We start from the raw sequence: 72,089 nt of genomic DNA, 5'->3' as shown, positions 1-72,089 counted from the left end.
TGAGGAGTGAGAGGAAAAGATACCACCCCAAATAGGCCCACAACACCAAAGCACACCTCCCTACTTATCATAAAATCCCCCTCAATAGGGCCAATAAATTAGAGTAGAGGAACCCATAAAAACAAAGTATGATGAATGTACAAAAGGGTTCAAGAAGAAGGGGCCACAACCTTCCTCCGAATACCAACAATAATTGATCTAAACAACCAAGGTTATGCCTCAATACCATAGATGAGCAACCCCGACACCCACTTCCTTGGGAACTTCATTGTAACCCAATGCAAGGCGAAAGGAGAGATCTTGACATACATCACACTCACTGTAAATAATAGGATTACTAAAAGAAGTGGGGGGGAGATCCAATCTAATATGACCAATTAAAAAGAGCATGCACTAGTGCAGCAACTCCTAGACCAAAATGTAATCTAGCCACTAGAGTGGGAAACATGGGTATCAAAACAAAGGGGTGGAAATATCGATCCCTACACCACCATACATCAACTACTTACACCCCAACAAAAAACCTTGGATGATTAAGAGGACCAATAGACACCAAAAAAACCCAAAGTGCCCAGAGAAAGAAGCACCACAAAAGGTCAAAGGATCGAAAAGACCAGAGCTAACAACTTGTAGCCTTCCAACAAACCAAACATCAAGAGGAATAAAATAAATAGCCATAAAAGGTTGAAAATAGTCAAGCCATGTGCCAAGACAAAGGCAATCCATCATTCACCTCCCATCATATAAAAAACCCTAGCACTCATTTTGCCTCCGCTTTGCTCCTGCTTCATTTCTCTAACATGTACAAAAATGACTAATACATTTAGTTGTATATAATTGAACAAGAAAATTTAAATAATTAGTCATTGTAGTTAGACATTTTTTATAATATTTAATTTCCTATTATAAGGGTTACTAAAATGAAAATATACTTGCTAAATACTAAGTAGGGAGCAATTTATTAACAAAATAAAAATCTAACAAAGGTTGGGTAATATAGTGCTATATGAATAAATGACTTGCTAAATGCAAAGGAAGCATTAAAAGTATATTTTTCTAATAATATACATACTAACAAAGAACCTCCACAAAAATTTATTTCAAAATAAAATCCACTTACAAAATTGAAACACTAATAAAATATCATGCAAAAAAAGAATAAAATTATAGATTTGCTTAGTATCTCATTCATCATTATGTTAATCTCTTACAAATATATTACATCTAATTTATGACAATTAGTATGTATGATTTAAAATATTTGATTGTAGCTAAATGGGTCTATATAATAAAGAGCATACCAAAAAAATACTCTACAAATATCAAATACCTTTCTATACTATATGATTCTAGAAACATGGAAATGTTAAATATTAAGACATAAATGATATGTAGTGAATATAAGAAAAAATCCCTTTTTCCTCACTAGAATCTAAAAGTTTAAAATTTAATCAAGAATGAAATGTAAATATAATTCTTTATATGATTAACTAATTAGAAACCTCAAACTATGCAAATAAATTCAAATAATTGAAAATAAATCAATTGAGTCGCTAAACATGAATCCCATTCTAAAGTAGATTCTCAATAGGGATTCAACATATAGCTTCTCAATTAGATTACTTTAAAATATATAGGTAATGCATATCATATTAGAAATTATATTTTCATTATTGTGAAACTTCACATTCATTAATCGATAAGATTTTCTATGTGTGGAACCTCCACCAGAATTGTCTCATGTCAAAATATTTGTTGTTGTTGTCAGAAATATTTGATGTCTTTGCTGACTTTTTTTTATGTCATCTATCTTGTACCACTCCATACTTTTCATGTCTATGTAGCATGTACATGTTATTTTCTTGTCTACAATCTTATTGTAAGTATCTTCCTTTTTGTTCTATGGTTTAGATCCTTTGCAACTACATTTTCAATGACAAATTTCATTATATTGTTATTGAGTTGATCAATTAGATCCCCAAAATGATAAGGATAGATTGCATTGTTTGTGAGAATTACTTCATTTGTCAGTGAATTGTTAAAATTGATGAGAATATCTACAATTTTTGAGGGTCCAAGCAATAGTGAATTAATGATTGTAGGTCTATGCAAGTATGCATAGTCTGAGCTAATTTGGATTATAAAAACTCCATTACTTAATGTAGAATTTTAGAACCAAGCATTAAAGGCATTTATGACTATGTAGCAGTATTTCTCACTCTTAACCTTAAAGAAAGGCCAAACCTTCCCATTCACTATATTTGCATCTCTAAAATACTTTGGCTAGAAGTAAAAAACCATAAGACAACACATCTTTCTATCCTTTGAAGAAATTTTCTTATACTTTAAAGTAATAAAAAATAATTAATTATTGGATTCAATATTAATATTTTCCAAGCCCCTTGTTGTTTTTTTAATTTTTTGAAGACTTGTAATTGGTTTGTACCCTCCCCTCTTAATATAATAAAAAACACCTAATAAGTCATATTTCACATTAGGCCATTTAAAAATATAAGTGTACATACAGCTTCTTATTAACTATTCTTTGATTCACATGGTCCTTTAAATGATTTGACTTTTCTAGTTAATCATAATTTATATGTTTGTTTATAGTTTATTCTAGCATCTTGTTAATTGTTGGACCCAACAAGAGTAATTGTCAAATAACTATTGTTAGAATATTAAAAAATAATCTTAAGAAACACTAATTTGTATTTTATTTTTATACATAATTCAAATCTTGAAAATAACCATGTTAAGTTCTTCTTTTTTCTTTCATTTTGTGATCTAATCATTATGTATCTCTACTTTTTTTTTTTTAATATATATTAGAATAGTTTTATTAATTAACTTTAAAACTATGATTCCCATAAATATTTTTCTCTCATTTTCCCCCTCATATTCTAAACCATATTGCATAAAAAATTTCTTTACCATCTATTCTCACTTTAGCATGGATTCATACAATACTCTCCCTTTTATTCACAAATCATTTCTTGATGTTCTATCTTAGTCCAACCTTTCATTTAGCCACCCCATCATCTTCAATAAGATAATATAAATTATAAATTTAGAATGGTTATCCCTCATTGTTGATCATATTCTCATTAATACATCTTAATATTTATTTTCACTTATTTCATTGAAAACTATCAAAATTATTTAAAGCTCATTTTTTTTTTATGTTTATTTTCCTACAACTAACCCTCTATATCATCATCTCCCATCTTACTCCCTCATTAAATAAATTACAATTCTATTTTATTCTATTTCTTACCCATACAAATGATATTTCTCCTTCACTTTAGCTTGTCTCTTATCATTTGTATGACATAAATTTAGAAAAATTTAGTATATATAACACTTTCCTACACTATTAGACATTCCATAGAATGAACTACATATTCACATTAACAAAACCACTTATTATTAACCATAGGAAAAAACAAGCCCATGCTACGTCGAGTTTTTTCATTATGTTGATCCACTTTTTTTACCTTAAGTAATTTATGTATTGCATCTTTTTTTTGTGAGTTGCCACCTCATCATGCTATTTATCACTTCATCCTTTTTCAAAACTTTTTACCCTATATAATTTCTATATTGCTTCACATGTCTTGTCAATTGCCACCTCATGCTATTTATTCCTTCATCTTTTTCTCAACCACTTCTATTCATTTTTTATTTTTTTAAATTCCACCTTCCCATGTTTTATGACTTCCTTCCCCTCACAACAATAATTACACATTGCTTTTAATTTAAAGGGTGGATTTTTTTTAATTTTTTAGGAAAATGGTACTTATTAATAAAGTAAAAAATATACAAAGGATAAGAATAAATATAGAAGAGCATATAATATTTGATAATAATATCATTAAGGCATTACAATAAGCTGCAAATCAGCATATTATCTTATAAGGACATACTACATAGACAACTTGCAATTTATAATAATAAAGACATCATTTTTCTCCAAGAGTATCAAACACAAGCTCCTTCTTAATGCAATACATAGTGGCACATAGAGATCCAAAGTGATCATTAGCAATAGCTATCGGTTGGGACTGAACTTGATAAAGTTCTATCTTGAACTCTAGATTGATGTTGATTTTCTCTTTCAAAGCTTTAATAAGAGAAGATTACTGCAAAATAATGCAAGATAAAAGTCCATGTGTAATTACTTCTATAGTAAGAAATGAGTTAGAAAAAAACAGCTTTGCATCTTAGCAGTCATATATATAATTAAATGTATTGACAAAAGGATTTTGATAGCATATTATGAGAGCAATGCAGCTCCAGTAATGTCAATTTCTAACTTAATTTTCTGTTAAAAGTTACAGCAATAATTAATAAAACTGTTTGCCAAATTAGCTGAGCATGTTTACATAACCATAAAATATGTTTAATAGTCTCCATCTTATGACAAAACAAATATTTGCTAGAAAGGAAAATCATTCACCACAGCAACCTTAAAATAGATAATTTTCCATGCAAGAAATTGAACTTTAGCTTCCACTTTAGATTTCTTTTGGTAGACATGATATTAATTATTTTTGAGATAACATCTATATGCATCTCACGATTACGGTAATGAAAATCGTGGATGAGAATTGCGATGGAACCAATGAGAAGGGAAAAAAAAGTAGGAAAATGAAAAATTCGTATACTGAAACGAGAATGAATATGCCAGTAGACAGTGATAATAAGATTTGTTATTGATGGTAACTCATTGCCCGAAATCAACATTCATAAAAGATTATTATTAGTGGTGGGGAGTTCATTGCGTGAATTGTGAACAGTGTATATATGGGAACCTGTCTACCTGCGGCAGACCATGCCACTGCCACCTAGCTCACCAGCACAGTTGAGATCAAGGATGGAGAACTGGTGGTTTTTCTCTTCTTCTCCAGCTCCTCGGAATCGAGCAACTTTGCAGTCAGTGGCGAAGAGATTGCTACTCAAATAGTTCGCTTCACTTCCCATTAATGGCAATGTCAGGCCCAAATTGATGGGGCTTGTGTAGTCTGCTGCATATGTCTGTCCAAGAACTCCGCTCACGTGGGGGCTACGGGAATGGAACTTGAAGCTGAGCTCCAGATGCGCAAAGCAATCGTCAGAGGTAATTCCGTAGTTGTGGATCCGAGATTCCTCTGGAGTGATGGGCACAACGTGTGCTGTGATCTTAAACTTGTCCTCCACTTCAACAATCACCTCATTGTTAGGGTGGAGGCGAGTGATATTCATTTTTAATGGAGAGACAGAGAGAGAAGCGCCCTCCTCTTGGGGAAGTGTTATGGATTTTCCATCCAGGGCTATCCCTAGCTGGTCGATGGAATCGTTCCATGTGGCGACCTTTTTGGCCCCAACGAAAAGCCGATGAGTTCCATGGAAGAGCAGTCCGATGGACTGCACCCACGTGAAGTCTCTTCCCATGCCGTCTCCTCTCTTTCCCATGAAGTGCGCATTGATGTGCAGGTCTGAGTCTGACACCAAACATAGGTCCTGCTCTTTCTTACCGTGAAAATAGAACATGATGCCATCTCCTCCGATGAAGCGAGGATCCTGGCATACGCCTCCTGGCTTATCACAGCCTGCAACAACAACACCAATAACATTATTCACTTAATCCAACACAAAAACTTTAACTCATACTACTAATTCATTAATTCACACTTACTGCACACGGCCTTGCAGGTTTCGCAGTCCATCTGACAGGTATCTGGGCACTGTTGGGGACATTGTTGTCTCTGTCCATTACACCTGGCGAATCTCGAACCACGACATCTCACCACCCTCCTTGAGTGCGATTGGTTTGCAATCAGCACCATCACTACAATGCAAACAACAGCAATTAAGGATTTTCCACCCATCGTTAGGATTCGTCACAGGCCCACAAGCTCCTTTGGTGTTTATTCTGTTTCAGGAGTCTTGCCTTTTATAGCTATGGGATCTCTGAGTACGCATTTCCGGTTCCTTCAGTAGCTGATACGTTATACATCGTGCAATATTGTGTAGCCTGCAATCACGGGTGTCTTTGGTTATTTTTTCAACTCTACTTCCTCAAAAACATGCAAAGTCGAAACAGAAAATGTAGTATCGTCCAGTGCCACCATCATCTACTTTCCTTTCTGTGTCATTTTAATTAAAAACGCCTTAGCCTTTCTTGGCTGTTCTTATCCACCATGCATCGTGCAATGTTATGGAAGCTGCACCTGTCTGTTATTCCTTTTGCACCCATCAATCCAGTTAGATTATCATTCTCTACTGCCTGAAAGGTCAATACAGAAGATAATCTAAAATGTAGTACCGACCACCCACCTGTTTTGAGTTGTGACCTATTTTAAAATAGAAAGAAAGAGGGATATGGATCTTGACATAATTTTAGTATTAAAAAACGGGTATGTTTTTTATTTTGTTTGTCCTATTGTTCAGATTTCAAATGTAACTAAAATGGTTTTAAGTTATTAAAATGCTTTATATCCACAGGATATTTTTTAGTCTGTATAATGTAAAATTTCAAGGATGTTTTAAAAATCTATATAATCTTAAAATTTGTTTTTTTATGTATTTATATGTTTATTTCAAGAGTCACAATATGAGTGGCAATATGGGTGGAATATAATGATATGAATATGTTAATGAAAATTAAAACATTTCTGGTTTTTCTTTTTGTTGGTTTTACATCTCGAGTATCGCTGTCTGGATTCCCTGAGAAACAGAATGGGTGGTGACAAGAATAGGCATGAACCCACGACTTATGAAAAGTGGCAGAAGAATAAGGAGGTCTGGGAGGAAATTTCTAATGGTGCGACAGTCCCGTATCTAGAGCGACTTCATGGTAACTCTTCCATGGTTACTAAAACCTTTGTCAAAGGATGGAACAAGGGTGTGTTAGCTACTTTTGGAGTGGAATTTCGTGTTGATGAAACCCTGGTTGCCATTGTTACTAGTCTTGTTATGGAGGGAAAAAAAACTTAAGCGAGAGGAAAACGGGGGACGAGGCCATCGCTTCTTTTTTTGACAAGTATAAGGAACAACGAAGGGTTTCTAAAATGGCAGACGGTGGCTATAATGGGAAAGAACTGAATTCCCTTTGGGCAGACATGGCGCAATTAATCATGAGGTACATCACTCTTGATGGTAGATATGCTAGTATTTTCTCCTATCATTTCACAATCTTAAACCATTTTAGGCATGGTAAAATTATTTCCACCCCCTTCTACTTGGTTTCGTCCTTAAATAACAGTTTGGCTAAAGATGCTAAGAACTCGGATAATCTAGTCCTTCATGAGGGGCTTATTATGTCAATCATGGAGTATGCCCAAGCTCATGAAGTGAAACCCCCCCCCCCCCCCCCCGCCCCGTGCATAAAACCCACATTTCTTCCTCTAACCCTAAGGTGTAGTTTGTTTCGAACACGGAGATTGAAGAGGATGACAGTGGCATTGCCATCAATTGGCATGATATCAAGGATTCAGATGACCCTGAGTATAGACTGAAGAAACAAGGGGAGACTTTGGTGACCTTGAGAACTAATAGTAGCAGAAAAACCAATCCTCCAAGGTGGGCGGAAAGAAAATTTAAATCCAGTAGCAGGAAAATGCAAGACCTAGAGACCCCCATCAGGAAGAAAACAAAATTGACCAAGTCAGGTGCTTCCAAAGACAAGGACCATGAGATTAGGTTAGATATCCCCATCAATGTGGATATCGAGAAATAGGGGACGATGAATAAGGAGAATGAAGGTGATAAAAAAGGGGAGAAGGTGCTAGAAGACCTAATTTTGGAGGTCACTAGGGGTCAGGAGAACTACTGGAAGTGGGTGGATAAGGAAATTGGAACCCTGAAGGATGGAATTAAGGGAATTGTTGACACTTTCATAGAGTCTCTTGGGCCCAATAAAACTAAGAAGACCATGAGTATGATTCTGAAGATTTCTTAGGATGTTGAAACTATGAAGATCTTCCATGAGTGCAAAATTGAAAAGATGGAAGAGTATGTGTTGTCACGGGGATTTGAACCCAATGCAAGCTTGAATATCTTGCAATCCCATGCAACATGGGACCGCTCTCAGGTTTTGGGTATCCTATTATGAGAGGAGACCTTCAGATTATAGGCCGACTTCCTATTTGACCACCTAAAGAACTTAAATGAATTTCTGAGAGGAAGGGAAGAAGGATATGCATAAAACTAAAAATTGACTACTACTAAGTGATCCACCAATGATAAAAGACCTGCAAACTACATACAAATACACATGATAATCAACTAATGAAACTGCTTAAACTCACAACTCAAACATACATATTTGCATAAACGATTCTCTTGAAAGGTTAACTTACTGATGTTCACAAAAAGGAGAATAATAATGTTCTCACAATTTTGATGCAACAGATTCACATACACAATTAGAGACCCGCACTATAATATCTATGTCAACCATAAGCATCTGAAGAAACTAAGATAAAATGAAGGATTCTACGAAAGAATCACACAATTTTAATCAAAATGCTTATAATCATAACACTTAGACCCAATAATTTAAGGAGGAGCTCAGCTTCTTTATTGAAAACAAGGAACTTTCTGCATTACAAAGTCTGAGCAATGCTCATAAGGAACGAGTAACAAAAGTGTGAATATCTACTACCATAGAGCTTAGCCCCAGAACCCCTCTGAGCAGCTACATCCAATGCCACAGTGCCATCACATGACTACCACTTGTCTGACACCTCATAACCTGCATGTCACCACGCGACACCTCATGACTTGCTCAGTTCTTATCTCGGTGCCACCTAGCCTGCCAGCTCATTAGTTTCCAAGTCACGACTGTTAACAGTAGAGCACTTTCATCTTGCGGTAAAGCGACCACCATCCAATCTTTTGCAACCTGCCCACTATTTAATTTATCCTTTTGCTGCAAAATTAAGCCACTCTGAGATGCACGCGCATGCGGGGGCCCACCAACTCTGAGCTTCCATTTGCCAAAAGCTCGTAAGCTTTGACACTTAAGATATACGTGACCTTGCACATAAATACTAAAATGCTACTCCCTGCAGCCAATGTGGGATAAAAGGTTTGCCTTACCCTTTTCCAGTGGGTCGTCAGGATAAGATGAAAACACTTCCTCTGATAGTCGATGACTTCGGACATTGCTTTGCACTTTCTATCAGGTGACCAGGATTACATAAGATAGTTCCTTCTAATAACTTGATGACAACATTCTACACTCCACAATACTCTTTGGGTCTTTGGGGTAAGTCTTGTTGATTGGGGTAGGTCATGCCGATAAGGCAAAAATTCAAGAAACTGCAAAGAAAAACCCATTTCCATCAACATGTTGGGCTCAATGCTCATGGGAGCCATATTTTAGCCCACATGTTGTCATTCAATGAATCAAAAATTTATTTTCCTTGGGTCTATACATGAAGCAAACAAGTTAGATAAAAATATGTATTTTTTTCATACTTAACACATGTTTCTCCTTCTGGGACACATTGATATGATATCTCCTACATCCTGATTGAGCTAGCAACAAAAATAGGTAAAATTTTTGGTTACATCTGCTATATGCTTTCCTGCTAAACATTTCAACCAACTACTTTATGTGTTCCATTGGGCACAGAGTCACTAAGACTGAGGAAAAACTGAAACAATACATCATACATGGCTGCAAAAAATCTCCTTTCTCTCAAAAACCTATCCTAATCTATGGAGTACAGGTGTGTGGTTTATGGTAGTGAGATTAACACCTTACTGTCATGAATTAGGCATGTGTATTGATAGATTAGGACTGGACAAAATAGCAAAACACTTCTGAAAAACTACAACAATTTATTGCAGTAGAATGACTCTTATTACTCCTTTTGAACTGTGCACTAGGCACTTAGGGAAAACAAAACTACAAAATGACCTAATGTGCAAAGAACTTATCACTACTAGAAAAACTAGAATATGTACAAAATTTTAAGCATACCTCAAAAGCAATGCTTGAGGTGAATCCGATTGACTGGGATTGCTTGAACTTCACCATCCAAATTAGACAGCTAAAAGGGATTGTGTTGCTTGCACTCAGAAATCATATAAGGCCCACTCCAAAAAACATCAAACTTTGTATGCTTTCCTGGCTTGCTTTTGAATTCATCCCATTTCAGGACAATGTCACCTTCCTTGAACACTCTAGGAGAAGCTTTCTTATCAAAAGATCTTTTCATTTGAGCTTGATGATGCTCAATTTGCCTCATTGTCTTATTTCTAACTTCCTCTAGCTCAATCAGCTAAGCCAATCTTGTTGTCATAGGCTCTTCATCAATCATATCCAGCTGGTTAGCTAGATCAAGGGCTGGAAATTCAAGTGAAATAGGCAACCTTGCTTCTTTCCCATACACAAGCATGTATGGAGACATTCCTGTGGACCTCTTGGTGTGATTCTATCATCCCATAAGGTTGATTTGAGCTTGGTGTGCCAAGCTCACTGATTTCCTTTCATGGACCTTTTGATGATTCTAAGAAGATTCTTGTTTGTGGACTTAGCTTGTCCATTGTCCTGCGGGAAATAGTTAGATGAGGCATTGAGATAAACACCATTCTTTACTACCCAATCAGATATTTTGCTCCCTACAAAAGAAAGAGCAATATCTGAAACTATAGATTCAGGGACACCAAATCTAGTTATCAGCTCATCATGAAAAGTGTCCTCTTGTTGATCCTTCATGAAACTCATGCAATACCTTATCAACCTAATTAGAATCTATGCATCTAAAAGATACACCATGAAAATACATTCTAAATAGAAAACCATTCAAGAGTACATAGGAAATAGACTGAAGTCTATAATACCTTCTTCTTGACTTACTCAATCCATGAGGACACTCACCGGTCCATAAGAAATGAGTCATTTTTTGTGCCCAACTAGTAGGAGGGACATGAATAGCTACTTATTCTTTGTCTTGGAGGGCTAAAACAACCTTCTCCTCATCCTCTTTACTGTTGTTTGTGTGATTAGCAAGCTTCTCACACTGTCCCTTACCTCTGAATAGCTTGGTAACCTTAATATCAATATCAAATTCCATCACCTTAGTCACCCAACCAGCCCTCTTATCATTTAAGTCTCTGCTGAGCAAAAACTCTTTAACTGAAGGGTGAGCAACCATAAACTTAATCCTATTGTTAGACAACATATGCTTAAACTTTTTCAAACTTCTAACAACAACAAGAACATGTTTTTCAACAAAAGAATATTTCTCCTCATAATCCTTAAGGCCTTCATTGAAAAAGGCCAAAGGCTGCTCCAAACCATGTTCATTTTCTTGAACCAACATAGTTGAGATGCTGTCAATACTACCATAAGCATACAAAATAAAATCTTTTGAGAAATCTGGGTTTAACAAAGTAGGAGCAACTGCAAGTGCCTCTTTTATAAGCTCAAAACTCCTCTTCCCATCCTTAGACTAGCTAAAAGGAATATCCTTTTTCAACATAGAAGTTGTAGGTTTTAATAAACCTCCTAACAAAATTAATCCTACCCAAGAATATTTGCAAGACTTTCTTGTGTGCTAGTAGAGGTAAGGAAATAATAGCACTTACTCTCTCTGGATCAATAGTAATAACTTTTTTTAACATCACATATCCTAGAGGCTTACCCTCATGAACATAAAACACACATTTCTTTGGGTTAAGAGATATACCATACCCTCTACACCTCTCAAAAATTTTCTTTAGGTGAGCTAGGTGTTCAACTGAATTTCTAGAATAAACAGTGATATCATCCAAATAAACAAGTACAAATTTATACATCAAACCATTAAATGCCATATCCATAGCACGCTGAAAAATGGCACCAGCATTTGAAAAACCAAATGGCATCTTTTTGAATGCCATAGTGCCCCATTTAGTTGTAAATGTTGTCTTAAATTGGTCTTCCTCCTTCACTAAAACTTGGTTATAACCTAAGAAGCCATCTAGCAAGGAGAATCTCTCAGAACTTGCAACAACTTACAGAATCTTCTCCATAGAGGGTAGTGGGCATCTATCCTTCAATGAGGCTCTATTGAGATCTCAGAAATCAACACAAAGTCTGATTTCAACATTCTTTTTCCTAACTGGGACAAGGCTTGACACCCAAGAGGAGTGTTTAATAGGAAAAATGATGCTGCTCTCAATGAGTTTATTAAGTTCTTTGACCATAAGGGGCTCAAGCTTTGGATTAAGAGGCCTCTATTTTTGCCTCACAAGTTTAGCATTTAGCTCAAGCTCTATGGTATGTTGGGAAATACTAGGGTCAAAACCTTTTAAATCAGAAAATTGCCAAGAAAAAATGTCACTAAACTCTTGGCACAGTAAAACAAATGCATTTTTTTCCTCTAAAGTACATACCTTGCCAAGCTTTAACAGGTTATCCTTGAAAATCTCAATATTTTCATAATGTTCCTACTTGATTTGCAAACTAGATTTTTCTTTTCTCACTTGATCATCCTCATTGAAAATTGACTCCAATGTGACCAAACCCTTAAGAAACCTATTTGTTTTCAGTTGTATGACTTGATCATCATACTGTTGCTTGAGCTTCTCTTGGTTGGTGTTAGAAAACCTTGCATCTTCCCTCAAAAAATTAATAATCTACTGATCAGTATCAAAAACTTGCCAATGATCAACATTTTTTAGGAATGGAAGACCTAACAATCACTTTTACATATTGATGTTAATTAACATTGCTAATATCGTTTGTAATATCATACTGTGCTCCTATTGCAGCAAGTCTATCAACATGTTTATTAAAATTTCTAGGAATAGACAGCAAATTGAAAGCTTGGAAATGTTCAATAAGATCCCATACCCTATCTTTATAAGACTTCAAAAGATCATTCTTAGTGGTATGGAGACCTCTTACTTGGTTGACAACCAATTCATTATCACCATAAACCTGCAAACAATTGATCCCTCTCTTCTTTGCCCATTGTAGACCATGAATTAAGGCCTCATACTTTGTTGTATTATTGGTGTAGCTAAAAGAAAACCTGAAAGCTGCATAATATTTATCATTAGTAGAAGAAACCAACATACAACCACCACCAACACCATTCTTACTTCTTAACCCATCTAAATAGAGCTTCCAAAGCTCATCTTGATGTTGATTATCTTGCTGCCTAGCATTCTTCATCAAATTTGCGATAGCAGAACCTTGGTCATGAAACATATAGACTCCAAGGATTACCTCATCCATATTTTTAAAAGGATCTTCCTCAAGATTCTGAGCTGCCCATTCATCCAAAATAATATCAGGAATGTCATCAATAGGGGTGTTTGGATAACGTGTAATGGGCTGGTCATCTTGCTCATGAATGGTCAAATTGGCATCGACAGCACTAGGGACATAGGGTTCTATGTGATCATTAGCTAAAGCTTCTGATTTAATAGTAACTTTAGTTCCATACCTAGTCCTAAAAACCATATGTGACCAGTCAGATAACAAATAACCCCCTTATTTGGCTGTAAAGTCTCTTGATAAGAAAATTGAAAAATAGGGTGGCAAGTCTATCACTTATACATCTTTCGGAATAGAAAAATTAGAGCAAGCATGGACTGTTAGACTCAAATTTTTTATGACTCCTAGAGTATTTACAATAGTCCCATCTAACTGCACTACACCCTTTTTCAATAGCTCATAAGTCAGTCCTAATTGGTCAACCAACTGCTTGGGCATAACTGAGCTAGTTGCACCTGAATCTATCAAGCAGTTGTGCACTAGGTGCTGGCCAATGCTTAGAGTGACATAAAATGGAGGTGGTTTATTTACCTTGGACTGTTGGTACTGTTGTTCACTCTTCTGTTGAGGCTTATTGGTAAGAAAAAATTTTGAAGTTTGCTGATCAAATGGTTGGGCAGTCAAAGAATGGTTAGACAAAGCATCATGTAACAAATCTTTTTGCCCAAGTAGGGCTAGTGAATCCCACATTGACATGCTAACATGAGTTTTCTTCAACTGATCCAAAATATTAAAATCAGTCATACTAACCTTTTGTTGTCCCTTAGTAACAACAACATCCTTTTCGATTTGTGCTGGCTAAGGTTGGCTTTTTGGCTGATCTTTGGTCACCACAGGTTGTGATCTCTGAAGAATCTATGTATTCTAAGTAGAGAGACCCTACCGAACCTTGGGTACTTGAGAAAGGCTGATTATTATACTTATCAACCTGTTGCCACATATCGAAAACCCTTGTCTTGGATCTTCTGTTGGCTACTACATGGATGTATGACTAATTTTAAGGTTGATTAACCCAATAGAACTCTTCACCTTGCCAATTCATCAAAGTAACATCAGGACTATCATGTTCCATGGGTGTAGATTGTTGTTCATTAACCTCCTGAGACTAATTTCTTGGAACAACAACACTATCTTGCACCATCAATGCCTGATTTAACACACCATTGGAGCATGTAGATTGGCTATGTGGCTGGTTACAAGGAAAACACCACTCATAGTCAGATGCCAAATTGTTTTAGACTGGAACAATCTCCCTTGAGGAACTCGGTGTATTAGGATTATACTGCTGAAAGAGCCTTTGGTTAAAATTTATTCTTTGACCTTAAGAGTTTGGTTGGTATGAGGCCTGGTAGGGAGCTTGGAAAGGAATTTGGTAAGGTGGTTAATTTTGGGCTTTCTTGATATTAACCAACTCATTACCAAAATTTTGAAGTGTTTTGCAAATTAGCATTTTGCTCCTTAATACTAATTATCTCTTGTGAATGACTAGGGACAACATGCTCTTAAGCTGCAAATTGAGCATTATAAGATGAAAATGAAGGTACAACAACCATAACAGGTGGAACTACAGGGATAATGGGCTTTATATCAGCAAAAAATGGCATGGGAGGCCTAGGCGCTATCTTCCCTGCTTGAATCAAACTATTTTTAGCCATAACTACAACATCAAATGCTACTGGTAAAGTTTTCCACCCAAAGATTGTATCATAAGTGCAATATCACTATTCAAAGCCTTAAGGCAAAACAAAAAATCATAGTCATTAGAAGGTTTTACTGATGCTGGAATTTGATTCCAAGTCCTTTGAAACTGGTAGCTGAAATCCATCATATGCTCATGTGGAGCTCTTTTGATAAATGATCTGACTTTTCTTCAAAATGCTGATTTAACAACTATCCCAGCTCATCCCAAGTAGCTATTGATTTCACAGGAAGACCCCTAAAACACTAAAGGGCTTTCCCTTTGAAAGAGCCTGCCAAAACACTTAATGCAACATTCTCTGAAATGATATGATAAACTCCACACAAGGAAGCCACATCTCTAATGTGTTTAACAACCATTGTTTGATCCTCCCCAGTGAAAAATGGCAAGCTCTTAAGTGTTGTTGGTAGTATATCATCATGTTGAACTAGATTTAAAGGACTACCCTGATTAAAAGGCACAAATGGATGTACACTAGGGAGAGCCATGCTTTGTGTAGTATGATTAGAAGAACTTGCAAAAAGTGGATTGCTATAAGCTGTAAGAGTAGGGTAAGAAATAGAACTAACAGGCAGCACACCAATTGTTGAATCTTGAACTTTATTAACTACCCTAGCTCTCCTTTTTGGGGGTGATAGCTGGGTATGATTGACTAAGGCTAAACTTTACCTAGTCTGGTATGTTCTCATATGCTAGGAAGGTTTGACTACTAAAATACCAAAGATTTGTGAGCCGCCAGGTGTGAAAATGATTTACTTCTACACACACCAAGACAACACACAGTGGCCTTCTATGAACAATAAAGTCCAACGGTCCCGCCAGGCATGCTAAAAGCTATTGTCACAGGGATTTTCACCTGATGCAAGCTTGAATTTCTTGCAATCCTGTGCAACATGGGACCGTTCTCAGGCTATGGGTATCCTATTATGAGACAAGACTTCCAGATTATACGCTGGCTTCCTATTTGATCACCTAAAGAATGTAAATGAATTTTTGAGAAAAAGGGAAGAAGGAAATGAATAAAACTAAAAATTGACTACTGATAGGTGATCCACCAATGATAAAAGACCTACAAACTACTTACAAATCCACAAGATAATCAACTAATGAAACTGCTTAAACTCACAACTCAAACATACATATTTGCATAAATGATTCTGTTGAAAGGTTAACTTATTGATGTTCACAAAAAGGAGAATAATAATGTTCTCACAATTTTGATGCAATAGATTCACATACACAATCGGAGACCTACACTATAACATGTATCTCAGCCCTAAGCATATGAAGAAACAAAGATAAAATGAAGGATTCTATGAAAGAATCATAGAATTTTAATCAAAATGCTTACAATCATAACACTTAGACCCAAGAATTTAAAGAGGAGCTTAGCTTGTTTATTGAAAACAAGGAACTTTCTGCATTACAAAGTCTGAGCAATGCTCATAAGGAATGGGTTACAGAAGTGTGAATATCTACTGCCATAGAGCTTAGACCCAAAACTTCTCTGAGCGACTACATCCTATGCCACAGTGCCATCATGTGTCTACCAATTGTTTGACACCACATAACCTGCGTGTCACGATGAGGCACCTCATAAATTGTTCAATGCTTACCTCCGTACCACTTGGCTTGCCAACTCATCAGTCGCCAAGTTGCAGCTGTTAACAATCGAGCACTTTCATCTTGCAGTATAGTGACCGTCATCCGATCATCTAGAACCTGCCTGTTGTTTAATTTCTCTTTTTTGTGCAAAATTAAGCTGCTCTGAGATGTATGCGAATGTGGGGGCCCAACAACTCTAAGCTGCCATTTGCCAAAAGCTTGTAAGCTATGACACTTAAGATATACGTGGCCTTGCACATAAATATGGAAATACTCCTTCCTGTAGCCAATGTGGGATAAAAGTTCTGCCTTAGCCTTTTCCAGTGGGTCATCGAGATAAGATGAAAACACTCCCTCCGATAGCTGATGACTTCACACACCGCTTTGCACTTTCTATCAGGTGACCATGATTACATAAGATAGTTCCTTCTGATAACCCGATGACAACATTCTACACTCTGCACTAGTCTTTGGGTCTTTGGGGTAAGTCTTGTCGATCAGGGTAGGTCATACTGATAAGACAAAAATTCAAGAAACTGCAAAGAAACAACCATTTCCATCAACATCCTAGGCTCTACCATCATGGGAGCCATATTTTACCCCACATGTTGTCATTCAGTGAATCAAAAAGTTATTTCCCTTGTGTCTACACATGAAGCAAACAAGTTAGACAAAAACATGTATTCTTTTCATACATACCATTTATTTTTCCTTCTGGGACACATTGATCTGATATCTCCTGCATCCTGATTGAGGTAGCAGAGAAAATAGGTAACAGTATGTGAACGACATCAAAGGCATCCTAAATAATTTTGTGTAAATTAGAAAAGAGGCGATGAGTAATAATATTGTTGAAGGTTTGGAGAAAATCAATGCCATGATGGCTGACTATAGAACAAGACGCATAGCCAGCGATCCTCCTTTGGGGAAAAATAATGCTTTGGAGGGTGGCCAAAGTGTTGCTAGAGGGAAGACAAGTTTAGGTCCCTGTACTAGGACCAGGAGTTGGAGATAGGACCAGGGTACTTCCAGATTCATCATGGAGGATTTGGAGAAAAACAAGAAGATTCTTCAAAAGAATACTGAATTGGTCCACTCTCTTAGTTGAGTGCCTTTTCCTATTTTTTTGGTGACTTTTCATTTGTTTTTTGTTGTTGGATCTTTGTGGGGGTTTTCCCCTGTTTTGCTTATGGTTAATGTATTTTTGGCTATTGGCCTTGGTCTATAAGGCTTTGGGTTTTAGGTCCCTATAAAACCTATTTATCTTTATCAAAATCAAAAATTAAAACATAATTTATATATATTTAGAAAAACTAAAATAACTTTTAAATAATTTTAAAAAATATATCATTTTTTTAAAGTAAATAAAAATAGTTGTTTAAATAAAAACAAAGTAAACAATGCCTAGAATTCCATCAAGAGAGGTTCTTGTCTTTCTAACGGGGATCCTTTCAGGGTTTTCAAGTCAAGTGATTAGACACCCTTTTAAACTAATTTATGTGATATTCATTCTCTAATTCTCTTTGCATTCCCTCTTCTCTAGCTATTGAGTGTGTTATTTTTTGATGTTCAAAAATAATAGTTTTAAGGCTTATCATTTGGTGGGCAATTGCAATTCTTGTACATTTCACTAGAAAAGCCTAAGTTGTTGGCCTTTGGGGGAAAATCTAGAGTCTTGTTATACCCTTTGTGTTGATTATAGGAGGATTGTGTTTTGGATTGGTTTATGGTAAAAAAAGGTTCCATTTCAAGTGGATATAATTTACCACATTAGGAAAATAATGGTTTTGAGGATTTATGTCAATAAAAAAAAAGAAATAAATTTTCTTGACATAATTATATTTTCTCTTTAGCTACTTTTTAAAAATAGACGTTTTACCTAGGATAATATCAAATAGAGGGTCAAGTTGCTTATAAATTTGGTATCTATGGGTACGATAAGGAAGGTGTATCCAAGATTTTCTTTGAGTGCACCTTTCCTTATGCCTTTAAAAGTAGTGGTGGTTTATTTATAGCTAACCCTTCATTTATGCTACTTCTCTATCTAATTTTTTGGATAATTTAGGGTGTCCTAAATTTGACTCCTACATATTGATTGGATAAGATATTCATTGCATCCAAGATCCTTTCACAATTTTTGGTGCAACCCTAAGCATGATATACACCCTAACCATTATCATAAGACTAACCTTAAACCCTAACCCTAATTATAGCCCTAACCATGATGTAAACCTTAACCTTGACCATAATGCTAACCTTAAATTTAATCCAAAACACAACCATAAACCAAATCCTAATCCTAACCATATCCCCAATTATAATTATAATACTAACTGTAACTATGATTGTGCTTACCCTAACCCTACCTTTGATGTAAACCCTAAACATAATTGTAACCATGACACTAAACCCTTACCATGACCATAAATTTAACTATAATATTAAACCATAATCATTATCCTAACCTTAAACATGATATAAACCCTAACCTAACTATCACCCAGACCCTAAACCCTAACCCAAGCAATAAACCTAACCCTAACCATGATGTAAATCCTAATCCTAACAATAACCATGATATAAACACTAACATTAATCCTAACACTAACCCTTAACCTCCAATCCTAACCATGATGTAAACCTTAACCCTAGCCATAATTCTAACCATAAATGTAACCCTAAGGCTAACCATAAGCCTAACCTTAACTCCAACCCCCACCATGATGTAAACCATAACCCTAACCATAATTATTACCATAACTCTAAACCTTAACCCTAACCTAACCATTACCATAAACCCTAACCCTAACCCTAATAATAATTATTAGCCCTGACCCTAAACCTAATTCTAACCATAACCATAACTCGAAACCTATCCATAATCCTAAGAGTAAATCCTATCCATAATCCTAATCCTAACCTTAAACCCTAACCCTAACCTTAATCTTCAACCCTAACCCCAACCATAGTCATCACCCTAACCCTAAGCATGATGTAAATCCTAACCTTAAACAAAGATGTTGATCATGAACCCAAACCTAAGCCTAACCCTAACTATGATGTAAACCCTCACCCTATCCATAATCCTAACTATGACCCTAACCTCAACCATTATCTAAACAATAAACTTACCAGAACCCCAAACCATAACCCTAATCATAATCCTTACCCTAACCCTAATCATTATGCTTGCCTAACCATAATCCTAAACCCTAACCTTAACAATAATCTTACCCTAAACTTAACCCTAACCCAAATTGAACCTTAATTCTAATATATTCCTAACCTTAATCTAGCCCAAACCCTAATCGTAATTGAACTTTAATAGTAATTTAACCCTAACTTTAATGTAATTGAACCATGATGTAAACCATAACCTTTACCATAGTCCTAACCACAACTCTAAACCATTACCCTTATCATAACCCTAACCCTAACCTAATCATAACCCTAAAACCTAACCCTAAAAATGGGGAATGGCTCTACAACCCTTAGGATGCACCAATCATCTATTATAATATATTAATAATATATGAAGGGTATTAATATCTTGCTGCATCCAAAGGGCTAGATAGTTGTTTTTCTAAAAATAACTTTAAACCTAACCCTAACCATGGTGTACACCCTAACCCTATCAATAATTCTAACCATGATGTAAACCCTAATCCTAACCATGATGTAGATCCTAACCATAACCATAACCATAACCATAACCATAACCATAACTATAACCATAACCATAATTATAATCTGAAACCTAACTATAACCCAAACCGTAAACCCTAACCCAAGCAATAACCCTAACGCTAATAATGATGTAACTCTTAACCCTAGCCATAACCATGATATAAATACTAATATTAATCCTAACACTAACCCTTAATCCTAACCCTAACCATGATGTAAACCCTAACCCTAGCCATAATCCTAGCCATAATTGTAACCCTACCTTCAACACCAACCATGATGTAAACCATAACCCTAACCATAATCCTAACATAACTCTAGACCTTAACCCTAACCTAACCATAACCATAAACCCTAACCCTAACAATAATCCTTAGCCCTAAACCTAACCATGATATAAACCCTAAACTATGCTATCCCTAAACCTAACCATGCTAACCCTAACCATTATCATAACCCTAAACCTAATCATAACCCTAATCCAAACCATGATGTAAACCTTATCCTCGACCATAACACTAACCTTAACCCAAACACTAACCATAACCACAATACATGCCATTAAACAAAGTTTAATATATCTTAGATCTTTTAGTATTTGCTTTGATCTTGCAACACATATATATTAATAAAAATAGTCTAAATAGATATATAAAATTGTAACGATAAAATAATATAATAATATAATAATACTATAATGTAATTTGTTTTAATAAAAAGATACTATATAATTATTTATTAATTTATTTTATGTTTTCCATGTTGTGCCACGCAATTGCCACTAGCATATATGTCTTAAATTTTAATTTAATCTATATAACATACACTAAGAGATATCCTTCTCAAGGTGCCTATTTCAATTTAGGGTTCAAAATTGATTAAAAATAGGCGCCTCGAGAAGGATATCTCTTGGCGTATGTTATATAGGTTAAATTAAAATTTAAGACATATATGCTAGTTCTATGATCAATGCAATAAGGGGGCGAATGTTGGCATAATGGTTAATGTTTGTATTACAATTTTAGTAGTGGTGTAGTTACACGGTGGTGCTGTTACAACTACTGTATGATTATGTGAATTGTGCATCTTCTTTATGTATATATATCCTTCTTGCATCTTCAAATAATATATTACAAACATTTGCATTTCTCTCTTTCACTATCATTAATTTAAATTCCCTCAAATCTTTGATTCCAACAAATTTTCTAGTTTTTACTAAAAAACAACTATATAGAAACAAACTAATTGTAATAAAAAATGTCTTGATTGAAATTCTATAAATTTGACATTTCTATACATCTGATATGCTAGATAATAGTAGTAGGCAATGAAAGGGAATTATGGGTTGAGCAACAATTATAAACATTTTAATTTTTTAGAAATCATTAGACTCTATTAAGCTTTCTATGAAAGATTTCACTCCTATAGATTGCAACTTTTTAAGGATTGGGAATTGTTGTCTTATACTCATAATAATTTTTTCCTATTAAAAGAGGTTTATTAGTGTATTTTAGCTCACTAAACTCATACACATCATCTAAATGTTAAATGGAAGTGTAGATTTAGCATCAAATTTTGGACAAAAATAAGTTCACAAATATAGAAACCAAAACAAATTTCGATACTTAAGTGCTAGTATAGAAAATGCAAGCTACCTTTAATGGATAGATTTAAATGCAATTTTATTTAGTTAACTGCTTGTCCTTTTTGTCCTTGTGTTGAAAACATGAAGCACATTTTTTGGGATTGCACTCATGCTAAGAAGCCTTGATTGCTGTTTTTATGAACTTTTTAGCCATTTTTGGTCATGAATTAAACTTGAAAGAGGGTATTTGTGGCTTTTGGTATGCATAATCACATGATTGTTGATTCTATTAAACAAGTTGTTTTAAAGACCATTTGAAAAATGAGATGTAATGTTGTGTTTTTTTAGTAATTGTTATCCGCAAATATATTCTATGGCTTTAATCTTAACATCATTCTTTAGCTCACTTCCATTTATTGCAGCTCTAGGTTCTAAGCAATAGGATTGTGGATGTCATAAATAGATTTCAACAAATCAAAGAGCAAGATTTCTAATAATAGACTATGAACAATCTTAACCAAAATCAAGCTATATTTATTATTATTTGATTAAACTATGTAGATGTTTTCAAGTCAACATTTCAGAGAACTCTATTATCTATCAACACTTCTCTCTTCTCATGCTTCCATTCCTTGATGATGGATCATAGAATTTGATTCGAAATGTTGGCATAAAAAAATCTACATAGTTGAATCTAGAAAAATAATAATCAGAATTTCATGAATTGTGGAAATTTTAATTTTTCTACTCATAAAGATATTTGTCAATTTTCCAAATGATTTATATCTATCTCTCAATCATTCCGTATCTGTGTTGTCCATTTGAGAGCCTTACTTTTCTTTCAGCTACTTATAAGTAGCCTCATTCTTATATTTACATTGATTCAATATTATTTAAAAAAATAAGTTATTATAATTATGATGTAAAGATGTATTTGTTTGTATATCTGATTTTATTAAAGTGAAATAAGAAAAAATATTAAACTAAATAATATTACTTCTTGACATAATTGTTGCTGATTTTCGATCAACACTCTGAATCACATTTAATGATCTACCATAGGTTTCCTAAGATAGATAAAAATAAAAATAAAATATCAAAACAAGCACAGTTCAATCCTGAAACACTTTTATCTAATATAAACAAACAGTACAATATAATACCAACTAAAATTTATTAATTAAAATTATAATTTTTTTTATCGTAAATTGATCTCTCATACACTTTGGTTTCCCTTCATTTTAATGACCATGTTATGAAGTGGATCCTCAACGCATCTTTCATTCCGTCCTCTTAAAATCCATCCATCTTATCTGGCTATCATACCTTCAAATCTTGTGGCATATAGTCATCTAAGAATAGAGTTCACATTATTCCCTGTTAATTAACTATGCAGATGCCGTATGTGCGCCTTTATGATAATGAAGGAATGGGCGGAAACAGCTATGATCATGGAAGATAATAAAGACATATAATCAAGGCAGATGTATGGTCATATTAAAACTTCAAGACCTTGACATAGATGTTCTACCAAACATATAGAAAATCCTTATGAGCGCTGAGCTGGTCCCACAGAAAGCTTACACGAGCAGTTACGTCTCTGAATTGTGTAGGATACATAAGCTGCAAATCACATGGTGAGCAAGAGCTGAACAGGTACTGTCAAATGGATAATCAATTGGAGGATTGATTATATCTAAAGATCTGTCAATCTTGATCTGTTTCGTACACAAAAATCTATTGATTTATAATAGCCAATTAGTCTGAACGTGTAGAGGACCACGGGACAGTTGTAAAGAGGATAGAGGGGACTCGTAGTCAAAAGTTTTTCTGTAAATTTCCATTGCTAAAATGCTTTTGGGTTCCAAACTGCAGTACATATGCGTTGCTTTGTTTATTATTTAACTCAAATACGATCACCTTTTGTATGTTTTCCCTCAACAGCCATTCAATCCTGCAATGTTGTGCCATAAATGTCATATTCAAACAGCTTTATGATGAATTATTAAAGCACAAATTATGCTGGAGAGCGTGAATACTCCATAGCCCTATTAGTAGACTTCATAGCTTTATAAGGCAGTTTAAGTCCCAGGTGAACCGCATCCTATGCTTTTGTTATTATTGTAGACTTTAGTGAAGAAGAGAGATGGCACAAACTATGAGTTGGGAGGCTGAGTTGAATGTTCCTGCAAACCAAATATGGAAGGCCTTTGAGAATTGTGCAGATATTTTTCCCAAGCTGATGCCCAATCACTTCAAAAGCATTGATGTACTTGAGGGAGATGGCATCAGCCCTGGAAGTGTTAGACTCATCAAATATGGAGAAGGTATATGAAACCGTTGAAGTCCTTTGTCATTTATAACTTTCCACTTTTCGTTTTTCAAATTTATATTTGTTATATTTTGATATCCTTTTGAGTAAATCATGTAAGCATTTTTGACAATGATGTTTTCGGTCATATTCATGATCTTTTATTGAGGTGATTTTTAAATATTAGTTTAACACAGGCTACATCACAGATCCAGTTCGTCTAAAATTTATCATATTTATATTTTTATGCTCTGTTTGTTATATTAAAACTTTTGAATGTGATTATGTCTACTCACTCTTTTTTTAACAATATCTATTAAATTGTATTCTACATATTATGAATTAAAAAATTATTAAAATTGCACTTCAGTTTTTGTTGGAATGTGAAGCCTAAATTGGACTCTTAGCGAGCAGTGCTTGAGTCATCATGGCTATCTTATTATAAATACAAAGCTTTGTTATTAAACTTTCTATAAATAGTAATTTTGACATGTGATTTACATGCAGTTGTGCGAGTCATACTTACTATATTTAGTAAGTTGTCTTCAAGTAAGACTCTGCAACTCGGTTGTTTTAGGCTGCTTGAAGTCATGTTTTGATGTACAGTATTGAAGATTGTTGTAACTATGTAATTCCTCAAAATCAATACTAAAGACAAAATTTGCCTGTGGTTTTTTACTGGTATATTTTTACTAGGTTTTTCCACGTAAATCTATGTGTTATGTGCTATTGTTCTTCTTTGCAAATTTTTTGTACTTGTTATTTTTAGTATCTCCACACAACTATATTCACAAGCCCTCTTGACTCAGCAAATTTATACATTTAAATATGATTTTTTTAAAGATCACAAAATTTAAACAAAAAGGAGATTTCTGTTTTCTAACATAGAATTGACAGTGACAACCTCTAAATCCTTTAACGTTTCAAGTAAAACATGTGATTACTAGTTGTGGGAAGCAAATCTTTCGTATGCTCTTGACATGCTTGTTTTGTTGGATATTTTGACAGGGATTCAGTTGGCAACTTACAAATTGGAAAAAATAGAATCCCTGGATGAGGCGAACATGACTACCACTCACACCGTGCTGAATGGACAGATAATGAATAAGTACAAGACATACAAGCTGACATTGAAGGTAAGCCCCGGAGCCACTTTAGCCACTTGCATTGTGAAGTGGATTATTGAGTATGAGCCGGCCCATGAAGGTGAGGTTGTACACCCAGAGAATGCCAAGGAAACTGCTGTACACACCTTCAAGGTCTTGGAAGAATATCTGCTCTCCAACCCACTTCCGGTGGCTTAGCATAGCTGTTACTATATATGTCCCTATTGCTGATTGATCCTACACCTAAATAATTGATTAGTGGTATTATGTGATGATAAAGGGTTAGATTTAAGAAGTATTTGTTTGAGCCTCTATAAAGCCTTGTTTATCCATGATCTCCATTGGCTTGATATTTTATATCAGCAATGGTGATCTGTTCTGTGTGAAAGAAAGGTCTTGTATGGCTTTGTGTTTTGAATCAGCTTTGATGGTGTACTCTGTGATTTGTTGAATGCTTTATTAAGGTATGAGTGTTCAGCTATTAGTTTCCTCGTGATCTATATAATTTTGCATTATTATTATTTATTATTTATATAGAACATATTAAATGTTGGTTTGGTATCATTTGATGTTTTGAAGAGATTTAGAGCTTACAATATATAATATCTATATATGAAAACAACGGAAATGATCAGACTGTGTCTAATAGTCACTACACCTAATTCTGATAGGAATAAATAATATAAGAGGGTTTCTCGTGAATTAGTTTTACTTACTTTTGAATGTCGAAGAATCATTTGATAAGAAGGAACTGCAATATATGTAAGCCCATTTTGGTGCCTTTGATCGCTGAATCGAAAATTACTCAAAAAAATTTGGGGACTAATTTTCTATATTTTATTGCATGCATTTCTGAAAGGATTAACTCTCTACAATATTTTTAGCAAGTTGATTATGCTTGGTTCTTCTTAAATAATCTAGGCCAATGTATGGGATTGTAGTGAACATTCATGGTGAAATGACTTATTTTAGGCAATTGAAGGTTAAATAAAACTTGAGTTAACTTAGGTATCATTAGAGATAGCTAGTGTATCTTTTGCAATGATCAGCCGCAATACAAACTCAGTGTGTATCTTTTGCAATGATCAGCCGCAATACAAACTCAGTGTTGTAATAACATGGTTTTGCTTCATCAACAACGTTTAAGCCACTTCAGTAGCATCACAGATTTCATTTTCATCAGCATTCGGTTTTATTTTAATAGTGCGAGTGATCAGAAATAAGTCAGAGTATTCAATTAAATGAAATATTTAATATTTAATCATTTTTTGTCTTTATATAAATGTAATAACCTTTCAACATTGGATTGTCTCTTCAATTTCCCATAAGGACATAAATGTGGTGGCAGTTCAGCTTCTTTGAAAGCTTATAAATAAGCTCAATTCGAATCCAATTGCAGAGAGTTGGAGAGATAGAGTTACAGAGTTATAGGCATACAACTCTTAGGACGAGTTTGCAAAGCTATGACATGCATCTCGTTTGTTGAGTTAGCCAATTTGTATCAGCTCTCATGAAGTCCACAGACATACATCTCCTTCACAACATTGCCTGACTTGTATGGGCTCAGGCATACAACTCCCTTTCACAGAGTTTGCCCAAATTGGATGGATTCCGGGCATACAACTCTCTTTCACAGAGTTTGCCCAAATTGGATAGATTCAAAGGCATACAACTCTCTTTCACAGAGTTGGCCAAAAATTGTATGGCTCTTACATATTTTCAATGAAATGAAATTTTTAATATGATTTATTATGTGTTTACAATACCACCAATTCTACTCTGGGTATTGTCCTCTGAATTGACAAAATAATTCAGATCAGTGGTATCAAAGCGATGTTCGATCGTTTCAAGTGCATCTACAAAAAGAGCTCAATTTTATGTTGATAAGTATTCCGGTGGTGTTTCAATATTCTGGGGGAGAGAAAATTATTGCCATAAGTTGGTTCAGTTTGTAGCCTTTGTGATTGGACTATATGCGTCATATATTTCTTGGATGGTTGACAGTATGACCCTAAGTAGATGTTGCCCATACCTCTAAGGTGATTTACCTTCTCTCTCTTTTCCACTTTGCTCTCTTATTCAATGACATTTGAGATTCTTTACAAATTTGAACCATGCAAATGGAAATCGTTAAGTCAGTTTTGATAGAGGCGTCAGACAATTAGCGTTCTCCTATGTTGTGCGACGGCTCCTCCGTGCGATTTGATTTCCTCTCACTCCTTGTGGAAGCAAGAGAGAACATGGGTGATGCTCATAATGTTCCCACCATGCCAAACTCTTCCTTGTCTTCGTCTTCAGCAGAAGGAAATGAGGAAGCTACTGCAACATCCACCAAGGAACCAATAGCTCCTACGCCTCAAGTTGACTAGCCTCATGCTGCTACAGTGGATCGGGAAGAAGCATAGGATAAGCTCTCCATGGAATCAATAAAAGTAAGCAAGCAGAGAAAAAAGGGGTGGAAGCAGAACTGTGAGCCCTATCAATAACTCCACTATCCACTCTTATATTTTATTTACTCTTTTATCACAAAACCATTATCATGGCTAGGACATAATCCCAGTTGCAATATAAATAGTCCAAGTCAACTATGCACTGTGCATTCTCGAAGATGAATTTGAGGACATAAATTTAGGTTCAATTGCACTAGAACACGAAGAGTTTCCTATGGCCTCGCAATCAGATGCAAGAATTTCCAGTCAAGAAGGTGGGAATTTGAGAGTGAAAAGTTTGAGTTCAACTTGAACAAGACCCACGAAGCACCAAACAACAATGCAATCAAAATTTTATTTGGAAGATGATCAAACAATGGGGCCCATTGCCTTTCAAGAGGGGACAAATGATCAGAAATAAGTCAAAGTATTCAATTAAATGAAATATTTAATATTTAATCAATTTTTGTCTTTATATAAATGTAATAACCTTTCAACATTGGATTCTCTTAAATTTCCCAAAAGGACATAAATGTAGTGGTTGTTCAGCTTCTTTGAAAGTTTATAAATAAGCTCAATTTGAATCCAATTGCAAAGAGTTGGAGAGTTATAGAGTTACAGAGTTATAGGCATACAACTCTTAGGACGAGTTTGCAAAGCTATGACATGCATCTCGTCTGTCGAGTTAGCCAATTTGTATCAGCTATCATGAAGTTCACAGGCATACATCTCCTTCACAAGATTTCCTAACTTGTATGGGATCGGGCATACAACTCTCTTTCACAGAGTTTGCCCAAATTGGGTGGATTTTGGGTATAGAACTCTCTTTCATAGAGTTTTCCCAAATTGGATGGATTTCGAGCATACAACTCCCTTTCACATAGTTTGTCCAAATTGGATAGATTCAAGGGCATACAACTTGCTTTCATAGAGTTTAACCAAATTAGATGGACTCTGGGCATACAACTCTCTTTCATAGAGTTTGCCAAAAATTGTATGACTCTTACATATTTTTAATGAAATAAATTTTTTTATATGATTTACTATGTGTTTACAATACCACCAATTCTGCTTGGGATATTGTCCTCTGAATTGACAAAATAATTCAGATCAATGAGTCTCTTAAATATAAAGTTCATAAATAATTTTTGCAGCTTCATTGTTTCATTTTATACAATAATGAATTTAGAATCAACTGGATCAACCGCAATAGCAAAGGGCAATCTTGATGATGTGGTTCTCTATAGAAGCTTAGCTTTATTCTTGTCCAAATTGAATTCTTTCTTACTTCCAGCTATAATATGGGCCGTGTTATACAGATTTTTATTGGTATTATTTTTTCTTTAGACATTTTATCAAAAATAATTTGTCCACTGTCGAAATTTCATCATGATTTCAACTAGTGCCCGAACAAAGCAAATGAAGAGTTTTGAACCTAAGCATTGGTGGAAAATGACCTAACAAGAATTCAGACTCGTTAATTTTAGTTACCAAAAGCATGTGCAATCATCATTTAGCGTTTTGGGTAATTGAATCAATCTACGATTCTAAGAGACATGAAGAGGCTAGGTCATTCTTGATATGAAATGTGCCCTAGTTTGTGTATATTAAGGAATGTTGGATAACAAAAAGTTAATGATAGTGGTAGTTCTTGGAAAAGTGATTGACCACTCAGACAGAAAAATTTATGCGAAAAAAATAAAAGAAAACCAATAGAAAGAAACAAATATTAGAAGTTATTCAATTTTAGAACAAATCTATGTCATTTTTTAATTTATAATAGGTAAGGTTTTCACTCTTACAATATTTGTAATTTATTGAACATTTATTTGTATTTTAATGTAGATTAGTTCAATTATGTTTCTTCTAGTATATATGGTTATTGTTCTACTAGTTTTAGATTCATATTATATTGTTTTTAATTGACCATTATTAACAAGCATGGATGCAAATCAAAGATCTAGATATCAGTTTCTTGAAAGTTGTATTTATATTCAAGAATGAAAAGAAAGAGGAAGATCATATATCAATTAGATCAACTTAAGATAGATTACATTCTATATTACTATATGTACATCTTGAATATAATATTGAATATATAACTATCATCTTTCTATAATATTGTTATTATATTGTAATATATTTTATTATTTGGCACATGTTTCTTCTTTCTATTAATTGTCCTTTTTTTTCTCCTTTCCACTTTTCTCTTATATACTTAAATCTTACAAAAAAATACAAAAGAATGTGTCATTTGTACATATAATACTCTTTTTTAGTATTGATAGTTGGCTATATGTGTCATGTTTCCTTTGTAGTAAGTGAAATCTATGGTAAGGTTGACTTTATCTTAATAACATCATCCCCACTACTTCTAGCTAACATTGACTTTGGATGTGTAAATTGTGCTACGGGTTGGTTACCCTATAGGTGTTTAATTAGAGAGGGTTCTTCTTCCATTGTACCTATTTCTACAGTGAACTCTATCTTCCTCAAGTGGGCGTTGTGTTCCTTTAGGGTCTCTAGATCGGCTCCCTTCTCCCTCTATTCTCATGTGTGTCATTTTGAGGTAATTATCTTTGAGTCTCCTTTGTGGAAATTGGGCAAGGATCTTCTATGTGTTGGGGTTATATTCACCCCTTTAGGGATCGTAGTTCTTAGTGATACTGCTAACAATAGACCTATTGAGGTGATCTTTGATGTTTTGTTTGTAGGGATTTCTACTAGTAAAAGGTTTAGGGATACATATGAAAACCCTTTAGGAATTTTTGTACTAGTCCATTCTTTTAACACATAGTTTAGACTTTTTCAAGAATGGCTAGGTGAAAGTTTGTGGGTATCCTCTCAAAAGTCGTTGTTAATTTTCTATATCCTTGGCTTCTTCATTTCCAACACAAGGGTTTTTGTTTTGATGGTGGTTCGGGTTTCCTTCCTAAACCCCTATGTTATGATTATGTACTTTTCTACAACCGAGATTGTTGTTCCCACTAGCTTGTTGCTCCAATAAAAAGTTCACTCTAAAAGGGTCTACTTTTTTGTTTTTCTGGCCATAGCCTCTTTACAAAAAAGTGTCTGTCCTTTTTTGGTTTTTGTGGTCTTCGTGGTCTTGTTGCCTTTTTGTTCCCACTTTTTGTGTCCCTAGGTGGTTTTTTTGTAATGCTTTATGCCTCTCCTAGTTTTACCTAATCGAAACATCATCCTCACTTAAATGAAACAATTTCTTTGCAAGACATCTTGTCTCTATCCAACTATAAACTTGACAAAGTTGAGGTTACACTATTTTCAAAATTTTATTCATCATTTTTTAGGTTTGTTAAGAAAAAATATTTTTGTAATTAACTTTAAGATGAGTAAAATGGTAGCTACCCATTGTTGTAAAGCCTATTATAGTAGTAGTATCTACCCCTTAAATTTTATGAGAATCAAACTTATGGATGGAATATATAAATAGGTGTGACTATTTTCAAAGCTTCAGTTGGTAAACCAATCATATGTGTTGATATAAGGCCTAGCACTTTATTTACTCTTTTCCACTTCTCAATACCAATATTTATTTAATTCAAATGGAAGAATCAATCACATTAGTTATGATTTATTCTAACATTAGGATGCTTATCATTTGATCTACATAAATACCAATTTTCTTAGGCAGTATCTCGTAAACTAGATTTCCTAAGTTCCTAAGCACCTCTCTAACAATAAATTCTTCAAAAACCATGATCTATCACAATGCAAACCCCATATACATGTTAATTTATATAGTAGCAATAAACATCCTTCTAGATCATGAAAATTTAGTTTTAGGGTAGGTACCCAAATACTCCTACTATTATATAAAATAAACATGAGAAAGAAGGAAGTGCCACTTCAAATACACAATACTATTAGGTTTTCTTATTTCAATCAAGGAATTATGAGTTCCATTGACAATGAAAATTGCATGGCTAAAAATCGTATTCATACCTTTGTAATGTACATTTATTTCTAATATCATCCAATTTATTATCATTTTTCTTCACATCTATAGCTAGAGGTATACATAGGGAAAAGTATGTGTTGATGAACTAATTTTTTAAAATATCATAATTGAAAGGCTCAAGTTCATCTTTAACATATCTCACAAGTAGTGTATTTGGCCACTTCTTTTTGTGATTTTTGTGGTGGGGTGACCAGTTTATCCTATAACTCTTTATATCTAGCATATTATCTATTTTATGAACCAAACTCAATTAGAATATGAGATTTTTTCAATTGGAAAACTTGACATATCTATTTTATATTGATGTTGGCAAAAACACACCTTTATCATTATAAAGAGCCCTCTTTTTAGGTTTATAATAGGTTGCAACTATTCTAATGAAGTATATATTGATGAGCATGTCGACAACAACTAACTTTCCTAGATCTCATATTTATATACTTGATAAGGTTTTATGGGTAAATTTCTTGTTGAAGCCATACCTAAGCCAATCCCAACCTTACACTAGAATAATGACACCCCTACAAGAATCTACCTAATCAATTAACCTATCTAAGATATTTATTGCTCCTTATATATTTTTCAATCCTTTTGATGAACTTGGTAGTTTACTGAAAGTATATCTTTAACAAACCTTCTTTTACATTTTGAGATGATCCAAGTAATTTTTTAAGGTTTGAGTTTTTCCTTAAAGAACTAGGGTATTGGAGATGATTAAGGTTTCTTCACTTTATTTTAAAAACTAATAAATTCTAGGGTTTTATTATATTCTCCACTTGAAATATGCAACCAAAACCAAATTGAAAGAATTTATTTAAGAAGAAAATTGCATAATTTAAGTCAAAATATTTGAACTTACTAGTTATCTACTATAGGAACCCCGAATCACCTATGTGATCACTCAACCACTTTGAATTATTCAACATAGTTTCATAAGACTCTTGACAATTCTCTAAAGAACTTAGATAATTACAATTGGTTTTAAAATATAGATGAAATGAATAGATATTGGGGAAAATCATCACCATTATATATCATACATGTGAATAAGGTGTTTGCATGTAGTTGTCTTCAAATTTAAAAAGTCAATTGATTTTCATCCATCATTTGCATATCTGTAGTTACAACTTCATTAAATTAATTTAAAAATCAAATAATGGTAAGACATGAATCCAACATCACCTAGCTTAGAATAAGACTGATAATTAATGTGAAGTATAATGGCTTGAAATTGCCTCATTAGAAATAACATGTGACACAAAGATGGATCATGTTATAACAACATGTGGATCAACTTCCATGTAGCAATTAGTTATGATTTCACAACATAAAAGAACTTGCCCATTTGAATCGTGAAATAAACTCCTTATTCATGATCTAATAGAAACTTGATACATTAATGTCACTAAGGTGAAGAGTTGGCCATAGAATGATCTATAGGATAAATATGTCAAAAATAATGTGCATTTTCATGACTTAGATCATGTTTCCACAATAATAAAATATGATATAAAGATATATCATGATAAAAGTATAGGTTGGCATAGACAAGACAGTCAAAATCTAGAGGCTTCACAAATTTTTTGAGAATTTCAAACATGAGCCCATGATAAAATAGAAAGTGTACTATACAACCAATATTTTACTCATGGATAGTAGCATGGAGGATGGTAGGTTCGACTTAATAATCATTAAAAAGATAACTCTAAGTGATTTTTGATGCATATGTATTACTTGAGAAAGAAAATCACTAGGAAGAAATAGTAGCTACAACATAAATATAAAGGCATACAAATTATAACTTAACTAACTATCTATGTGTATCAATAAGTAAACAATAAAATAGAAGGAAAGGGAAATGATTCCACATTAAAGGTATAGGGTTTTAGACTATGCCAATAAAAATGCTTCTATGTATGTAAAAGAAAACCCTTAATACTAAGTAGGCTCGACTATGTTGTTATCTCATGCTACTATTAATCATTTAATTAGTCTTTCCTTATTTTTCACATGTTATTTATATAAATTTCTATATTATAAAGCATAAAATTATCTTAGTAAGTCACCTAGTAGTTTAACTTTCTCTTCAAGCATAGTTTTTTCCATTCACCTTATAAATAGATTATAAACATGACTTAAAATCATAAGAGGATGTGACTTTGTAATTTGGAGGTTATTTTTTAGATAAAATCCTATTCTACTAATATTTTGTGTGATGGTATAAATGTGTATGAAAACAAAAATCTAACTATCAAAAGTTAGCACTAACCTCTACTCATATGACACAAAAAGGGTAGTGCTTATGAATGTAGTTTGGATTAGTGCAATGATTAAGTTTGAGTTATTGTTGATAGTTAATAATTGGGGATATATAATTAGTATAATTAAAAAAATAAGGAATGATAAAAAGTTTTGTGTTTAGGCTCTTAGCATATCTTATATTTGTAACATCCTAAATTGTACTCCCTTACAAATTTGACTGCATTTGGGTCCTCATCTTAGCATTTTTACCGCTAGGCCTGATGAGGACCTGATGTTTCTCATACCGTGTAAATTTGATTTCATGTTGAATTTATGCACCACTTAAACCATTTGTCTTGGCCCTAAAATGAGGTAAGACAAGGGTAGCATGCCTTGGTCCTCCCAAATAGGGCCTTTCTTTAGGCCTCTTGGTCATTTCAAAAAATGATGGAAACCTAGCCTCGTGTCAGTTCATGTTGGAAAAATAATGTGTTTTTTGAGTGGCAAGTATAAAAGGAGACTTTTCACTCTCATTTAGACATCCACATACACAAGAAATTCAATTTGACATCAAGCAATCAAGCATTCAAGTCAAGTGAGCAAGCAATTAGTCTTCCTTCAAGCATAGGAGCAACAATAAGTTTAAGATTCAAGCATTGGAGTTGACATTCATGTTCTATGTTATTGAAGACCTCATAAAACCCTAATTCTGTGTGGAGACAAATAAAACTTCACAAGGAGGTATATCTTTTGTGTTTTAAGTCATTATTCAACATTTCACTCAAAAGGAGATCATTTTCATTACTAAAATTCAATTATCTTTCATTTTAATTTCATTGTTAATTCCAAAACCAGGATTTGACTTAGGTAAAGCACTATTCCCAACCTATTTCCCCTTCTTTCTGTGTGTAAGAAATAAGTACAAAGTTGTGATCTTTAGAATAAGCATTGTTGATAATGACGAATCTATTTCCCATTAGATTGTGAAAATTTTGAAGGACTAGGGCATGGGTGAAATGGTCTCAAAATTTTAGGAGCTCTTTCTAGGAATAGGTCCAAAACTACTAATATTGCTCAGACTAGGTACGTGGCTCAATCTAACACCTCTAGCTTACTATTTCCATATTTTTATTTTCATTTTTGGCACCTTTACTATAGTTTCAACAATTCAACTTATGAAAGAGGTTTATCCATCAAAAACCCCCAATTCAATTAGAATTCTCAGTCCTAATCCTTGCTGATTTGTGACTAGATCTATTGGATTGGAACCCCCTATTCTGAATGCAATGTTCTCTAAGTAAAAAATTGTGGTTTTCATACATTTAATGGTGAAAACTATATTTTTTTACCAATAAAATATTAATTTAAGCAAGGAAAGCACCCCAACCCCTAGATAGACAAATTAAAAATTGTCAAAACCATAGCCTTGGAGGACAAGCCAGTAAAAACTATAATATAATTAACAATTACTAGTACATATAGATAATCAATTAAGATTGTAGCATCATAAATTGTAACTCCACACAATTTACATTACCTATTGTGCCCTTAGCTTAGTGTGCCTTTCTTAGCTCTGTCCTATGTACATTTCTAGCCTTTTCAACTAGAATTTGATGTCATCTATTGGAACAAATAAATAAACTAGTGCCTTGGGTTATTTACTCCATTCTTCCACTGATTTTCCCTATTTTTGTTGAATCATGGTGCCTAAGACATCTTGGTCTGAAGACTGTGGTGCCTAGAGTGTCTTCGTCTCCTTAAGAAACACCTATTTTAAATGGGTTGGCACACTTTCCTCCCCTGATGATTTCAGTTCTTAGTGTCTCATTTTGACTGTTGGTGGTTAGCCTAATTAATAAAATACCTTGTGAATCTTATATAAGAGTATTCTTCCTACTTATTTTCATCTAAGCATTGCTAGTACAATTTTGATCATCATAAGCATTCTCAAGCCTTAGAGGAATGATTTCATCCCAACATATCCATCAAGTATTTCAATATCATTGATTAGTAAATATACATCAATCTTCATGCAAGCATGTGTGTTTTATTAGGTTAATTAATATTTAGTCAAGTCATGTTACTACATCAACACTTGTGATTATGTCTAAAGAATATTACATCATCATCCATAATCAATCACAGTGAATCTAAGGTATATCATTCAACATTTAACTCAACATTTTCATTACAATTTTAACTCAATTAGGGTTAATTCAAAACTTGAGATTTGACATAAGGTAAAGCGCTATCTGCAACACTATTTTCCTTATTTTGTGTGTAGATAACATATTTAGGAGTCATGAAAGAAGATTCTAGGAGAGGAGATGGTGATGATCAAATATAACTTTTGCAAAGGTGAAAAAAAAAGGACTAGAACAAAAAAACCTCCATTGTGTCAAGAATTTATGATGACCTCTTCAGAACAGATTTTATGCGATGTCCTAATTTTAGAAGATTCTTGTCAATCTGCATCTAACATTAGAGATTGGGATCCATTTTACTGCACAATCCCGCATTTATAGGCCAAACTTATGTCATAGGTTCTTGTCTAATTCTCGTATTCAAACTTTTCTTTGTGCCTCTCTATCCCATCTGTATCTTGTTTTTTGTATTTTATTTCAATTCCTCATCATTCACCATATCTATAACATTCAAATACATTCAAAGAATGCAATCATTTTGTACATGTTGAATATTATCATATATTAAATTAGTAATCCCTTTATATATTGGTGGAATTCATTGGTTTTTTATTCAATGATCTATGTAATTGACTTGACAAATCCATCTTATCCTAGTACCTTGACTTGTATGTGCTAGTATATCCTATCTCTTCAATGTTGAGGTTTATTTTACTTCATTCATCATAATTGCATATCGAAAACATATACTATGCTACAAAAAAATTCATAATTTTTATCACATAAAAAATATCAATCAATATTTATACCTCTATCATGAGCTCTTCATCATTCACCTTTATTTATTTTATTTTTCTCTCTTATCTATATTTTCAAGTTAAAAGTGCACAAAAATCCTATAAAAATCCCCATCATATGAGGGAGTTGCCCCTCTCAAACATAGAGGAAGTTTCTAGTTTCACAACAATCTCTCCAATTGTTGGAACAATTTTCACTACTCTTTACACGAAAAGAGTTAGTTTGGAGATAGAATTGTAGTGACAAATCTGATTAGTGTAATTTCTCCTTCCTAATTTACGCTAAAATTGTAATTGCAGAAAATTGAAGTTATACTTACATTTTAATGAATAAATATTCCTCAATAGCAGTCGGCCATAACATGAAAGACACATACAATTTGTGTGTGTGTGTGTGTATGTATGTATGTATGTATGTGCATATGTATGTATATCTGTATATGTATATGTATGTATGTATGTATATCTGTATATGTATATGTATGTGTATGTGTATGTGTATGTGTATGTGTATGTGTATGTGTATGTGTATGTGTATGTGTATGTGTATATGTATATGTACACATACACATACACATACACATATACATATACATATACATACATATACATACACACACACACACACACACACACACACACACATATAAATATATACATATACATACATATATATATATATATATATATGTATATATATATATATATATGTATATATATACATACATATATATACATATACATATATATATATATATATATGTATATATATACATACATATATATACATATACATATATATATATATACATATACATATCTATATATATATATGTATACATACATACATACATATATATATGTATATGTATATATATATATATATATATATATATATATATATATATATATATATATATATATATATATATATATATATATATATATATATATATGTCTATACATATATATGTATATACATATATATGTATATATATGTATATACACATATATACATATATATACATATATACTATGCGAGGTAAAAAAATGATAATGATAAATTATTGTAAAACCTTAAAGACCCAACTACAAACAATCTAAGTCCTACAATGAAACATTCACCATACACCAATGAAGATACCTAAGATCATGTAAATCAGCAAATCAAACAATATTACCATTCACATGGCAAGTAGGGTTTCAATCTCCATTGTCTCCTATCTCCATTGATCTTGTTTGATATATACTCACTCTTAGATTTTGAGTGTGCATAAGAGCTCAACAAAGAACGGATTGTGGTTACTTGATTGTGAGAAAGATTGATTACATAAAGATTGATAAATGGTTAGCTAGGATTAAAGGGTAGCTAGAGGAAAACATAAAATAATAAGAGGGTAGGTAGAAGAAAATTAAGAGATAAATGACATGCGTAATTGAATGAAAAAGGTAATGAATTAATTAAATAAATAAATATTTATTTAATCAATAGAGGAAGTGGGACCAATTAAATAAATAAAATATTTATTTAATTTAGGGAAAAAATAATCTAAATAAATAAAAATATTTATTTAAATGCGGAAAGTCTTAGAAGAGGATAAATGAATTTATTAAATAAATAAGAATTTTTTTAATTAATATAAGACTTAGGATAAGATAATTAAATAAATAAAATATTAATTTAATTAAACAGGATAATTTTAAGTGTCTACATTTTGCCCCTCTTTGAGACAATGCAACTTGTCACATTGGCTCAAAGAAGATAAGATAAACTGATACAAAGTTACCCCAAGATGGTAAGGATATTACCCCTCGAGAGATTGGATGATTATTTTTTGGAAAAGATTGCAGACTTTATCTTGGTAAGAAAGAAAGGCTAGAAAGGACTGACAGGATAAGGTGACAAAGTCACATAGGAAAAAGAATGACTCGAGATATGGCAGGAATAGACACAGGAGACTAGGGTTAGGTTATACATGTAGGTTAGAAGAAAAACATCCTCATTCAAATCCATAGAACTCGGGAGATTAGATAACTCATAACAAAGCCCTTAGCGAATTTAGTCAGCAGTACAAGAGACATGGTAGAGAGACTCCATCCATTTCATTGCGTGTAACGGTTCCAATGATTAGACAACATGGGTGAGATGGTGAGTACCCCTACCTTGCTTAATACATTTTTTGCATTTATGATGCATTTAATTATTTTTAAAATAGATTTTACAAAAACACGCAAGTGGTTTTTTGGTCAAAATGTGTTTATCTCTAGGTTTAAGTGTGTCTACGATATATAAGCATGTCTAGGTAGTATATACATAATTTTATGAATATAATCGTGTCTAGGTCTCATATGGGGTGCATATGTGATGATAAAGCATGTATGTTTCTACAAAGTACATCTAGGTCTAGCAGCATCGTGTTTGTGCTGATAAAACACGTCTGTGATGCCAAACCATGCATAGGTTAGGTGAAATAGCATTTGCATTGTAGAAACATGTCTGTGTGTAGAAAAGGTATGAATTGACAATTATGTGGTAGACATACTTTTTCAATTGGACAAACTATTGAGAGGATTCACTCAAATAGGTGCCCTAGGGAAGACAAACTGGAAACAAGGCTAGAATTGACAATTCTATGATAGATATACATTATCAATTGGATAAATTGTTGGTAGGATTAACTCAATAGGTTCCCTAAAACAAGTAGGTTTGCTAAGATGAATATAGGATAAGTGGTCGATTTGATAAAATCCGGTGAATTCTCTAGCAAGATAGGATATAGTGCAATGTGATAAACATATACACTAGGATGCAACACCATGTGATAAACATAAACACTAGGATAAAATAGGATAACATAAGGTAAGCAACATTGTGTGATGAACATGAGTACTACTAGGATTTACATGATTGGTTTGATTGGTTGAAAGAGGACTTACCACAACTAGAGTATACAGATAGATTACTGGTGACTCAGCGGCTATGGACACATCGAACTAGTGACGATCATGTCATGATTGATGCCATGGGTCTAATAGATATAATGAATATTCCATAGATATGGATAAACACGAGACTATTGACTACTCTTGGTGAGAGATGGCAATTGGAGACATGCACATTTCATTGCCAATTGGTGAGATACTAGTCACATTAGAGGATGTTTACAGGATACTATGGATACCTATCCATGGGGACCTATTAGTATACAATTGAGAAGGAGATAGAGATGCCCTTCGATGAATCTTCAGAGATCCAGATCTAGAGTTGAGATGAGAACACTCGAGCTAGGATGTCATGTGTTTCAGTGGATGAGCTCTGGTTGCAGTGGTAGGAGAGATGATCACCAAATACCTATGTCTAGATAGGGTGACATGGGGATTGGCCATTGGATGGGGGAGGATACTAGAGATCCTACTCATGGAGAGGAGGATATTTGTGTGGGGGCCCATTTTTTCATATGATGCCATAGTGACACAGTTTGATGAGATGGTACCGATGCCTTGGGACATGCTTGCAAATATGGTCTGTGTAGGGATGGATGATGAGTACAAAACTTATTTTGAGGCACATCCATTTTGATGACCAATAGAGGAGGAGGATGACAATGAGGATGGAGGTAGCTGGTGGAGGAGGTGGAGGAGAGGGGGAGAGAGGAGGATTGTCCAAGGGAGAGGAGGACAAAGAGACAAAGGGATGGGATATGGATGTAGAGGAGAGAGTGCATAGGGAGGTGGAGAGGAAGAAAAGATTCTGAGGCCACCTAAAGAGAGAGGTGGGCAGGTACTAGAGATTGTAGCTCAGGCATTGGGACAGGGATAGGGATAGGGTGCACTAAGACATGATTCTCCTACACAAGTCTGATGGGAGGAGGGGGAGGATTTAGAGGAGGATGAGATTCTCATGTTGCAAGAGCTCACACAAGGATAGGCTGATGAGATCAATGATCTCTAGAGAGATGTGACTCAATTGAGGTAACAACTAGCTAAGATGCAAAGAGAGAGAGATGAGGCCATCCAGTGATATACAATCACAAACAAGGCATTGAGGGTGGGATGGGCCACAACATCAGGTAACTCTAGAGCAGGGTTTTCTTTTTGTCTCCAAGAAGGAGAGGAGATAGCATATTAGAGGAACTTGTACTATGTAACAATTACTCCACACCTGAGGGTAGGAAGATATAGGAGAGCCTCCCACTCGGCTATGACAGGAAAAGACAGAAAGGCTCCAAGGAGCATCTAGTGGGGGAGTGGTGGGTTCACTCGCACCACCAACAACACAAACGATATACGAGATGATTCTAGGGCTAGGACTTTGAGAGCCTAGATTTCTTTGAGGCCTACCAGCTTCGAGAGAGGATCTTCATCATAGATCCTTGGATACCAATTTGTATCACTTTTGTATATGATGATGTAGACACCTTCTTTTGATTTGTAGATATATGATTTTTGACATCATTGTACCATGACACATTATGTTTGATATATATAAGATGACCTATTGCTCGCCTTGACTACTCGCATGTGTTCCTATGTGATGTGATGTTCTTTATGTTTTCTATGTGATTATGATTCATGAGATGTATCTATGATGTATGATGCTTATATGTTTATACAATGGATGTTTATATGATCATGTGATCATTTTATGATTGTATGCATATTATTATGGTCTATACAATCTATATAATGTGAGGCCCTATTTTTTGATGTTATATATCAGATGAAATTGAATGATATGCAAATGTTTAAATGAGATACTAATAAGTGGTGTGTGCAAGTTGTGACACTAGATATTATATATATGATATATATACAAACATATGTTGATGCAGGTGAACTACATGAAATATAAATATTTTTGGCATGTCATTATACTCAGTCATGTGATAACTAGCTACATGGATTCATATGGGGACAATGGAGGACACACAGAAAAAGGGGGATGAAAGGTAGAAGATATGGAAGTGTTAAGAGCTTCTTATGTTACTATCATCATTGAGTTTTATTATGGAAAATAGGTTATGACTATCCAGGTATCTAGATTCAGCCTAGAAAATCATTATACCCGTTTGCATGGAGATCAGATAGTCACAAATAAGGAATGACCCAATTCACACTATACTCACAATGTCCTCATGTCCTTGGAGGAGCCATAGTATTACTAAGAGACAATCCACAAACAACAAAAAGAGAAAAAATTAGGTGAATCGTAACCCATCCTCACCTTTCTAGTCAAAGACATCATGGAGATAGAATATCTAGTTAGAGACATCCTGGAAAAGCTAAAAGACATGTCACCTTAAAAGATAAAATCAAAAGAAAACCAAGACTTGACACCAACATAAACTGTAATCTTCAAGTTATTTATGTTTATTTCCACATATGTTAACATGCTTGGCCTGGTCACAATATTGTTATCCAGATAAAGGACATATTATGCTTAAAACCCATGTTGTTGCTAAATTCTACTGAAAGATTTGATTTGTTAAAATCCCACTATTGCTTGCGTTTCATCTGAAACTGACTGATTCCCTGAAATTGGTACTTTATTGTGAAGAAGAATGGAACGTTTGTGGATCAACGATGCAAGTGATCATTTATTGTGGATTGTGCATGAAAAGAGGGAGGAATAAAAAGAGAATGCTCCTTAGAACGTGTGATGCTCAGGCTTCCACTTCCATCACTAGATTGTTTTTTTGCCTAGTTACATATTAGACCTGATTTATTATGGAAAGGAAGGGGTGAAAGGGGATATGGAAAAGAGGTTTATTATGGATCGAGAACTAATCTGAGGTAGATCAATAACAAGCCATGATGGGAATGGAAAAACAAAATTATTATATTATGAAAGGCTATGATTCTGAGCAAAGTGAAAAGGTGGGATTGAATCTTGAAAGAGGGAGGAGCAAACTCTTTACACATGTCACTGATAACCTTTTTGCACTATGGTACTTGCCCTGAATGCCACCGAAGTGGTATTCACCATTGGACAAATTTATTTCTCTTTACTTTTTTTGATTTTTTAATTTTTTAATTTTTTTATATTTTTATTCATTTTTTTTGTATGTTTGATTGGGATACTTTGAAGCTATGTGTAAAACTTGCAAAGGTTTATGATGTTGATAGGATCCTCCAAAGATTATCCACTTGGTGTTGAGAGCTGATATGCACCTAATCCATATATTGTCATGATGACGTAAGAGCCAAGCCAATTTGGTTCAAACTTACCCTTCTTTTCTCTATCTTGCTCATTCTTAGGATTTTATCTGAGCACTAATTCACCCACCTCGAATGTGCAAGGCTTAACCTTGTGATTGTAGCTTCAAATCATTATTTTTTGATAAGCCTTGAGATGATTGAAATTAGTTTATCTACGCTCATCCAAGATTTCCACATCTTGTAAGCGGAGGACCCTGTAGTCTTCGTCATTGATGATGTTGAAGAAAGAGACCCATAAAGATGGTAAGTTGACCTCAATAGGAAAGATAGCTAGGAACCATAGATACCTAAGTAATGGGTGGCTCCGGTAGGTGTACGGACACTTATGGAATAGGCCCATAGTGCAGCCTGGTTTTGTTGGATATGGCAGTTATGGCTAAAAGACCATTGATTGTCTTTTTAAGGATTTTCAAGATATGTGTTTTAGATGCCTCGGCTTGGCCATTACCTTGAGGGTAATATGGAGTAGATAAATGGTGATGGATATGGAATCAATCATAGGGCTTATGAACATCCTGATTCTTGAAGGGACACCAGTTATCTGTAATGATGGAGAGAGGGACACCATAGCAAAAAAATGATATAGTTAAGGATAAATGTTCCAATCTTCTTTTTGGTGACTTGGGTGAGAGGAATGACTTAAACCCATTTTGTGAATTACTTCATTACTATGATAATTAATTTATGGCCATTGGAAGAAGGAGGGATGAACCTTGCCTATGAAATCAATTCCCCACTGACAAAAGGGCCATGGAGTGGCAATCGGCTGAAGTTCCTATGCTGGTACATGAATAAGGTCTCCATGTATCTTACAATACTTACATTTTCTATCAAACTAATGAGTCTTTAAACATCGTGGGCTAGTAGTAGCCAACCCTCATTAGTTACTTGGCTAAGGTTGGACCACTAGAATGAGCACCACATATACTTTCATGAACCTTGCATTACACAATCTAAGCTTTATCAGTTTCTAAACATCTAAGGAGAGTGCCATCTACACCCCGATGATAAAGGGTATCGGCTAAAATGGTGTTGGCCATTTGGAGGAATTGATTATATGTTGCATTGATGTTTTTTCATTAATTTCAACACTAGATGTTTTGGTTGTTTATCAGTATCCTTGTGGTCCTGGTAAGTTGTTTGGTTTTTGGATGGATTAGATCATGATGCTCCAGTATGCTCTAGTATGTTTTGGCTTATATAGTTGGCTTAGATCTTGTATTCATGATACTTAGATTCATGTTCAATCAATTTGTTTTGATTTGGTGATCGGATGTTATCCTACATGATGGTAAACTTGGAATGTTGATCTGATGAGGGTTTCACCGGTAGAGCTTTGTTGAAGATCTTTGATGTTATACATAAGCGGTGTTGGTGTGGCTTTTAGTAGAGATTCACGATGTTTATGGTGATCTCGTTCAAGACTTGGCTGATTGGGATCATTGCTTTAGTGTGTGTGGACCTATATTGGGTCTAATTTATCTAGGTTATGGACTGGCTTAATGTAACATGTTGATTGGACTTCTCGATGTGTTTCCAAGATGTCTTATGGTTTAGATCTTATATGTTTGGTCTCAGGCTGACATGTTTTGTAATTCTATAATTGGTTTATTGTCTGGTGGCTAATCTTATTGTTTGTGGTCAAGGGTTTGTATATATATGATGTAAGATCTCATTGTAGATCATATGTGAGGATATATGGATATGTAAGGAGTGAATAATGCAACAATCATTCATGTAGAGGATTTGTTCGATCATTGGTGATTGAGTTGGGTTTATGTAAGAGGATTTATTTCTCCAGTATTGACCTTAACTAGAACTATACTCAGGCATAGGAGATGCTATCATTGCACTACATTCATTCTTCCAGATTGTAGTCTGGATTTTTATGTAGTCAGTGAGGCTCCTTTTGTAATGAGCAGTGTGCTCTAGGTTGTTAGCCTTCTTGCAAGTGCACGCCCCTTAATTTGTAATCACATACTTATTGCACAAGAATTATCTAATGGTGGGTAGGCTTCCCACTATGGTTTTTCCCTTTACAGGGTTTTCCACGTACAAATATTGGTGTCATGTGGATGGTATTTAATCTCTAATTGTTGCTTGTGCTTAATTGGTATATCTACTATTTTGGTAATTGGTTTATGCATTTCGGTATTGATATTTTGGGCTTCGATATTAAAGTTTTAACTACTTAAGGTTCCATGATATCTGGTGACAACTGATTCACCCCCCCTCTCAATTGTCTTCCAGTTATTTGACTTTACATTATTTATATATACAAATGCAGATTGGGCAAGTAATGTTGATGGCCGTAAAAGTACTTCTGGTGGGGCTTTCTTTCTTTGAAAGAAACTTATTTCATGGATCAGCAAGAAACAATCATGTACTTCTTTATCTACTGTTGAAGCTGAGTATGTTGTTGTTGTTACTAATTGTACACAAGTTCTATGGATGAATAAAATGTTGAAGGACATAAAAGTGCATTGCAATGGACCAGTAGTTATTCACTGTGATAACTCTGCCGCTATTGACATATCAAAGAATCTAGTATTTCACTCTAAGACAAAGCACATATCTATCAAGTATAACTTTTTGAAGGAGAAGGTGGATAAAAAAGAAGTTAGATTGGTTTATGTGAACACTAAAAAGAAGATTGCAAATATTTTCACTAAACCTTTGCCTAAAGAATCATTTGAGTACATTAGAGACAGATTAGGGGTTTCTGGCCCTCCGACAGAGAACTAATTGATGCTATTTGGCATCAGTCTTATATGCATTATCAGAGATATTATTCATTTTGGATTGATGTGGTGATGCTACTGCTTAGGGGGAGTAGTTAGCCTTGTGTTTTAGTGGTTTTATATTTTTATTTGATTTTTATCCCAAATCTTTGGCATTCATGTCAAATGAGGAGAGATATTCATGTCACATACTTAGGAGATATATACATGAAGGGGGAGAAATTTGCAGAACTTAGTTGAGATATCATCTACAGGGAGAGTATGGATAAAAACTTCATTTCTATATTCTTGTGTGGGAGGTTTGTTTGGCATTTCTTAGCACTTGGATGCTTTTCACATCTAGTGTTGCCATCAATACCAAAGGGGGAGATTGTTGGCCATTTGGAGGAATTGATTTATGTTGCATTGATGTTTTGTCATTGATGTCAACACTAGCTATTTTGGCTATTTACTGGTATCCTTCTGGTCCTGATAAGCTGTTTGGTTTCTGGTTGGATTCAAGCATGATGATCTGGTATGCTCTGGTATGTTTTGGCTTATGGAATTGGCTTAGATCTTCTATTCATGCTACTAAGATTCATGTTTAGTCAGTTCATTTTGATTTGGTGATCGGATGCTATCTTGTATGCTGGTAAGCTTGGTTTGTTGATCCGATGAGGATTTCACTGACAGAGCTTTGTTTAAGATCTTTGATGTTATGCATAAGTGGTGTTGTTGCAGATTCAATATGCTCATGGTGATCATGTTTGACACTTGGCTGATTAAGATTGTTGCTTTAGTGTGTGGACCTATATTGGGTCCGGTTTATCTAGGTTATGGATTGACTTAATGTAACATATTAATTGGACTTCTCGATGTGTTTTTGGGATGTCTTATGGGTTGTATATTTTTTGTTTGGTCTCAGGTTGACATGTTTTGTAATTATGTAATTGGTTTATTGTCTGGTGGTCAACCTTATTGTTTGTGGTTGAGATTTTTTATATATATGATGTAAGATCTCATTGTAGATCATATGTGAGGATATATGGATATGTAAGGAGTGAATAATGTAATAATCACTCATGCAGAGGATTTGGTTGAGCATTGGTGATCAAGTTGGGTTTATGTAAGGGGATTTAGTCCTATGTTATTGAGATTAACTGGAACTGTACTCAAACATAGGAGATGTTATCATTGCAGTTCATTCACTCTTCCGGATTGTAGTCTAGATTTTTTGTAGTTAGTGAGACTCCTTTTTTATTGAGCAGTGTGCTCTAGGTTGTTGGCCTTCCTCCAAGTGCAAGCACCTCAGTTTGTAATCACATACTTACTGTAGAAGTATTATCTAACTATGGGTAGGCTTCCCACCATGATTTTTCCCTTTACTGGGTTTTCCATGTACAAATCTCGGTGTCATGTGGATGGTATTTATTCTCTAATTTTTGCTTGTATTTAATTGGTATATCTTCTATTTCAGTAATTGGTTTATGCATTTTGGTATTAAAGTTTTAATTTCTTAAGGTTCTAATAATCTGGTGATAACTAATTCACCCCCGCTCTTAGTTGTCTTCTGATTATTTGAACTGTCTAATAAATGGTGTATCGAGAAGATTGGCAAATGAAGGTACAACGTTGATTGTTAGAAAGGTTAGGTAGAAGATTTTTGTTGGGAAGGTATGTAAAAATGATACCATACCAAGGGGAATCAAGACCAATGACAAATATCATTTTTGTAGGAGTGATCTCATTAGAGGGAACCAAAAGATTATCCACCAAGAACTCATAGTGGGTCTCATTCTAAGGCGTGTCAATCAAAGAAGCAATGGTAGCCATGGCATATGCAGCTTGATTATTATCTCTTGAGATCTGTTCAAAGATAATCTATGTGAAGTATTGCTTGAAATCATCCACCATTTTCTTGTGTGGCATTAACTTTTCATCTTTAATCTAATAATCATAATTTGCCTGACGAATTACGAGTTGAGAGTCCCCAAAAACATGAAGTTCCTGGATCTTCCACTGAACTGCAATGCGTAAACCTATGATTAATGCTTCATATTATTCTATGTTATTTGTGCAAGGGAATGAAAATTGATATGACTTAGGGATGGAGTCATCTTGAGGTGTGATGAATAGGATACCAGCTCATGTGCCATGCTGCGTGTATGAACCATCAAAATAGAGTTGCCTAGGCTTTGATTGTGCTATTGTGAAGATAAATTCATCCGAGAATTTTGAGATAATGGATGTATCACTAATGATAGGAGCATCTGCTAAATGACCTGCAATAGCTTGTCCTTTAATGGTTTTTCTCTCAATGTACTCTATGTCAAATTCGCTCAGCATCATAACCCATTTAGCCAACTTGCTAGTGGGTGTTGCCATATTGAGGAGGTACTTAAGTTGATTTATTCTTTCAAGGAGATTTGTCTTGTGAGGTAGCATGTAATGATGCAATTTCTACAAAGCAAAAACCACAAAAAGACACGTGAGTTCAATTGAAGTGTAATTAAGCTCGTACCTGACCAATGTGCAACTAAGATGTAATATATAGGTCTTTCCTTGTCATCATGGTCCTGTTGTGCCAATAGTGCCCCCAGTGTTGTTTCTGTAGATGATATGTAAACTAGTAGAGGTTTTCCTTGGATAGGTGGCATCACTACTAGTGGATTAAAAAGATAATATTTAAGAATTTTGAATGCATGTTGATAGTGATCATCCCATTTGAACTTGATATTCTTTTGAAGTAGATGCTGAAAAGGAGAACATTTATCTACAAGTTGTGCGATGAATCTTCTAATTCATTGAAGTCTTCCTTATAGAGACCGAAGTTGATTGATATTATTCGGTGGTGACATCTCTAATATAGCCTTCATTTTTGTTGGATCTACTTCAACTCATTTTTGTGAGACAATGTATCCAAGGAGCTTCCCGAAGGTCACCTTGAAGACACTTCTTGGCATTCAATCTCACTTTGTATTTCTCTAAATGCTCAAAAATCACTGATAAGATGTCTAAATGTGTTTCTCTTGTTATTGACTTTCCTAGGAGATCATCAACATAGTCTTCCACTATTACATGCATGAGATCGTGAATATAGTTGTCATTTCTGTTTTATATGTAGCACCTACATTCTTTAATCCAAAGGGCATAACATTCCAAGAGAAGGTACCGTAGGGACAAGTAAATGTAGTTTTATGTTGATCTTTAGGTTCTATTTTAATTTAGTTATACCTGGATAATCCATTCATTAGAGATATCATTGCATGACCAACTATAAGATCTATGATCAAGTCCATGTTTGGCAACATAAATCATCTTTTGGACAAGCCTTATTAATGTCTTTGAATTCTATACATATTCTAATGCTATGATTTGGTTTGTTGATAGGTACCAAATTAGAAATCCACTCTTTGTAGTCAATTGGTCTGATGAATCCAAATAGTTTCTCTAGTTCAACTTTTACTAACAGTGCCACATGTGGATGCATCTTTCTTAGTTTTTTGTTTACTAGCTTAGCTCCTAAAGTTACTATCAAATGATGCATAACTAGATCGGGATCCAATCCAAGAATATTGACATAGGACCATGCAAAATTGCTCTGTTGTTCTATGAAGAATCTTATCAGCTTCGGTCTCTTTTTTTCTATCAAAGACTATGCCAATAAGACATTATGTGGTACCTCATCTATGCCAATTCTTGTTTTGATAGTTTCCTCAATCGACATTGATGATTTTTCTCCATATGATGTCATGGGGAGAGTGTCAAACCTTCCATCCTTAGGCACCTCAGAGAGGTTTTCACCTTTGGATGCATCCTTTCTTTTTTTATTTTTCAAGTCAGATGGCACCAGAGTGTGGATTTCACCATAAGACCCATGATTTGTTTTTTGTTTTTTTTGTACGACTTGAAGGTTGGCACCGTCTCCAAAATATGTCATGCTATTGAGTTCTATTATGCATCCTTATTTATGGTCCTGAAGTAGAAGATTGTCTTTTATGCCAAGATAATCAATGAAGGTATTGTCATTTTCAAAAGTGTCAAGTGGTATAGGTCCTTGTTGGCCCCAATCAATGAGTTGGGGATAGAGAGGAAGGCCATCAATGTTTGGAAAGTCGATAGGCATGAAACTAAAGACATAAGAGTCTTCATGTATGTTGGTGAGATCATTAGAGTCATCACTAGAACTCTCCTCATCTGCCTCGATCTTGAACGAATCCAAATTGACATCACTAGAGAGACATTTAGCAATGGGAGTTTTCACTCTTCACGGTTTTGACCTATGACCTAGGGATATAGAGGTTTTGGGATCGCAAAGTGTTTTCATCCATGATTCTCCACTATCCTTCTTTTGTTCTTGAGTTGTAGGTTCTGATGATGTTTTTTGACCAAAACTGAATTGTTTTCTAATTTCTTCTTCCTATGTGGGTTCACCTGGTTCGTAGAATGTCTCAGTGAGCTCATAATCATTGGATGACTTGTCCGAACCCCATTCTCATTCAGTAGAGTCCATGGAATAGAATTTATCTCTTTTTGGTCATTAGGAGGAGTAGAACCTATAATTTGTAGTGCTTTCTTAGGAGTGAGACCACCTATTCTCAGGGATTTAAAACCTAATCCTTTGGTACATTGCTTTAGTTGTACTAAGTGTGGTTGCAATGGCTTGACCATTCCTTTCTTTTGTAACCCAAGAGGTCCTTTACCATCATATTCAAACTTTGGTAACATCTTGAAGCCTTTTCCATAAATTGCACATGGTATCTTGATGTGGTCCTTTGTAGATACTTCTTTGGGTTCTATGTAGATCATTTTGTCAAGATCCTCTTCTTCCATCTCACCCCATTTTTGAAATATGGTGGGATCCTATTTTATTGTAATTGTAGATACTTTCTTAGAAGGATGTGCTCATCCATAGTCTTTAGGAGAGTCCATTATCTCTCTTAATACATAGTTTTATTTAAAGTGTATTCTCCCATGTCTGCCACTTATTTTTGCAAGTCCTTGATCTGTTGTTCCAAGTCATTCTTAGGTGGTGTGTTTTCTCTTTAAGTTAATCCCATACCTGAGCCACCAAGCAGAGGAGGAATATAATGCATGTATGGGTGGTATTGATCATATATATGTTCATATGGAGGAGGAACATAGTTGTAGCTAGCATATGGACCACCTGGTATGGTGTTGTAGTGAGGAGCACTAGGCATAGGTCAATACATGTCATGACCATGAGGATAGGAGGTATCATAAGAATGGTCTTGAGTATTACCCCCAAATCTGACATGGGGTCTCCTTGTGTAATGATTTTAAATGTTCTCATGAGTATAATTGTATGTATTGGTTCTATCTCAAGTAATAGTATGTTGGGAATTGGTATTTATCCTCCATGCAAAAGGATGACAACAATATTGTTCATGAGAATGAGTATCAAAATTAGCTTCAGCATGAGTGTTGGGGACTTCAGGTTTTTGGAATAAGGACAAAGTGACTCAGGCACGAAATGCTCTCTCCTATTACCGCCATTATTTCCTTTAGGATTTTGATTTGTATGATTTACTTGATTACGATCCTCCTATATAATTTGTGACACATCAAAATCATGAGGTAGCCTCATCCCACTTTGTGCCATGACTTGAAAGAAGTATTGTCTATCTCTTCTCATGATTTCTTCAAAAAATCTACTAAACCTTGGTTCCATGATAGTCTCTTCAATGTCTGCAGATGTGATAGATACATTGTCATTATTATTGTCTTCTCATTATCATTGTCTAGTATAGTACTGCAATTCTCAAATGGGTTGTAAAATTCATCACCATCAAATTCATAGGTACTCATGTTGTCTTGCCTTATGGAAATATCTTTGTTGTTGGAATATTGGGTAAGTATCTCGTCATGGAGCAAGGAGGATGTGGTGGTTTCTCTTGCTTGACCTATATCCTTCCTGTTTTGCATTGTATTTGTGTTTGGTGTATCATTATTTGATAAGTTGGGGTGAATTTGGTCCTGTGTGGGATGATTAAGTGAATATGGTGGCTGCATGACAATCTCGACGTGAACCACTCATTGTTTGAGAATATTAATTTGTGCTCTTTTTTGCATGACTATGGTTCAGACTGGGCATAAATTTATTATTTCAAGTTCATGTAGGTTGGCAAGTGGTTTGTGTGCATATTTTTATCATTACTCTTCTTGCAGGTTGGCGGTGTGATTGGCAATCATGTTTAAGAGTTGGAAGGCTTGTGTATAACTGCTCGGCTTCACTTCAAATTTTTGTTTAGTTGCATGTTGTGTAATGATGAGTTGGCAGTGTCCTTGTTTGATGCTTTGGTAATTAGTGGGGGATGAGTTTGTGTAAAATGCCTTCACCTCATCATTGTTTGATTACCTTCCTTTTGCCTTTTTGATTTCTTCTTGTAATATGTTCATCATGATTTTCTCACTCCTCTTGTGCATTGCTTGCTTATTATGACATGGGATTGGTTATTATTCATTCGATGAGGCTTTGTGTCTTGGGGTTGGTTATTTTCATAATGATCCCTTGGCTGGTTTTATTTATATTTGAGGTTCGCCGATGGTTTTCTTATATTCATTGCTTCTTTGGTGTTGATATTCATTGGGAAAGATGCTTTGTTTTATTTGGAGAGGTTTTGTTAAGATTGGAGGATGGTGGTTGTCCTTGAGAAATTAGAAAATATAGATGGACTGGTATTTGAGACGGTCTCTCATCCTTCTACTCTTTTTTTGGTTGCTGCTATGGGCTATTATGTGGCTTGGTCTTCTTCTAGTTCCTCGGGGTCTTCAACATCCTTCCATTCTCCTTATTTGGATTATTTAATGTTTGCTCACAATATTTGTTTTGGCAGGTTCTCTTATCATAAGTTCTCTTCTGGTTATTGGTTTCATTCTAATCAGTGGGCTAGAGAGTTGTGCTTCTTAGAAATGGGTGGCCTAGTTTTGATGTTTCTTCTGGGTTTGGTGCCCTTCTGACTGATGTTTCATTCTCACACTTCTCTATTGTATGCTTTTTCTGGCAGCTTCCTTTATATCTAATGAGGCTTTTTATGTAAATGGGAAGGATTTTTGGGTGGATTGGGCCCATTGAATTTTTGTAATGGGTAGATAGGCTTCTATTAACTGAGCAATACTGAAGGGTTTTCTTACTGGTTCTTTCCCTTCAGTGCTTTTGAACCAGACACATGTAAGAAACAATTTTATTAATATAATTCAGTGGTTTTATGCACTTTTATCAAAAACAAAATAAAAAATATATGCACTTTTTCAAAAAGAATTGTTGGATAGTTGTTGTTATAATTTAATATAAACATGTGTTAGAATTTATGACTTTGCTAAAGTAAGACGAGAAAAATTATTTGATTATATATGATTAAATTTTTATTTAGCTATGATTTTTTCAATTAAAATTTTCGATCACACACAATAATCAATAATTAGTTTAAATATTCTTTGATATTTGATCGCCCAGCATTATCATGTTTTAAATAGAAACAGTGGTATAAGAAAGAGATTAAAAGAAGGAAAGAAACATAATTTTATAGTTCATGTGGTCTGAATATAGATTTGCAGATGACTTATAGCAATATAAGATATTTGATTGCAGGACATCTTCTTGTTTTTAATAAAAAACAGTTATACATCTGAAATGCTCGATAACTGTTGTAATTATAATGTAAACACGTATGTATATGTAAATCTGATTTTGTTAAAATTGAAAGAAAAACTTAATAAATTAAATAATATTACTTGACTTATTGTGATTGATTTTCATTAAAATTCTCAATGCAACATTCATTTTATCTTCTTAAAATCCATCTTATACCTTCAAACCATAGTCATTTAAGAATAGAGTTCACATCGCTACCCGTTAATCAATCATGGAGATGCCGCATGTTCTCCGTGCTATTAACGAGGGTAAGTACAGAAAGACGTATAATCGAGGCCGATGTATGGTTATAATAAAACTTGAAGAGCTTGACAACGATGTTCTACCAAATTGAGAATCCTTATGAGTGCTGATGTCGTTCCCCAGAAACCTGCAGAAGCTACCATTGCCCAATTTTGATCATCTTCGAACAGAAAAATCTATTGATTTATGATACCCAACCATCCTAAACGTGAAAAGAAACACACAACAATTGGAAAGAGATTCGGGGAAACACGTAGTCAAAAGTTTTGTATAGATATCCATCACCATAATGCTTTTGGGTTCCAAATTACAGTACAGATGCGTTGCTTTGTTTAGCACTTAAAGCAAATACAAACGACCTTTTGACTGTGTTCCCCGAGAAGCCATTCAATCCTGCAATGTCGTACCACAAATTTCATATTTTTCCCAAGCTTATGCCCAAGTGTTTCAAAAGCATTGAAATACTTGAGCGAGATGGTAATAGTCCTGGCAGTGTTAAATTCATCCAATATGGAGAAGCTATATGCAAGCGTCTTAGTCCTATGCCATTTCTAAATTTGTACAATTTTTTTTTAAATATATGTTGTTATATTTTGGTATCTTTTTGAGTAAACTATGTATGTATTTTTGACAACGATGTTTCCACTCATATTGATGATTTTTTATTGGGGCGATTTTAAATATTATCTTAAAAATAAATTTGAAGTTTCTTTGTTTTACATCTATAAACACAGTTTATATCACAGATCTAATTCGCTTAAAATTTATGATAATCATATTTTTATGTTCTGTTTGTTTTATTTAAACCTTTGAATGTGATTATGGGTACTCAATATTTTTATTGAAGAATCAAGAAACAGAACTATTAAAATGAACCGCGAGTGCTTTTTGAAATAACTGTACTTCAATTTTTAATTCACAATTTACACAATTATACTGAAAAAATTTCTTGGCTACACATGATTTTAGTTAAAAAGAGAATTTTTTTTCCAATATAAAATTAACACTAACAATCTTGAATCTTTTAATGATTCAAGTAAAGAATCTATTTACTAATTGTTGGAAGCAATCTTTTGTATGAACTCTTATATGCTTGTTTTGTTGTATATTTTGACAGAGTTTCCCTTGGCAACTTACAAAGTGGAGAAAAGAGAATTCTTAGACGAGGCCAATATGACTACCACTCACACCGTGCAGAGTGGAGAGATAATGAATGAGTACAAGACATACAAGCGGACTTTGAAAGTAATCCCTGGAGCCACTTCGGGTACTTTCACTGTGAAGTGGATTATTGAGTACGAACCGGCTCATGAAGGTGAGGTTGTACACCCAGAGAAATGCAAGAAAACTGCTGTAAACACCTTCAAGATCTTGGAAAAACATCTGCTCTCCAACACACATCCAGCGGCTTAGCATAGCTGTTACTATATCTCTCCCTATTGCTGATTAATCCAAGACTTGAATAATTGATTACTGCTATTATGGTATAATAAAGGGTTGGGTGTAAGAACGATTTGTTTGACGCACTATAAAGCCTTGTTTTTAGGTGATCTCGATTGGCTTGATATTTTATATCCGCATTGGTCATGTTTTCTGTGTGAAAGCAAGGTCTTCTATGGCTTTGTGTTTGAAATCAGCTTTGGTGATGTAATTTGGGTGAAACGCTAAATGGTGTTTTAATATATGATTGTTCTGCTATAGTTTCTGCATGATCTATTAAATTTGCACACATTTAATGTTGGATTAGAATTGTTCGATGCTTTGAAAAGATTTAGAGCTTGCAATATAGATCTCTATATGTGAAATCAATGAAAATGATCATAATGTGTGTCTAATACATTAAGATTTACACCTTATTTTAAGCAACAAATAAGGAATAAGTATCATCAAGATGTTTCTTGTTAATAAATTTTTTGAATGCAAAGTAAATTGTTTAAGAAAATATTAGTTCTGTTTGACTGTGATATGCACATAGAGTCTAGGATTTTTATATTGAATAATATATTTTATTAATATAATATTTGAATAACATAATTTAATATGATATTTTTATAATATATTATAATATTGTTTATAAAAAATATTTGGTTAATTATAGAAAGAGAATGAATAGAAGAAATTGACATAATCATAATTTTAGTAAATCATAATATATACATGTAAGATGAATATTAGTTTCATTTTTATTGAAACTCCCACTAGATTTATGCTAGCATTACAATCAAGACAATCGTAAACAAATGGTTTATAAACATCTAATTCAATCATGCATAATGTAAAATGTGTCGAAGAATTTAAAATGAATAATACGTAACTTTAAATGATGTAATAGCATATTGTAACTATGAAAAATTGAAGAAACAAAATATTTATATTTGTTTAGGCTTAATAGAACAATTGAAGAAAAAATAATGTTGGCATGCTTTTTCTTTCCTTGATTTCATAAAAAACGTAGGCAAACACTTTGACATTAAAAAAATATTTTTCTCAACTCATCTAAAACTTTTGTATCTATTCATTCATTATAAGCATATTTATGTCTTATTTTCTTGTGAAACTTTTTGTATTAATTCATTCATTTTAAGCATATTTATATCTCATTTTCTTATAATTTTTTTATCTTTTAGAATATTATTAAAAAAATAAATTTGTATATTGTGATTTGTGAGCTCTAATAATAGAGTATATAATTCTCTCACAAATCATCTAAAATTTATTATAAAATATATTTATTATTTTTTCTAAATTTTTAAAAAATATTTGAATCAAATTATATATTAAAAAAAAATCTTAATAATTATTTTACTTTACGTTATTTATTCAATTCAATATATTCTTTTCAAATTCAAGAGAGAAACCTTTATTGAATATAATTATATTTGTGAATGTAAATACCCGCCAATTTCATTCACTCCAAATGCAACATATAATATCTCATAAATGAAAATAACCCACACATCATGTAAATTAGTCAAATGTTTGTATTATATAATGAGATGTAAGACACTTTCTAGAAATCCAATTCACTAAATTTTTCTTGGGATTGTTTAGACTATATGATATGTGATATAGAAAACACACTAACCTAGCTTAGACTTGATAAACCCCAATGATACACCATATGAGTTAAAAAAGTATACCACAGTACAGGAGACTTCTAAAACCATAAAAGAATATATTTAAAAGACAAACTAATATTTTTTTACAAATCAATGCTCTTAAAATAGATGGGAAGTTCTCTACTAGGGTTTTGGGAGGAGAAGAGTTTGCATGTCATAAGGAGGATGATGACAATGATGGAGAAGATGGTAGCAATTATGGTCATAGAGGGTTTTTATGATTGTGGTGGTGTGGCCCTATTATGTGATATTTTGGTGCTTTGGGGCTTGGTTTCACCTCCTTCTATCTAGTTTCTATATTGTTGGGAGTTGTTTCCTATTGTCTCCTTTAGAAATATGATGGCCTTGTGCCTTCTTGATGCATGTTTTCCATGCCTAGTCATGTTCTCTATTCCTTCTTATTGTTTCTATTAAGGTGTTTTGACATTTTTGTGTTTGGTTTCACCTCCCTTTTCCTAGTACTCTATTCTAGGTTGCCTAGAGGTGTTTTCCAATGGGTGGTTTCCTTGCTTATCATTGAGTGTTTAATGACTTCATGCTTGTTGGGCATTGGCTCATTGTTCGGCCACTTTTTGTTGGTCCTGATATTCTATATCTTGTCCTTCTAGGTTATGCTTCTATTTTGGTACCTATGGTTTATAGATGTGTTTCTCCTTCTATCCTTCATGACTTCTAGGGTGAGGGGTATGGCATGGTGCTCCTTGATCATGCAATGGACTTGGGGTTGTTCAGTGCTCCCCTCATTTCTATGGTTGGTTTCTCTCAACTTCTCCTCGGTAGTGTTGTTTGGGGTTCGACTGGTCTATCATACCTTGTGGGCTCTTCTATCCTTCAGTTTGAATGGATCTATTGTTGAATCCTCTATGTTGCTTCTTGTGGGATATTTGGTCAACTAAGACTTCTTTCTATCTGTGCTTTGTTATGGTTTTGTGCACTATGACTTTTGAACCATGTGTTTGAATCCTTAGGTTATTTTTTCTAAATGAATGTTTTAATTTGTGAAAGATGAGATTCCTACTAGTGTTGGCCCTTCACTTTCTATAGTGGGTTGGCTTGGGACATGTGCTGAAGATTGGTTAACCTACGTGCATTTAACCAAAGAGGCCTTTGCCTCCTTTGTGCCTACTACAATGGTGGACTTTAACTTCCTATGGTGAAAGTTGCTTCTTTCTCATTATCTATTTATTTCCCCTTCTACCACCACCCCCACCTCATAGTGAGTTATTTTGGTGTGACTCCCTTAGGTCTTATTGTTCAGTGTTTCAGTTAGGTTCTCCCCTATCTTGGTTTGTGGGGAATGCCATTAATTAATTTAGTGTATATATACATATACATATGTATGTATGATTATATGTATATATACATATACATATACGCATGTATGTATGTATATATGTATATATAAACATACATATGTACATATTTATATATGTGTGTGTATTTATATGTATGTATGTATGTATGTATGTATGTATGTATGTATGTATGTATGTATGTATGTATGTACGTATGTATGTACGTACATAGGTATGGAAGAAGTCATAAAAGAAACAAATGACACAATCACGGTGAAGAGGACTCAAATAAAGTTAAATATTTGTAATCTAAAATTCACACATAATGTCTAACAAAATTAATATATGTATATATAAATATACATATGTACATATGTGTGTGTATTTATATATATATATGTATGTACGTACGTACGTACGTATGTATGTATGTATGTATGTATGTATGTATGTATGTATGTATGTATGTATGTATGTATGTATGTATGTACGTATGTATGGAAGAAGTCATAAAAGAAACAAATGACACAATCATGGTGAAGAGGACTCACATAAAGTTAAATATTTGTAATCTAAAATTCACCCATAATGTCTAACAAAATCACTTGAAGATGATGATTGTATTCTATTATTACTTTCTTTATGTGAATAGGAAATATTAATTTATTAAAATATATTCTAATTAACATTCAACATAATTAAGATAAAAATATCAATGTTCATTTTTTTACATTACAATTATTAATAGTTCATTTATTAAACTTCAATTATTACATATATTTATTGAGGTGAAATTATTAAAGTAAAAGTATTTAATAAAAGAAATTAAAAAATATCTAAAATTGATTTTAATTTATTTATGCTATTTTATTAATGTTAAATTATTTAAAGTAAAACATATGATATTATAATTTTTAATGATAATTGGTATTATTAAAATTCTTGAAATAGAAGTTACAGACATAAATTATTGAAACAAAAATAATATTAATTTATATATCTTAGGACATAGATGATGAATGGTATGATTGTTATATTTTTTCAAGAGTTTAATTTTATACAACTTGTGAAAGTAAAATATATAGAAAATAATTTTTTTGTGAATGGTTAGTATTGAGACAATAGATTTTTAATATAAAATTTTTGTGCCAATTAGATTTTTTCAAAAAAAATCCATCTTAACTATTCAAAAAATGAGAATAAAAAAGATCAAAAGAAAAAAATTCACAATTCTTATTGGTGGAGGAACAATTGAATAATAATGAGTTAAGAAAAACCAATTACAATGGTATTAGCCTAACCACAAGTACTAATAAGGTTAAGGTTAAAGTTTAATTAGGGCTAGGTATAGAATGAGGATTCAATTAGGGTTAGATCTAATACAATTTAATATTATAATACTATTATTATTATGTTTAATGTATTACATGTTCCTACTACTAACTAAACCATTAATTTTTTTATCATTCAACTTTAATATATTATAAATTATTAAATTTGAAAAATTCAACCCCTAAATATATCTAGACTTATTTTATATAGATTAAGTTTAAGATATATATACTACTTAATATTCAAATAAGACTCACTAAAATATATTTTTCCAACTCGATAATAATCTTTAGTACTTAGTTATATATTTTTCTTCTCAATGTTAGTGTTCAATCCTTGATTGTCTTATATAAGGCTCTCAAGGTAGTTTTATATTTAGGCTAAATTTAAATGGTGATATAAAAATATTAGGATCAATTCATTAATGGTAATTGGCACCAAAAAAATCCAAATTTGGTCCCATTTGAATAGATTATGGCATTGGGTACCCTAGTCCACTAGGACTATGGTGCTAGGTGTCCTAGTCCATCTAAAAAGGAGAAAAAAAATGTGGTTGCTAAGTAAAAGGTCCCAAGATAAAGGATATAGTCACCTTACTAGCAAATGACAACTATTTGGATGAGATGAGGCTAAAATAGGCTAAAACTGACCCAAAAGGAGGCACACTAAAGTAAGGGCATAAAAAGAGCATGGAATTGTAAAGGGCTTATAATTTATGACATTACAACTTACAAACATGAATTTTTTGAAAATAGACTTTAAAAGAATAATATGAATAGCCAAATATAACCAACCAAAAGTTCAATGGTTAAACTTCATCCAAAAATGGTCAATAAGTTTTATATACAAATAAATTCAATTAAGAGAGGTAAAAAATAGATGTCTTTCTATATACTAAAGATAGAGTTGACCGATATTGAAATGTAGGCAACAACAATAGAATTCTTTGAAATTGAAGACAAAAAGTTATATCCATGGCTTATTAGTTTAAGATTCTCAAATAAATTCTAATAAATCATCTTTAAGAAGATCCCAAAATTCTTTGAAGAACATAAAAGTAATTACATAAATACCAAGATCTTTATAACTTTTTTTATTTCCAAAACAACCATGTGTAATTCTTTAGTGTTAACCGGGACCGCAACATCTCATTTATTTGAACTAAGATGAAATCAAAGGACTATAATCTAAAACAACTATTTCTTCCACCATGGATATAGGACCATCCTCAATAAAAAGGGATGAAAATAAACCATGTGTAATTCTTTAGTGTTAACCGGGACCGCAACATCTCATTTATTTGAACTAAGATGAAATCAAAGGACTATAATCTAAAACAACTATTTCTTCCACCATGGATATAGGACCATCCTCAATAAAAAGGGATGAAAATAAATGAATAATCTCTTGTTAGGTTGCACCAAATGAAGTGAACTTATCAAGTTGTGAAGAGATGATAAATGAAATAACATTGCAACATTTTTTTTTTCCTGATATAATTGTGAAAGAAAGAAGTCTTGAGGCCAAGTGATTCTAGAATTTTTTTTTTAATCTTCACAAACATCCTATTCATAAAGCTATCTAGATAAGGAAGACTCTTCCTGAGAGTGATCCATGTTCATACCATACTCTATGATAAGGAAAGTAATATCATTTATCTTTGCTTGAACTTACTTTTAAAAGAAATTCAAAATCCAAATTTGTTCTATTTTTAAGTTTGGGATTTTATAAATTAGAGCAGAACAATATTAAAATAAAAAACATAAAATGATATTAAAAAATTATTTCTTTCGACCTAGGTAGGATACTAATACATCCATTACATCCATTTTCAATTGTTGTATAGAATTAAAAATTTTGAGCAAAAAATATATAGTCTATAATTACCTTTTTCTTTAAATAAATAATCTTTGAAATGCCAGTTATCTCTCTCTATTGGTTCGTGTTGGGAATAGTCATTGCAAAATCAAATTATTGTTTACCTTTTTGATAAAATTTGTATTTTTATTGATAAATGACTTGAATGATTGACAATATTATATACATCATAATAACCGTACATTCAATTTCTATGTATCTATTATTTCTAGGTATGATTTTTTCCTTTTGTGAATATATAAGATTTTGATTATTATTAATAATTTATATTATTAAAATAATATATTGTTTTTATTTTATTCTTTAAGTTTTAAAAATAAACCTTTTAATAATTTATTTGTTTGGAAAAAAATTAAAAATAAATGATTTAATTTTTTTTTTAATAAATTAATAAATCAAAAAATGTCATTAAATTTTTTATAACTTATATTACATGTGAATAAACTCATTATATTTAATAAAATATAATGCAATGAATATTTTAGATCATTTTTTTTATGTTGCTTAGGATTTTTTCACAATGATTTAGTTTCATTATCCTAGTTTTTATAAGATTTAATATTTTTGGGGTTTTATGATTAAATTAATATGGAAATTTATTATTTTGCCAAAAAAATATTATGGAAATTTAGTTTATTTTGATTATAAATTAAAGAACATTTTAAATATAATACATATTTTTAAAATATATATTTTTTTTATCTTGTTCATAGGTTAATTTAAAAAACTACCTATTACAACAAATAATGATGTTAAAATTTAAGCACTTATTTTAGATTAACAAGATTGTGTAAAAATAATTTTTGTAAATTATGATGTTAACAATTGTGCATCTATACAGTGTTTTGAAAGAAAAATAATTGATTTTCATTGGTCTAAATAATATTTTTTAATAACCATATAAGCACAACAAATGAATTTTCATTACAATAGTAATTATATTTCTTTCTGGTTCTTTTCTCTGGGAGCACTTCTATATATATATATATATATAAAGTGGCCTCGTCATCTTTTCAAAAAAAATCAACTAGATAAGTAATGATGTACATGAATGCTTTATGTTTCTCATGATCCAACTACAATCATCAACTACTCTACCTAACTATAATTATTATATGTAATATTTATAAACTGAAACTTGACACAATGAATCTATTTTTATTTAATACCATTGATGATTTCAATTATAATATTATCTATTATTTAATTGTTTTCTAACTATTAAATATTTTTGAGTAAATATTTCTTTATAGTGTTATCAGTTGACTCGAATTTTATAATAGTTTAATGTTGTAGATTATTATAAAAAGCCTTCACATTTTCTTGATTACGAAAAGAAAATGCACGTGGGCGTCGAGCGTCCAGCCGGAACACATTTCTCTCGTTATGGACAAAAACGGATGTACAAGGAACAGATGACCCAAGAGTCTTAATCGAAAGTTTTTAAAAGTCTGATATGTCTATGCACCGAATATGTTAAATAAGAATATCTATCCACTGAATATGTTAGATAAAAGTAGTTGTAAGTATGATATGAACATGCTGGTGTCTGTATGTTTAAGAGATGATGAAACTTATTAGGCTTGATTTAGTTTATTATTTGAATTATATTGATTGATCTATCATCAGTTTAAATGTATACAGGCTTTTAGCTGTAACATAATTTTTTTATTTTGGATTGAAAATAGTTGTACATGAAATGTATTAACCACTATCTACAGTGTTTTGAATGCAAACTTTTATATGTGGTAAATCTATGCATCCAATATGTTGGCTGACAGTAGCGATTCAGAGTTTTGGACATAATTATTTAAAATGCAGTCTCAGTTAACAGCTAATGGTAAAGTTCATAACTGATCTTTACTTGCAATATTTAATATCGCGTAAGATCATGTGTTCTGTATTCTTGAAAAAAAAAAGTGATCTTTTATTTGATTAGATAAGGCTGATATTTAATTTAGCTATGATTTTTTAAATCATTATTTTGGATCACACACAATTATCTATAATTAGTTTAAATCTTTGAAACTTTGATTGCAGGTCATTTCTAAATTTTAAATAAAAAATAGTTGTACAAGAAAGAGATTAATTACAACCAACAGTGACATGACAAAAAGCTTTCAAGTCTGACATTTCTTTGCATCTGATATGCTGGACATTATGACCTAAACATGTATGTGTTAGTACATCTGATTTTATTAAGTGAAACAACTCTTTTATTAAATTGTATAATATTTCTTGATTTAATTGTGACTGAACTTTTATCAGCAATTTGATTTCAACTAAATGGGGGAAAAAAATTTATTCAACACAAAGAAAATTATAGAGGAACAAGGGCTAGAAGCCCAACAAAGAACATAACATTAGGCAATTTTATCTACATCACTTAACTATTCCACCATGTGAGATAATTCAAAAGGTAATTGTCCCCTATCCACAATATTCCACGCTTTCCTTTGATCATAAACCCATTTGACCACATAGTCCACTACTCCATTCTCCTCTCTAAGAATGTGAGTAAAAGTAACAGATTCCAAAGAACTACACAACAATGCAGCAGAGTCACCACCACTTGTGAATCTGATTCACAAATAATCATTTTTCAGCTAACATAACAACCTCTCTCCAGGACATACAAAATAACAACAGCCTCCATTTTTGTATAGAAACCTTTATAAATTGAAAATATAAACTAGACAAAATCAGATCTATCACCCCTCCACCACCAACACCAACATGACGAAGTCCCTAACCATCACACTTTTACCTAACATAAAAATCCAATAGAAAATAATATCAACTAAAATTCATTAATTTAAATTATATTTTTATTTTATTTTTGCAGTAAATTGATCTCTATTACCTTCTGACATTTTGTTTTCCCTTCATTTTAGTGACACTATCATGAAGTAAATCATGAATGCATCTTTCGTTTTGTCCTCTTTATTTCATTTTATCTTACTATTATCCCTTCATACCTGATGGCATATAGTCACCTAAGAAGACGGTTCACATTGTTTTCTGGTAATTAAAAATAGAGATGTCGTATGTGTTGTTTTTGGCCAATAACAAGATTAAAGAAGTATAATTAAAGCAGATGTATGGTCGTGTTAAACTTGAAGAGCTTGACAACGATGTTCTACCAAATATATTTAAAATTTCAAAAGTTTACTCCAGTTGCCACGTCCCTTAAATGTCCAGGAAACAAATCACATGGTGAACAAGAGCTGAACTGTTGCTTTCAAATGTATAGTCTATTGGACGATTATATCCACAGCCTTGCCTAATTCATTTGTTTCGTACAGAAAAATCTATCGATTTTTAATAGCCGACCAGTCTGAACATGGAAAAGACCACTTAGCAGCTGGGAAAAGGATACAGGGCAGCAGTAGTTGAAATTTCTGTCTAAATTTCCATGGCAATAATGCTATTGGGTCCCAAAATCAGCTTCAAGACATACAAATTTATTGCCTGTTTCCCACCAAGCACCCATTCAATCCTGCAATGTTGGACCACAAATGTCATATTCAAACAACTTTATGATGAATTATTGGATCACAAATTCTGTTGGAAAGGAAATTCTTAGTAAAATAATGTGAACAGTTGATAGCCCTAATAGTACACTTCATAGCTTTTTAAGGCCGTCTATGCCCCATGTCAACCACATCCTTTGTTTCTGTTACTGCTGAAGCATTAGTGGAAAAGAAAGATGGCCCATTCTGCGAGTTGGGATGCTGAGTTGAATGTTCCTGCAAAACAAATATGGAAGGCCTTTGAGAATTGTGCAAATATTTTTCCCAAGCTGATGCCCAAGCATTTCAAAAGCATTGAGGTGCTTGAGGGAGATGGCATCAACCATGGCAGTGTTAGACTCATCAAATATGGAGAGGGTATACCAAAGCCTAAAAGTCTTCTTTTGTTTTTGAAATATAATTTTTCTGTTATCTATTTGTGTATCTATCTATATTTTTGTTATTGAATTAACACATATACAGGAATAAAGCTGTTGTCAATGGGTAGTTCAATGAAAAAATTATCAATGTACAACACAGTTAAAAAAATGACTGGAAAAAGATACAAATCATTTCATAAGTTTCTTGATTTTAAGAATGTTAGTAACTATTATTCTATTTTTTATATTTTGATATCTTTAAAGTAAATGGTGTAAGTAGTTTTCATAATAATGTTCTATGTCATATTTATGATTTGTTATTGGAAGGATCTTTAAATATTCTTTTCAAAAATAAATATGTAATTTTAATTATTTCTTAAATACAAAGAAAGGTTAAATTCTAGGTATAGCTCTGAGAAAATTTATCATATCTTATGTTCTGTTGCTTTTAAATATGACTATTTTTACCCACTCTTTTGTTTGAATATGCATAAAAAATCTTCTAAATAGTAATTACTACATTGTTTGACTAGAAACAAAAACTATTTCAATATATATAACAATATCTTTTAAATAATAATTTAAACACTATTCATTAAAAAACAAAATAAATATTATATTGAGTTAATAACGCTTTTTGAAGTAAATGTGCATAAATTTTGACTTTCACGACATATACACAATTCTATAAGGAGGTGATCTTGAGTCAGCAAATTTATATGCTTAGTTATGCTTATTTATAAGCATCAAATAATTTAAATCAAAAGAGAAGTTTTCCCCAATATACAATTTAGGGTAATAACGTTTTAATCCTTCCATGTTACTAGTAGAACATGCGATCTCTAGTTCTCTAGTTGTTGGAAGCAATATCCTGTATGATCTCTGACATGCTTATTTTGTTGGATATTTTGTCAGGGTTTCAGATGGCAACTTACAAGTTGGAGAAAATAGAATCCTTGGACGAGGCCAATATGACTACCACTCACAGCGTACTGAGTGGAGAGATAATGCATAAGTACAAGACATACAAGCTGACTTTGAAGGTAAGCCCTGGAGTTAGATCAGGCACTTGCGTTGTGAAGTGGGTTATTGAGTATGAACCGGCTCATGAAGGCGAGGTTGTACACCCAGAGAATGCCAAGGAAACTGCAGTACACACCTTCAAGGTCTTGGAAGAATATCTTCTCTCCAACCCACTTCCAGTGACTTAGCTTAGCTGTTACTATATAGGTCCCTATGGCTGATTAATCCAAAAATCATATGATTAGTACTATTATAATAAAATAAAGGGCTAGGCCTAAGAACTATCTGTTTGAAGCTATGTGAAGCCTTGTTTTCCCAGGGTCTCGATTGGCTTGATATTTTGTATCAACAATGGCGATGTGTTCTGTGAGAAAGCAAGGTCTTGTATGGCTATGTGTTTTAAATCAGCTTTGGTGGTGTACTCTGTGTGAGATGTTAAATGGTTTATCAATGTATTAGTGTTCTACAATTAGTTTCTGTATGATCTATTTAATTTGCTTTATTTTTATTTATATAGAATTTAATGTTGGATTGGAATCATTCGATGTTTTGAAGAGATTTAGAGATTGAAATATATGATATCTATATATGAAATCAATGGAAATTATCAGAATTTGTGTCTAATAGTCTCTGCACCTAATTCTGAACAGCAAAGAAGGAACAAGTAATATTAAGAGCTTTCTTGTTAATTAGTGTTACTGTGTTTTTAATTTCAAAGAATCTTTTCGTAAGAAGGATGTGAATTAAATGTTAGGTCAGCTTAGTGCCTTTGGTCGCTGAATCGAAAATCACTAGAAAAAGAATTGGGGACTCTAATTTTTTACTCTTATTACATGTATTTCTATAACGATAAAGTCTGTACAATTTTTTTTAGCAACTAGTTTTTGCTTGATTGTTCTTGAATAATCTTGGCTAAGGTTTTAAGGCAATAGAAAAAATATTCCAGTTAATTTCGATATCATTAGAGATGGATGGTATATCTAGCAATGATTAGCCAGTTTCAGAAGCAGTACAAACTCACTGCTGTAATAGAATGGTTTTACTTCATGAACGACGTGGAAGTCACTTCAGTAGCATCACATATGTCATTTTCATTGGCATTTGATATTACTTTAATAGTCCGAGTCGCTTCAATATAAAGTTCATAAGTAATTTTTGAAGCTTAATGGTTTCATTTATTTTTAGCACTACGATATTAGTAGCAGTTGGATCAACTTCAATTGCAAACGATAATCTTGATAATGAGGTTCACTATAGAAGCTTAGCTTTATCCTCGTGCAACGTGAATTCTTTCTTTTTTCCAGCCATATGGGCCGTGTTATACATATTTTGGTTGTTATGATTTATTTTTTAGACCTTTTTTTATAAATAGTATTCATTTTTATTAATTATGATGAAGTACACTATTTAATAAAAAAGAAGGGGAATACAAGATCGCTTCTTAGGAATCAAATAGGTAAAGTCTGGATAGCCAAAAAACACATTAAACATAGGTCAAGCTTGGAGAGTGGAAAACACAAAGAGAAATTGCTAAGTGGCTAAAGTATTGGCTGAAGGAGGTGGATCTTTGTCATACCTAAGACCTTATACATCAACATGGTTAGGGTTGTCATCTAATAGGGACAACTCTTCTTCAATAGCAACCTCTTCTTTCTCATTGTCTTGATTAGTGCAAGAAGGCAAGATTGCAAGAGCAAGATAGGAGAAACCTTTGGAAGAAGTAGGCCATCAACTAGAACTAGCAAAAGTTGGCCAACCGCTATGACCACCAGAAGTCGACCACCCACTAGCACCACCAATTGTTGAGTCCACACCATTTGAGCTCCACTTGGGGCAAGACCCCTGCATAGTGGAGAGGTAAAACATTGCCTATTGAAATCATTGCCACCAATAAATTAGTGACAAAAAGCCTGAGACAGTGGGGTTTGAGAGTGGCAAGAAAAAGAGCTATGTCCATGTTGGTAGCCATGGGGCAAAAAATAATCACAAGAGGCAAAAGGAAGGGCAAAGGTGTTGGCTGAATCTGAAGCATCACATTATTACATATACATGCTACAGTGAGAAGTGAAACATGAATATCAATTGGGCTATTAGAAAAATAAATAGCTTTTCTATCTTTTCATATTGTAAAGAGGATGTCCACAATGAAAGCATACCAAATATGGAAAAATTTGAAAGAATATGAGGTGAATCCCCGAAAATGGCCATATGCCAAGAAAAGGACTATGGCTGAAAAGATTGAAATAAAACATGAATCCAACTCCACAAGTTTTGAGCATGGTGATAGAATGAAAAAATGTGTATAAAAGTTTTAGGTTTTCCAAAGAATGGGCAACATGGATCAAGAATACCCATATGCCTCAAGTAAGAGCATAGAGGGAAGCCTTGAATAATAATACACCAACCAATATGAGCGAGCTTGGGTTCGAGGATAGTAAACCAAATATTATGAAATATACAATTCCAAACTACCTGAGATGACTACAAATATGATCAAAGATTCAAGGAATGCACCATAGACAGGTGTACAGAGAACCAACAATACCCCAATCGAGGTTTGTAAGTGCAAAAATAGGTATTGGAGAACTAATGCACATATTTCCACCAAGGCTTAACAAAATAAATACCTAGCTTGTGTAGCATATTCAAAGGTAGGATAAATATGACAGTGTTGAAACCTATGAAACCTATACATCGGATCAAGAATCAACAATCTAAAAAATCTATATCACCGAATTGTACACTCCATACACAATCAGCCTCTACATTTTTCACCTTATGTCTCCCCCTTTGACAACAATGCCAAATAGGGTGTGCAACAAAATATTATGTAGATAAGTACACACCGTCTATGACCAAATCTATACATGTTAAAGAACATCTACATATGTCATTTTAAGGAACTCGAGATAGGTGTTCCATCCTGCTCACAACTTCTCCAAAATTGAAACAATGCCATTCAAAACATAAGCATGAAATTCTATAGCTGCAATCTTAGTTGGACTCTCCTAAGACATGTTTTGAATGCAGTCCATCTTATGGTACACTAAGCTATCTAACCAAGGACCAATTAGGTTTTGGAGCTCACTTTTCCACCTAACAAGTCTCTCCTTATTCTTCTCAAAATTCCTAATATGCTCCATAATAGTCAGAATTTGGCCTTCGATACTGCTAGTTAAGTTAGTCATAGGATCATAAGCCTAACAAATCTGAGCTAACTGACCTCTGTAATTATATATTTGCTTGTCTATTTCAGTAGTAAAATTTGTCAAAACTAGACAAGACATAAATTTTACCACCTTTTGTTAAGGCCTCATCAATAAGCTTTAATTCCTTTTCAAGGTGGACCTTGTCATTGCTGATCATTTACAAAAATGTTTGAACTTTGGCATCTTTAAATTTTTCCATAGCCTGCCTAGTTGATGCCTTGGTCAAATAATCAAACTAAGTGGATATATGATCTATCAAGTTCTGAAGCTTACCGGATGAACTAGCATTGCATCAAGTTGTAATTTTGATACTACCTGTTCCAAAATTGTAACTGTTTTCTCAATGAGTCTCTTCTCTTCTAATTCGGATTGTGCTAACTCCTGACTAGCTTGCGCTTGGAGAGAAGCAACAACAATCATCCTTTCTATCAGAGACATCTGATTGAAGGTTTGTAAAAACTAATATTAAACTGTGGAAACCTCCCTAAGCCTTGAATTTGTTACATGTCAATTGCCATAAGGATCATATTTTTCATTACCTTACCCTTCCCTTTATTTGGTTCCTCTTGTTTTTCTTCTTCCTTTTTCTCAGCCTCAACCTATTCCATTTTATCTCCTTTGGGTGCAACCTATGAACTGGAGTCACCACTTGGTGCACCAACCTCTGCCTCAACTAATTTATCATTCTCCTTAATAGGCTCAACCTCTACAAAATCCAAAATTTATTTCTCTGTAACATCCTGAGTGTCCTCCTCCTTATTTACATCATTTATCTTAGGATTCTCTAACTGAGTGGCTTCATCTTGTGAAATAGTTCCTACTAGTCGGTTCTTTTTGAGAAACTTCTTCCAGATTGCACTGGTTTCTCTCCTTATTTATTCAACTCTTCCAACCATTAGGCTATTGACTCTTTGCTTGCTCCTAAATTACTTTTTATTTGCTAATAAAATTAATTTATCAATTTCTTCAATAGTGATAGTGGTGCATTGATTAACCAGTTCACTCTCCTTTATTTCTCTATCCATTTGACTAGCAGATTTTCTCCTAACATCAATTAAATATACAGATCTTTTGGAAGATATTTTTCTAATTCAATCAATTCTTTACTAAATTAAATCCATTTACAAAACTACAGCTTCTTCAATCTGCCTCTTATCCTTATCATCCATATTTTCATAATATATAGAAATGTTCTTCAAATTTTCATCTTTAATAATTTCATCTATTAACTCTTGAGTAGATCGAGGAGGAATAATATCATACTTAGTTTGGGAGGTCTGCATCTTATTGGATTCTATTGCCTCATCCAAGTTAGATTTTATCTTATTTCCTCACTTAGGCTTTCTTTTTGGTATAGGATCAGACTTTGCCTTCTTCTCCTTCGACCCTATCTTCTCAGCACTAGATTGACATTTCTGGATTACTCTTGCAAACTCTCCTTTCTTTGGGGCCTTTGTAATTTCCGTATTTGACTCCATTTGAGATGCCACCAAAGAAACTACCACATACTCCCTTTGGGGTTTTTTCTTCTTCCTCAGAACACCTTTATCCTTAGCAGATGAACCAAAGGGTTCTGATTCAGTAGAAGGTATCTTCATCAGAGTGGGAGAAGACCTTGTCACCTTCACTTTGACTAGACTAGGTATAGTCTTTTGTTTCTTCACCTTTTCAATTGCATCCCTTGTAGCTCTTGTAGCTCTGACTTTTTCCTGAGGGTAACCTTCCTCAACAAGGATTTCCTTTACTATCTTAGTAACTTTTCTTTTCCTAGCCACTTCGGTCAACGTGGTGTGCAGTTCCATTGATTTTTCTTTGTGATTTTTAAACCTTTCTTCTTTAGTATCCACCAAAGCGTTAAGCATGTGTTGTGTGTAGGCATCCAAAGTCCCTACATCAACCTCATAGCCCAATAGCATTATCCACACTATTTGAGGTTGAACCACCTCCATGAAACAGGTTGTACCCTTATATGTTTTCATAATTTCCTTAGGGGTCTGACCCTCTACTTTATCTTGTCTTGAAAAGTCTTGAAGAAATCCCACAATGCAACATTTTGGTTGTCCCTATTACCAAGCCTATCAAGACCTTTCCTTATCTATTAGGCCACTGGTCTCTCAAAATCCCACTACACTCTACCGGTTTCAAGGATCTTATTCATGAGGTAAAGTTATAGACAAATAACCAAGGAACAAAATTTAAAGACATGCTTTTTATCTTGCTTGATTTTCTTCAAATTTATTAATAATTCCTCCAACAGAATACTACATAGATCATAATGAGCATCTTTCTTAACCATCTGGTAGCCCGCATGGATGGCAGTATCAGATACAGAATTTAGTCAGTTAGAATGATACACCTTGTAACCAATTACCATTGTAGCAAACTTAAAATAATTTTCCTTGATTGTGCTGATCTTCATTGAACTCCAATAAAACTCTACATCAGTTAACTTGTTGATGATAGGGTTTATGACTTTGCGTAGCCCTGGCTTGTCACCGGTTTGATTCAAACAAGTTATTGCTCTAATTGCTTTTGAAGTGATTTTATAGGGTTTGTCTAGCCATATAAATTCTGCATGAATTTTTCTCAATACATACCTCACCCATTTATTTTCATCGAATGATGAAAAGTTCACAAATT

At 33.4% G+C, this 72,089-nt stretch overlaps 2 protein-coding genes across 4 annotated transcripts; one reads left to right on the top strand and one right to left on the bottom strand.

The window, feature by feature from the left end:
- Positions 1–4,818: 4,818 nt before the first annotated feature.
- LOC131042750 (uncharacterized) lies at positions 4,819–5,870 on the bottom strand. Its single transcript, XM_057976069.2, has 2 exons — positions 5,678–5,870; positions 4,819–5,591 (listed from the first exon to the last, which is right to left on the bottom strand). Exons 1-2 carry the CDS (start codon positions 5,868–5,870, stop codon positions 4,819–4,821), a joined length of 966 nt encoding a protein of 321 aa, XP_057832052.2.
- A 17,897-nt stretch (positions 5,871–23,767) lies between these two features.
- Positions 23,768–66,733, top strand: LOC131042197 (MLP-like protein 423). 3 transcript variants are annotated; one of them, XM_057975532.2, is made up of 2 exons: positions 23,768–24,164; positions 66,133–66,733. In XM_057975532.2, exons 1-2 carry the CDS (start codon positions 23,984–23,986, stop codon positions 66,426–66,428), a joined length of 477 nt encoding a protein of 158 aa, XP_057831515.2. In that variant the 5' UTR covers positions 23,768–23,983; the 3' UTR covers positions 66,429–66,733. The 3 variants fall into 3 exon arrangements, with proteins under 3 accessions (XP_057831515.2, XP_059077744.1, XP_059077745.1); XM_059221761.1 differs by lacking the exon at positions 66,133–66,733 and adding an exon at positions 25,157–25,738 and having other exon boundaries at positions 23,788–24,164; XM_059221762.1 differs by lacking the exon at positions 23,768–24,164 and adding an exon at positions 65,010–65,215.
- The last annotated feature ends 5,356 nt before the right edge of the window (positions 66,734–72,089 follow it).

Source organism: Cryptomeria japonica, chromosome 5, assembly GCF_030272615.1.
Source record: "Cryptomeria japonica chromosome 5, Sugi_1.0, whole genome shotgun sequence".
NCBI classification, from domain to species: Eukaryota; Viridiplantae; Streptophyta; class Pinopsida; order Cupressales; family Cupressaceae; genus Cryptomeria; species Cryptomeria japonica.
The sequence above is the reverse complement of the archived record's forward strand: the minus strand, read 5'-3'. Positions and strand labels throughout refer to the sequence as shown.

What these genes read in the sequence shown, in the direction of transcription:
- LOC131042197 (XM_057975532.2), top strand. Translation starts at nt 23,984, where the DNA reads ATGGCACAAACTATGAGTTGGGAGGCTGAGTTGAATGTTCCTGCAAAC. An exon ending in ACTCATCAAATATGGAGAAG is followed by an intron (nt 24,165 to 66,132) that starts GTATATGAAACC and finishes ATATTTTGTCAG; the next exon opens with GGTTTCAGATGGCAACTTAC.
- LOC131042750 (XM_057976069.2), bottom strand. Translation starts at nt 5,870, where the DNA reads ATGGGTGGAAAATCCTTAATTGCTGTTGTTTGCATTGTAGTGATGGTG. An exon ending in AACCTGCAAGGCCGTGTGCA is followed by an intron (nt 5,592 to 5,677) that starts GTAAGTGTGAAT and finishes TTGTTGTTGCAG; the next exon opens with GCTGTGATAAGCCAGGAGGC.